The sequence below is a fragment of the Hyperolius riggenbachi genome, chromosome 1 (genome assembly GCF_040937935.1).
Source record: "Hyperolius riggenbachi isolate aHypRig1 chromosome 1, aHypRig1.pri, whole genome shotgun sequence".
Classification (NCBI taxonomy): Eukaryota; Metazoa; Chordata; class Amphibia; order Anura; family Hyperoliidae; genus Hyperolius; species Hyperolius riggenbachi.
Window position 1 is genome coordinate 252961777 of NC_090646.1, and position 64410 is coordinate 253026186.

The 64410-nt window shown below is 44.1% G+C and overlaps 2 protein-coding genes and 1 long non-coding RNA gene across 6 annotated transcripts; 2 read left to right on the forward strand and 1 right to left on the reverse strand.

Annotated features, from left to right (window-relative positions):
* The first annotated feature begins 429 nt into the window (after positions 1-429).
* On the forward strand, positions 430-19075 carry COQ2 (coenzyme Q2, polyprenyltransferase). Of its 3 annotated transcripts, none has more exons than XM_068232731.1 (9): positions 430-708; positions 2417-2539; positions 5965-6315; positions 8575-8741; positions 10521-10642; positions 12080-12165; positions 13535-13668; positions 16876-17064; positions 18137-19075. In XM_068232731.1, the coding sequence occupies exons 3-9, from the start codon at positions 5979-5981 to the stop codon at positions 18293-18295; spliced, it is 1194 nt and encodes a 397-aa protein (XP_068088832.1). In that variant the 5' UTR covers positions 430-708; positions 2417-2539; positions 5965-5978; the 3' UTR covers positions 18296-19075. The 3 variants fall into 3 exon arrangements, with proteins under 3 accessions (XP_068088832.1, XP_068088822.1, XP_068088841.1); XM_068232721.1 differs by having other exon boundaries at positions 2433-2539; XM_068232740.1 differs by lacking the exon at positions 430-708 and adding an exon at positions 787-2085 and having other exon boundaries at positions 2433-2539.
* A 2829-nt stretch (positions 19076-21904) lies between these two features.
* LOC137504398 (uncharacterized) lies at positions 21905-27069 on the forward strand. The gene is made up of 2 exons (XR_011019477.1): positions 21905-22084; positions 26677-27069. It is a non-coding gene; the product is annotated as an uncharacterized lncRNA (long non-coding RNA).
* Positions 24020-54704, reverse strand: COPS4 (COP9 signalosome subunit 4). Of its 2 annotated transcripts, none has more exons than XM_068232753.1 (10): positions 54569-54704; positions 48616-48710; positions 47004-47155; positions 43602-43705; positions 43346-43499; positions 28377-28527; positions 28128-28298; positions 26755-26870; positions 26586-26670; positions 24020-24348 (listed from the first exon to the last, which is right to left on the reverse strand). In XM_068232753.1, the coding sequence occupies exons 1-10, from the start codon at positions 54640-54642 to the stop codon at positions 24215-24217; spliced, it is 1236 nt and encodes a 411-aa protein (XP_068088854.1). In that variant the 5' UTR covers positions 54643-54704; the 3' UTR covers positions 24020-24214. The 2 variants fall into 2 exon arrangements, with proteins under 2 accessions (XP_068088854.1, XP_068088862.1); XM_068232761.1 differs by having other exon boundaries at positions 48631-48710; positions 54569-54701.
* Between the last annotated feature and the right edge of the window lie 9706 nt (positions 54705-64410).

Genomic DNA, 64410 nt, shown 5'->3' on the forward strand with positions numbered 1-64410 from the left:
ACTGATCTCTCTCTGATCAGATTCAATCAGAGAGATCTGTTACTGAGAATTATTTTTATTATTCCCCTTTTTTCTTCGACAATACTGCTGTACTATACTTTTTCCATCATATAACCTATCTTTACCATGTAATTCCTACTTTAGGCCATAAGATGGCAGCATTTCGCCAAAATGCCTTATCAGCTAGGCTAGACCTTTTTATAGGAGTGCGCTTTACAACATTATTTTTAATACTATATTCTAATATTATTATTAATTATATGCTGCTCTATAATGGGCACCTCATATCACCCCAGATCCAAGGAATCGATTCGTTTCCCTCTAAAATAATTGATTTTACTTTCACAATTGTGGGCAAACACGCTCTTCTTTGACCACTTGTAAAATGTCCGCACAGTCCCTCCAGCACACTGGGCATGTGCGTGATGTCATGAGCTTGTCACATAGAGTTTAGCCTTCTCTGGTTTGTTCACAGTTTTCTGCACGCTGTATTTACTTCCGCAGTTCGGCTATTTGTCAAAGTGCTTGCTGTTGCTTGTCAAAGGGCTCATATTAGGAAATTATCTCCACAGCTTATCTGCAGCAAGGGTCTGCTGCACGCCGTGCTATTTTTAGCACTACTCCCTCACAACCAGCTTCCTATTTGAAGCATTAGGCCAGATTACTGCCTCCCTCTCACAGATTAATTCCTGGTGCTCTTGTTCCAAGGTTAGTGCTGCTGTGTATTATGGGGTAATGTATTGGCTGCATGACTTTGCACATGCTCAGTATTTTCATGGGTATGCTGAAAGGACAACTGAAGTGTGAATAATATGGAGGCTGCCATATTTATTTCCTTTTAAACAATACCAGTTGCTTGGCAGCCCTGTTGATCTATTTGGCTGCAGTAGTGTCTAATTTACCCAACTGAAACAAGCATGCAGCTAATCCAGTCAGATCTGACAATGTCAGAAACACCTGATCTGCTGCATGCTTGTCTAGGGTCTGTGATTAAAGTATTGCATGCACAAGATCAACAAAATGACCAGGCAACTAGTATCGCTTAAAATAAAATCAATATGACAGCCTCCATATCCCTCTCAGTTCAGTTGTCCTTGAAATGTAACTCTGCAGTCATTGTCCCTGCAGTTTCTACACAGCTTAATGGATACCTTAGTCTTCAGGAAAATGTAAAAACGGCAGATGTAGTAGGCTCTCCTCATGCCCACTGCTCCCTCCGTTCTCCTCTGTCCCCCTCCGTTATCATGCACCGACCCTCTGAAGCTACTTCCTGGTCAGGAGGGTCAGCGAGGACTATGCAGATGCTGACCGGGAGCACACTGCGCAGGCGCACTCAATTTTACTGAAGACTAAGGTATCCTTTAATGCTTATGCTTTAACCTAGTCCCTTTTGCATTCGCCGCTACCAGAGTTATTTTCACCTAAAATTTTGATCTTTAAAGAGACTCCGTAACAAAAATTGCATCCTGTTTTTTATCATCCTACAAGTTCCAAAAGCTATTCTAATGTGTTCTGGCTTACTGCAGCACTTTCTACTATTACAGTCTCTGTAATAAATCAATGTATCTTTCCCCTGTCAGACTTGTCGGCCTGTGTCTGGAAGGTTGCCAAGTTCTTCAGTGTTGTGGTTCTGCTATGAACTCCCCCTTCCAGGCCCCTCTATGCACACTGCCTGTGTATTGTTTAGATTAGAGCAGCTTCTCTCTTCTCTCTTATCTTTTACAAGCTGGATAAATCGTCCTCTGAGCTGGCTGGGCTTTCACATACTGAAGAATTACATACAGGCAGAGCTGTCTACACTCTGCAGGAAGAAACAGCCTGACACTTCAGTGGAAGATAGCTGCAGGGGGAAAGAAACACAAAAATGATCTCTTGAGATTCAAAAGGAAAGCTGTATACAGCCTGCTTGTGTATGAATGTATTTTCTATGTGTGGACATACTGTACATCAACATACTTCCTGTTTTGGTGGACATTTTGTTTGTTTATAAACAAACTTTTAAAAACTGTTTTTAACCACTTTTAATGCGGCGAGGAGCGGCGAAATTGTGTCAGAGGGTAATAGGAGATGTCCCCTAATGCACTGGTATGTTTACTTTTGTGCGATTTTAACAATACAGGTTCTCTTTAATGCTCTTTATGGCTCGCTAGGTATACAGTGGGTATGTATAGTCTATATTTACTGGTATGTCTAATAAAGGTATAATTATGACTGCAAGTTATTACTGATTCTTAGAATTGTATAGAGCATTAATAGTTTGTTACATTAAGGATCTAATGTTTCTGCATGTTTGTTTTTCCTTTAATGTATTTAGTGATTCATTTATATTAGGCTCAATATAAGTTAACTATAGCTTTATGACTATTATTTTTACTTTTTATCTGTACATATATTACACTGGAATACACTTTAACAGTTTTTTTGTCTCCCAGTTACTCCTCATTCTGCTGGTGAAGTGGGTCATACCTGCGAAACGCGTTGCACATTGGAATATATCACAAAGTGCATTTTTGTTTAAAATCGAGTCGTCTATGGGGAGGTAAGTCCACTACTACCTCCCTTCTTAAAGTACCCCTGAACCGCAAGTGTTTTTTTTATTACATCTGGGTTTTCTTGCTGCGGGTGCTGTGACTAAGTCACAACAAAAACCTTACCATCATTTGCCCCCTGGTGTCCCCGCACTGATGTTCCGTCATCTTCGACTTTTAATGGAACGTCGATGCTGTGGAGAGGAAGCGGCAGTTTATCTTCAGTGCTGCCTCTATGATCCGCCGCCTTCTCCTGCTCGTCCATAAGTAATAATAGTATATTACTGTCCCTAATAATGCGCACCCCGGCTCCAAACGCACATCATGTGTAAACTGACTTACAGCTCTCACTACGCAGTGAGCTGTGAGCTTGTCTGTCCGCAGCCCGCAACCAGAGCAGGATACAATAGATACATTTTCACTGTATCTTTTTAATTGAATGATGGAAGTTTGCACATTGTGATTTAGCACACAATGAGATGGCCTGTCACGGAGATGCGCAGTGTATTGAAGGAGTTTGCGCTGACCTGGAAGGGGGTCGGCGCTATTACTATTCTCGTGGCGAAATTAGAAAATATAATTATAGCGGAATGGGAGACGTGGAGTGCCCAATATGATGGCGAGGGAAATCTAGAGTAGGTAAGTAATTCCATTATGTTTTTTTCTAAACAGGTGATTTATATGGCTTCAGGAGTACATTAAACTTTTTAGTGTATATTAATAATTTTGGTGCCTCTGTTGTATTACTGTTTGCATGCTGTGTCAACCCTTGGTGAAGGGGTGTTGCCCCATTCTTCAAATCTACAGAGAGCAACTTCTTAACCTGAGTGGGGTCAGGTTCATGTTCCCCACCTGCCTATACAGTGGTTGCCTTTTGTGGTAACCCACCTTTGTAAGTATTATTTGTTACATAGAATCTATACCCACATTGCTTTGATATACTACTTTGTCTTTCTACTAGCTTTGAAAATTCTGCTACACAGACTTTTTTCAGATGAAACTGGACCTCTTGTACCTATTACTAGGTACAAGATTATGAGTTTAACATAGTGTACCCCACCACCACTTTCTTCTATAAATACATATATTTATACAGTTACCTATGTGTCGCTGCAGTGCCTTTATACCTGAGGGTTCCAAGCAGAAGGAAGCTCTCTGCTGGTTATTCTCTTACTCTTCCTCCCTCATAGTGATGCGTTGCCATAGCAATTGCTGACGCGTCCCTCAAAAATGGACCCAAACTGTGTGGCTGCCACAGCCCAGAACACACTGACGTTTCAGTAACTGGTCCAGTAGCAGCTGAATGGTTTTGGTCCATTTCTAAGTGACGCATTGGCCGTTGTCATGGTAATGTGTCACTACAAGGTGGGGAGGAGAAGATTATAACCAGCAGAGAGTCTATATATCTCCTAAAAGGCCAGGTGGCTGTGTCCATCTACATCCGTGTGTAGGGGCTGCATATGCCCAGTATGGCAGAAGAAGTGGGTGGCTTTTGCCGATTAAAAAAAAAAAAAATCTAGGGGGAAAAAACAGGGAGGCTCTATACACAAACTGGCACTTCATAATGTAATCAACCTATATATTTAGTGGTGGGAAACTATGTTAAACTGATCCTATTGTACTTTGAAAACTCTTCTCACTATTGCTAAGTCTAGTTTCATCCCACTTTAACCACGTCACCTCCAAGGGTTTTTCCCCTTAAAAAAACAGAGCAATTTTCACCTGTCAGCGCTCCTTCCATTTGCCTATAACTTTATTACTACTTATCACAAGGAAACAATCTATATCTTGTTTGGTTTTTTTTTTGCCACCAATTAGGCTTTCTTTGGGGGTACTTTTTGCTAAGAACTTTTATTTTCTAAATGTTTTTAACAGGAAAAATAAGAAAAAAAAATAATTATTTCTCAGTTTTCAGCCATTATAGTTTGAAAATAATGCATGCTACTGTAATAAAAACCACACATTTTATTTGCCCATTTGTCCCGGTTATTACACCGTTTAAAATCTTCCCTTAGTACAATGTATGGCGCCAATATTTTATTTGGAAATAAAAGTGCATTTTTTCAGTTTTGCGTCCATTCCTAATTACAAGCCCATGATTTATAAAGTAACAGTAATATATATAGTGAAATTGTTTTTGGTGGTGCAGACTGTGGCAGATAGGGTTAAAGTGCCCATGTCTCTGCCCTCCATATTCCTGACTTCAGCCGTGCAGGTCGGAAGGGTCAGAAGATAGAGAGCAGTGTATATTGCAGTGGCAAGAGGCGTGGACATGGGCAAGTCAACCCTCTCTGCTGCAGTCTGTGACCCCCCCCCCCCCCCCCCTTCCCCAAATCATGGCTGGAAGTGTCTTACTCCATCTCACATAAGCTCTAATGCCTGCTACACACAATGCAATTTTCCGTCAGATCCATGGGTCAAATCGATAATTTCCAAAAGGTCCAATCAGGTTTCCAATTTTGTGCAGAAGTGATCGGAAAAATCAATCGGAAACCTGATCGGACCTATTAGAAATTATTGTTTCGAGGCATGGATCTGACAGGATATTGCATAGTATGTACTAGGTGACATAAAAAAACATCCAGTACGCTTCTAGAACTAGCAATATTATATATATGTTACGGCCAGAACCCGAAGTGTGGCCACTTCTAGTTCTGGCCGGCCACTTCGGGTTCTGGCCGGCCAATTTGCGAAGTGGCCGCAGCGCAGCGGCCAATGTTAGAAATGCAAAGCTACACTTATTTTACGGCCGTCTCGCTGCGGCCAAATGTATTAAAAGTTGCTTAATTTAATTAAATATAGCCGGCGGCAATGTGATAGATGAAGCCGCCGGCTTTCGCACTGCCTCCTCCTCCTCTCCTCCTCCCCCCCGCCTCTCTCCTCTCCCCTGCCTCCTATACGACATACGGAGCAGCCGGGCGGGGACACGCGTGTCCCCGAGAGTCGTTCGTCGCGGCAGGGGAATCCTGCCGTTCCTGCAGAGCGGGCGCTGGCAGAAGCAATGTCTGCAGCCTCCCCGCTCTGCTTCCCCTGCCGCGACGAACGACTCTCCCGGCGGCTCCGTATTGTATGGAAGGCGGGGACAAGGAGAGAGGCGGGGGGGGGGGGGGAGAGAATCGGGGGGGGGGGGGGAGGCAGTGCGAAAGCCGGCGGCTTCATCTATCACATCGCCGCCGGCTATATTTAATTAAATTTAAGCAACTTTTAATACATTTGGCCGCAGCGAGACGGCCGTAAAATAAGTGTAGCTTTGCATTTCTAACATTGGCCGCTGCGCTGCGGCCACTTCGCAAATTGGCCGGCCAGAACCCGAAGTGGCCGGCCAGAACTAGAAGTGGCCACACTTCGGGTTCTGGCCGTAACCTATACATTACAGTGATTGATCTGTATATATTACAATGATTGATCTTACATCTGTTTTCTTTATCATTTGTAGGTAAGAGGTCCATAATGGCTCTGGCATCTTTGAGAATGCTTCAGACACTGTTGTCCATCGATAGGACTATGTACAGACCATGTACCTATAATGTCTACAGTGCTTGGGTTGGCTACTATCATAAAAATGACTTCTGCAAAAACACCTTACGGGGTTCTAGATGGACTCACAAGAACAAGTTACACAACTCTTTTCTGAGAACTTGGCATCCTTCTATGTGTCACAGTACACCTCTGAAAACAACTACGCCTGTTTCTAAAAAGCATAGCTTTACTGCAGCTTCAGCGGTTCAGTCAATGCCAGAAAGTGTCCAGCCATACTTGCGGCTTATGAGACTGGATAAACCTATAGGTAAAGTTAAAAAATAATAATATACAAATGTTTAACACTTATCCCCAGGCACAAATTAACATATACCATCCAACAGCTTGATAAGCAGAGTGCCCAGGTATTACCTTTTTCATGTCAAAAAATTATCCAGCTAAAAACCTTGCTTTAACAATGTGGTTATTTGGCATAAGTTAAAAAAACCTTGCTTTAAAAATGTGGTCATTTGGCATAAGTTGATGCTTTGCTCTACAGTACATAGTACTGCTATTCAGAATGCAAGAGAACAGAGATGACTACAGCCCAGAGCTCTGGGAATAAGAGTTCAGGAAGGAGCTCTTGACTAAGTACAATCATTGGTATTGTTTTTGGCACTGGATAGTGAAGGGGCTCATACAGATATGAAATCTAAAGGATTAGGAAAATGTTTGTGCCTGGAGTTGGGATTTTAACTACCGGTACTTTTGTCTTCAACAAATCGTGAGCAGAAGTGTCACCTTTTTCATGAAAACACAATGGGCCCGATTCACTATTCGGTGCTAAACCAGTTAGCACGCCCAAAGGCTTTGGGCGTGCTAACTAGGATGCTAATTAGTTAGCACCAAGAAAAGTGAATCAGCTCGCGCGCAAAACTTTGCATGCGCAAAGTCCGGTGTGCGCAAAACGTCGCAACGCGGTGCGTCGAAAACGGCGCACCTGATGCGACTATATGGGCGCATTGGGTGCGACCTTAACGTCGCATAGTGCGATGCAAAGTTTTGCGCATGAGCGCTAGTTAGCGCGCACAAACTGTTTTTAGGCGTGAAAAGGGGCTTTCCACAAGCGTGCTAACAGTTAGCACCGCTTTGTGAATCAAGCCCAATGAGCCTAATTTTATTAAAGCCTGGTACACACTTTCAGTTATGATTGGCCAATCATTGACCATGTAGAACGGGGGTTTACCTACATAATCTGCTCATTGCATTTAACATCAGTTGACCCTCATACCACATGGAAGGGCTAAAATGGGTCAGTGATTGGCCAATCATAATTGAAAGTGTGTACCAGCCTTAAAGTGATCCTGAGATGAAGGGAGGTAAAGAATTGATACTTACCTTGGGCTTCCTCCAGCTTCATGGACACTGTTGCCTCCCTGGCCACTCCAGTCATCTGTAAACACTCCCGGTATTATCGCACTAGTCGGAGTCCACTGCGCATGCATGGCTTTTCTCCTGGCGGACGCAAAGCGCCATAACTGCAGCCTCTAGTGCATGTTCAGTAGGCAGTAGCCATGTTAGGGAGTCTTGCCCAGGGTCTCCTTACTGAACAAGGTGTTCTCCCTGTGTCTGTGTGGGTTTCCTCCAGGCACTCCAGTTTCCTCCCACATCCCCAAAACATACAGATAAGTTAATTGGATTTCCCCTAAAATTGGCCCTAGACTATGATATATGCACTGCACAATACATACATAGACATATGACTATGGAAGAGGCGTAGATTGTGAGCCCCACTGACGGACCGTTAGAGACGAGACAATATACTCTGTACATTACTGATATTTCAGCGCTATATACTTAATAAATTATACTTTAATACTTAAATAATTAAGGTGCTGGCTTACTGAACAGGAAGGCCTGAAATTTGAACCCTGGTCTCCTGTGTCAGACACAGAGGCCTTAACCAGTACACTATCCTGCCACTTACAGTAGTCCATGTGAGATGCAATCACCTTTATAGGCTTGATGAACCTGTGTCGATATGAAAGTGGAAATCGTGATGGTCTGCACACTCTTGAAGTGATCAAGAAATCTTGTTTTCCATCAGCACAATCCTTATACAGACAGTTGTTTTGAGGGCAGGCAGGTCCTCTTCATAAGTATATAATTGCCAAACAATTGTTCAATAGTTATTTGGCTGTTGTATACCAATGAAGAAAACCTGCACACCCTCAAAAAAAATTATAGAGCGATTGTGCCAGTGGAAAAAAAAAAAAATCTTAATCACTTTAAAGGGAAGGTTCAAGCAAAATAAAAAAGTAAGTTTCACTTACCTGGGGCTTCTACCAGCCCCATGCAGCCATCCTGTGCCCTCGTAGTCACTCACTGCTGCTCCAGTCCCCCGCTGGCAGCTTGCCGACCTCGGAGGTCGGCGGGCCGCATTGCGTACATTTTTACGCATTCCCGCTAGTCCAGGAACATTAACACATACATTTTTACGCGTTACTGGTTCAATGCGTACATTTTTCATTTTTGTGTTTTCTGTGCTTGAATGCTTATTAAACTTGTTATCTTCTTTGCAATGCAGGCACTTGGTTGCTGTATCTCCCTTGCACATGGAGCATTGCACTAGCCGCAGATCCGGGGAGCCTCCCTGACCTTTCTATGCTAGCCTTGTTTGGCACAGGAGCCATATTGATGCGTGGAGCTGGCTGTACTATTAATGATATGTGGGACAAAGATTTTGACAAAAAGGTATGTTATGAAATAACATTGAATGAGGGTAAGAATTGCCATTAAGGTCATGTGAGCATTAGGAGAAAAAAAAGTCAAGCATTAAAAAAAACAACGTTCAGTATTGTGAATGTCCATAGCAGTAAATAAGAAGCATTATTATATTTAAAAAAAAAAATGCTTCAAAATGTCTGCAGAAGTGTTAGGCATTTTAAAAATCCCATGTGCAAACAAGCTTTGTAAAGCCTGGCATTTTAAATGTGTATGTACACAGACGTCTAATGCTGGGCGCACACGGCTCGTTTTTGCCGCTCGATTCTCCCGCTCAATTGTTTCACCGCTCAATGCCGCAGTCAATTCTGTTATCTTCCGCTTGTTTTTGTTATCTTTTTCCATTCACTGCAATCCGGAATTGACCGGCGAAACAATCGAGCGGGAGATCGGACATGTCAGATATTATCTATCGAGCCATCTCAATGGCTCAAAAATGAGCCGTGTATGCCCAGCATTAGGCTGGGTTCACATTAGGACAGATGCACAACAGTGAGTTCCCAGCATATCTTGTATGTATACGCTGGGTTCTTCACACTGGCACCATTTTGCATCTGTTGTAATGGGGTTGCCGCTTCTGCCGGACACAAGTGCTGCAATACCAAAGGGAGCCCCAGCTAAAGCATATTGCTGGAGCTCCTTGCCTGTTGGCATGAAACAAACCAATAGAAATCCCACTGCAGGAGGGGTAGGAGTAGTGGATTCTCATTGGTTCACCACTCAGTGGATCAATGAGAATCCTTCAGGAGGGGTCATGATTTCTATTGGTGTGCAACAGAAGTATGGTTGGCACTACAGCAAGTTGCAATATGCTTGAGCAGGGAGCTGGCAGGGCCCGCTTTGCTTCTCTCTCTATGGTGTGGCTGTGTGCTCTGATCGTGACAATAAGATTGTGTGAAAACATGGAGGAGAGAGGAAGCTCGACACTGCAGTAATCTGTTTATTCCAGTGAGTGAGGCACAACATGTACAATGCACATAAATGTGATAGTAGTAAAATATATCAGTGCTGGAAGCGATGTGGGGAGCAGTGGGTGCTAGGCGCTGTTAGCCTTACTGCCGTTTCGCGCAGATATGCGCTTTAGAGCCTCTGTAGAAGCGCATATCTGCGCGAAACGGCTGTAAGGCTAACAGTGCCCATCACCCACCGCTCCCCACATTGCTTCCAGCACTGGTATGTTTCACTACTATCACATTGCTGTGCATTGTACATGTTGTGCCTCACTATGGAATAAACCGATTTACTGCAGTGCCGATCTTCCTCTCTCCTTGTTTTCACACAGGATTTCTATTGGTTTGTTCCAAAGGGGAGCTCCGGCAGTATGCTTCTGCTGGGGCTCCCATCAGAATTGCAATCCTTGTCCTAAGTGGTGGCAAAGATGACAGAATGAGGCAGAAGATGAGATGAAGGCAGAAAGATGACAGGAGGTTAGGTCACAGGTCACCTTCTTCTGCCTCCATCCAACTGAAGAATGTTTGCAGTAATAAGCCTATTGAGAACAGACAATGTGTGTCTTCATAGGCTTCCATTAAACTCCATCAGCAATCGGCCTCTATGTCCTGAATAATAATTCAGGCCATACAGCCTTTAGTTTAACTAAACCAATGGATCCCTTAGAAACAGATATATGTGCCTTGCATAGGATTCATTCACATGTCCTTGATCTGCTCAGTTAATAAATAGAACAATGTTAATGCCAGCCTTAGACTGGCTACAATGCCCTCTAAAATGCATGCATTTCCTTTAAAGGTGGAAAGAACAGCAAGTCGCCCCATTGCTGCTGGTGACATCTCCCAGTTCCAGTCCTTGGTGTTCCTTGGAGGACAGCTTAGTTTGGGTTTGTGTGTACTTTTGTGCCTGAATTACTACAGGTGAGTTGACTGGGCATATGATGATAAGGAATGCAACACACGTGTTATGAGTGTGAACTGCAACGGAGACTTGAATGGGCAGTGAGTTGTCATGCAGAATTATTCTGCAATGCATCTGAGCACTGTGAACTGTCCTCAGGGTATACTGATTATCAGGCTGTACCTTAGAGGCAGTTCATAGTGCTAACCCAGAGTGTTTACAGGATTCTTGCTATACTTTTATTCCTCTCTTAGTAAACGCATAATCTTATCTTTTTTTTGTGTGTGTGTAATATTGCTTGGTTGATCCTGCTGTTAGTGCCAGGCAAGAGAAGCTATCTGCCTGGCATCCTCATACTCCTTCCACTCTACTAGTGATGCATCACCGTGGCAACAGCTGACATCACTTGTAAATAAATCAGGCTGTGTGGCTTTTACTGGCTCAAACATGCTATCTGCAGAAAGCAGATAGTATTTCAACTCTGAAGCAGTTGCACTGATCAAAAGATTGACAGCCAATACACACTTTGTTGGCAGGAAGGATGGCATACATGCAGAAAGGGCGCAGGGTGAAGACGAAAAAATGGCTCATCCTGCTATTGCCAATTTCCTGGCAGCAGAATTTACTATTCCCCCTCCAGGTCGCCATGGACTCAAGGGTAAGATGCATTTCGGCAGCCAGCTGAATTGCACTTTTTTTCGTAATTTGGGCTCCGTCTTTTGCTGGCACACAAATTACTCTCTGAGTCCTGCTATAGCCGTAATTCACATTACAGCCTACGACGGTGCCCAGATGTCCAGCGTCCTTTTTGCCTATCTGGGGAAGGATGCGTGTTGCTATCTCTGCAACTGAATCCAAAGTAACAGATTTTAAGTATTTGAAAAATCTCTTGTGATGTATAGCACCTATAGGTTAGTTAATGCCCGCTGCCCCTTGAAATAACACATTATCTATAAACAACCTCCCTTAGGAGGCTCGTTTTACTTTAATGGAGTTGTCAGGCAAAATATGCTGCCCTGTGATATACTTACCCGGGGCTTCCTTCAGCCCCTTGCAGCCGACATGTCCCACGCAGTATCTCCGCTCGCTGCTGGCTTGGGGTCCCCACCGGTGCCGACCTCCTCCACTGCGCCTGTGCAAGCGCCACTGTCAATCAAGTCCACATTGTCTGCAGTAGTTCTGCACCTGCGCAGTATGCTGCGGACAACATGGACTTGACTGACAGTGAAGCTCATTCATGCGCAGTAGAGGATGACCTCAAGGTCATCCTCTGCACTGGCAGGAACCATGGGCCGGCGGCTGCAAGTGGAGAGGCTGCGTGGGACATGTCAGCTGCAAGGGGTGGAGGAAGCCCTGGGTAAGTACATCATGGGGCAGCATATTATGCTTGACAACTCCTACTCCATACTGACTTTTCAAGTTTTGTTTAATACATTGTTTGTTTTGATTATTCTTAGCATTGCACTTGGAGCTGCATCTTTATCGCTGGTAGTTACATATCCACTAATGAAGAGGATCACATATTGGCCACAACTTGTATTAGGTAAACCTGCAAATATCCTCAGTAGAGATGAGCAATGAGATGCTTGTAATTCCAGCTCAGGTCCATGCCTTAGTTCATGCAAATTGTATGGAATGGGGCAAATCAAAATCTCTAACCCTCAGTAAAACTAGGTTGAAAAGTTTGAACTTGAACTATCCCTTCTGTCAACAAGCAACGATAAAAACAGAAATATAGGGTTGTTACTAGTATTTATAGCACAACAGTGTCCCTGGTATCCGACACTGGCGGGGGCAGTCTGCTACCGGATACATGTGCTTGCCGGCTGAGAAAGCGCAAATCCCCCCCCCCAAAAAAAAATACTTACCAAGCCTCAAGCAAAGTCTTAGCCTTCCTGCAGCTGTGGCTTACCGGCATTCTTAGTGCACGCAAGTCGGCATGCCCGCATCGGGTCAGGTGACATGCCGCCTTGCCACCGTAAAACTGCTAGGAGCTGCAGGAAGGCTACAAGACGGATTGATTTGGGCTGCACTTCTGGTACAGGCATTCTGCTTGGATGTTTTTGCTGTAAGCCTGTAAGGGGTTCTTGAATAGAAGTGGTGACACTTTGCTGAGGGATCTGCAAAGGAAGCTCCAACAGGAATGATTGATGTCGGGCAAGAGCTGAATCATGGAGGTTCCTTTTCCACAGGTTGCTGAACTGTGCGCTCAGTGAGCAGTTGCCAGGCAACAGCAAGCAGTTGTGTGAGATGGTGTCCATTTCCACGAGCAGTTGATAGGCAGTGAAAAGCCTCTAAAACTCTCACAACTGCTTGCTGCTGCCTGGCAACTGCTTGCTGAGCACACACAGTTCAACTGCCCGTGGAAATGGGCCCTTAGGCTTTTCACTTCTTATCAACTGTTTGTTAAAAAGTGTGAGGCCTGTAATATCAGTGGACGGTTATACACATTTTCAGCTGAGATAATAATGAATAATCTTTTCAGATAAGGATGGGGAGAGTGGAATGTCATAAAATTCAAGGAAACTTAAGGCGCGTACACACGCCGAATTTCTGCAAACGACGGGTCGTCAGACCCGCCCGTGGGGCGGCTATTCTGCCGACAGTTTGCCAGTGTGTGCAGTCTGTTGGCAGGCTAAGATCCGCTGAGCGAATCTGTAACAACCAGCCTTATCAGCCTGCCGACAGACTGTATACACTGGCAAACTGTCGGCAGAACGGCCACCCCGCGGGCGGGTCTGACGACCCGTCGTTTGCAGTAATCCGGCGTGTGTACGCACCTTTAAAGTATTATGTCTTGCTTCACAGACCTTAATTAATTTACTTATGAATGTTAGATTGGTATGGTCGCATTCAACCTTTGTCATCTGCAGTTGAGCCAGTGATCTGAATGCATTGATCTTTTTACACAGGACTGACTTTTAATTGGGGAGCCTTGTTGGGCTGGTCTGCTATAAAAGGATCATGTGATTGGTCAGTTTGTCTTCCTCTATATGTCTCCGGAGTCATGTGGACACTGATTTATGATACCATCTATGCCCATCAGGTAATTCCTGTTTGTCCCTGAATAAAAATGTGACCAGCGACTCAAGTTAATGGATGCTTTGGCCAGTGGTCAAAAGGAAAATAATCAGAACAAACTATTTTTTTTTCTATTTTATCAAATTGCCATGTTTGTGTGGGATTTTGTCTAAAGATAGTGATAATTATCTACAAGAACTCACAGAGAAGCATGCTTTCAGTTTGGTCATGTGATAGATATGTAAGTCTGATTTGCTAGTCATAATCATGTGCTAAAGCAGGATGTGATCACAACAAATCAGAGCTTTGCAAATCTATCAGCTGACACATCACATGCCCCTCCACAAGTTTTCTTAGACATGACCATTACTATCTAAAGACAATGTGATAATTCTCCATTTCTATTATTGAAAAGGATCAAAATTGCCAGCTGTGTTGGTAGCATGAGGGCCGGTTTACACTGGCTACTGCCGGTGTCCATGCACATCGTTTACCACCAAGATTCACCGCATCCTACATTGAGATGAATGGCAGTGTTCATCTCAATGCGTTTACTGCCGATTGCGCAAGTGCCATGGTTGACCAAGTTTTCAGAGACACCACATGTAGCTTCTAGCATTGGCTGCATTTGCAGTTCCGCTGCCACAAACCAACGGGAAACAATGCTCATTAGCAGAAAAGCATTCATTATCGGCACAGCAAGCAGCCAGATGTGTAAGCCAGCTCTGACAAAACAACAAAAAACATAAAATGTTTGCTATGGATACCATTGGGTATGGTTTCATTGTTGAAGTGTAATACATACAGTGGAAATAAACTCAGAACTTCCTTTCTGCTCTAAAAGATTGTCCACAGCATGGCAACATTTATGGGAATAAAATTCTTCATTGCAATTTATGGTAATTCTAAATAAAAACTAGTTTTAACTTGGTTTTACTTTTGCAGGGAGCAAAGGGTTAAACCTTGGTGTTTACTGCATGCAAGAGCTGCCTCAGCAGAGCTCTCCTACATTCTATTCACAATTGCTAAAAGAGCTAGTAAGACACATTGATCTAATCTTTGAAGCACAGAACACAGACAGAGAAGTGGATTCTTTAGCAACTATGTGAAATAAAGACTGTACATTGTGTGCTGTGCAAGAGTTTGGGTTCACTTTAAATAACCATTTACTGTTGTTAGCACTTTTTTGCCCCATTTAGTCAGATCAGGATTATCCACCAAAAGAACAATGGTTGGGCCAACAGGTTTTTTTTTTTCTTCCAGAGTCCATCTGGATTTAGTTTTAGGTTAGGCTTACACTAAATGTGTTGTCAGTGTATCCATTACTTTGCCTAGTCCATGCGTTTTTCAATGAAATGGCAATGCATTAAACTGTTACATTAAAGAGAACCCGAGGTGTGTTTAAAGAATGTTATCTGCATACAGAGGCTGGATCTGCCTCTACAGCCCAGCCTCTGTTGCTATCCCAAACCCCACTAAGGTCCCTCTGCAATCCCTCATAAATCACAGCCGTGCTGTGAGGCTGTGTTTACATCTGTAGTGTCAGTCTCAGCTGCTCCCCCGCCTCCTGCATAGCTCCGGTCCCTGCCCCCGTCCCTTCCCTCCAATCAGCACGGAGGGAAGGGATGCAGGCGGGGACTAGAGTTCTGCAGGAGGCGGGGAGAGCAGCAGACTGACACTATAGAGATAAACACAGCCAGCTCTGACAAGCTGTTTGTCAGCAGCTTGGCTGTGATTTATGAGGGATTGCAGAGTGCAGGGGGACTTTAGGGGGATTTGGAAAAGCAACAGAGGCTGGGTTGTATAGGCAGATCCAGCCTCTGTATGCAGATAATATTCTTCAAACCCACCTCGGGTTCTCTTTAATGGCACAGTATCTGGATGGCAATTGACATGCACAGTGCATTCAATGTAAACTGACCCTTCAAACGTAAAATTCGACTAATTTTCACATGTAAAGGGGCAATATGACGAAAAATTGTAAAATTTAAAATATGTGCAAACATAAACAAATAAGTATGTTTTTTTCCAGAGTAAAATGACTCAAAGTAGAAATCTGACAGAAGTTACAGGTTTTGGACTAGCCCATCTCTTCATAGGGGATTCTCAGTAAGACTTTTATTCTTTATAAAGATATTCCCTAAAAAGGATTTAAACAAAGATGCTGGCCAGTAGGCCTGAACGATTTTAGGAAAAAATTGAATTGAGCGATTTCTGTCCAAAATTACGATTTCGATTCGATTCACGATTTCCATCAAATCAAGCTTTGTTCCCCCCCTTTGTGCCTGTCTGTTCCCCCTCTGTCCCTCATTGTACCCCCTTTGCCTCTTCATGCCTCCTCTGGGTCTCTCTCTTGCCTCCTTTGTGTCTGTGCCTCCGTGCCCCCTCTGTTTCTCTCTGTGTTCCCTCTGTCTCTCTCTTTGTGCCCCCTCTGTGTCTCCTGTGTCTCTCTCTGTGCCCACGCTGTCTCTCTCTGTGCCTCCTCTGTCACCCAAGTTGCATCAGTTCTGGACATAGCTTCAAGCACGAGTCCAGCAATGCCCATCTATCCACTTTGCCTCCTGCAGGCTCTATTGCACGGCATACTTCCTGTATATCATGTGACGTACAGGAACCCGAAGTTTTGCCAAGCACAAGAGTCGGCAGAGAGCGATAGAGGATGGAAGGTATGTCCAACGCTGCGGGCACTGGGACTTTGGGAAAGTTTGAAGGCGCTTCTTCAAACTTCCTCATGTGGAAATGACGTGATCGCGATATTCGCCGCTTTCACGATTCTGAAATTGTGATCTTGGTGATCGCGATTTCGATTTAAATTCGATTTATCTTTCAGGCCTACTGGCCAGCGCCTCTGCTCCCTACACAGTTTTTTGGCAGTTGGACAGAGCAACTGCCATTCACTAAGTGCTTTTGAAAATAAATAAATCCCTGAGAATCCCCTATGAAGAGATGGACTAGACCAAAACCTGTTGCTTCTCTCAGATTTCTACTACCTACTGTAAGTGACAGCAACATAGGAGAAAAGTAATTTATGGCTCATTTTACTCTGGAAAAAACATTTGTATATGTGTGGACATATTATAAATTTTACAATTTCTCGCCATAGGGCCCCTTTAAATGTTTTAATGAAAAATATTCTTTTAAATATAGATGAACCCAGTAATTTTAATAACAAAAATCTTTTGTGTAAAAAAAAAAAAAAAAAATGCCTTTCTTTTAAAATGTTTCTTTCTAGGATAAGAAAGATGATGTGATTGTCGGGGTAAAGTCTACAGCACTGCGCTTTAATGAGCAGACCAAGTCCTGGCTTAGTGGATTTAGTGTGGCAATGCTGGCAGGACTGACGCTGACAGGAGTAAGCTGTGACCAGACATTTCCCTACTATGCTGCGGTAGCACTCATAGGAGGACATCTCGCTCATCAGGTGACTTTTTCATTTGGATGTGTAAGCAGTGCTAGAGCGCTTCTAATGAATATATGTGTGCATCAAGGGGTACTTGAGATGTTGGAAAATGCAGTAATTAATAAAAGGGGTACGTGCTATAATAATGCTTTAGGAACACCATGTTGTTCCTAAAGCAAATATGATTTTTAGTGTTCCATCACTATGAGGTTCCTTACAGACTGTGCCAAAGCCGTTGTGGTGCGATTATTCTTTAATCACAGAGCAACGTTGCTGAAAGGTCACATCCCACCTAGGTATAGTGAATTTAGGTACAGGGTCAGAGGTACATGCAACTGAAAAGGCTATACAGAGATCCAGTGCTACCTAACAGCCCCACAGCTGCATTTCTAAATAATAATACAGTAATAAAACTGTTAGCTTGATTCCTTCCGAGGTAGCTGCAAGTTCACTTTCGCAGCAGTCAGACCTATGGATTCAACTCCCTGGTTCTTAGTGAGTAGTCTCCCTCCAGCTGGGAGATGCAATGACACTATTTCATCTCCCAGCTGGAGGGAGACTACTCACTAAGAACCAGGGAGTTGAATCCATAGGTCTGACTGCTGCTAAAGTGAACTTGCAGCCACCTCGGAAGGAATCAAGCTAACAAATACATCAGTTGAACTCCAGGATGTGCTGTATAAAATTATGATCATATCCACCTTCCAGCTGCCTTCCATTTATAGGTTTCTGCATTTGTAGAAAGGACTGCAATGTAAACATGAAGCACATCTTGCAAGGTCTTGTAGTACAAAAATATCAAAATTCTTTGACACAAATACAAAATTCTTAAAAAGTGAGGTCTCTGTAGGAAGCTCCTTATTTGCATAAACAATTGTCCAAGACAGGATAACTGAGAGCAACTGATTAAGTGTAAAAGGGCCTGTATGTGTGCGTATGAATACTTGCTTGCAATATTATAAACATTTGTGTGTTGGACATTATTAGGTTATCAGTATATTAGGTTTTCCTTTAACATGCACAGCATAATTTATATGGAAAAAGTTTAAGTGTGCTGATTGGGAATGACTATTTTCCCTTTCTTATTTAACAGATTTATACTCTAGACATAAACAATGCTGAAGACTGTTGGAAAAAGTTCAGTGCAAATCGCACAATAGGTTTCTTACTTTTCCTTGGCATTGTGCTTGGAAACCTACGGAAAAATAAAGATACCAGTGCTACCAAAGATGTATACTATCAGCCATCATGAGAGAATTATGTCCGGTTTGGGTCCAAGGATCTCCCAGTATTTCTTTTTACTAAACTTTGCCAGCCGGAATAGAGGCCTGCCAATCGTTCATGAGTTTGTAACAGTCATTGTGTATGTTCCTGTTTCATCCCTCTCTGGTCTGTAAAAACACCGACTGAAAAGCTGTACTGATAAAGCCAAATTCTAAACTATCTTAAGAATTTATGGGAGGAGCTTAAGTACTGTGGATTAAAGATGCTGCCAAAAAGTACTGGTATACCTGTATGCTGATATATAGCAGGTGTGAACAAGGACTGAATCAAGGCGACAATCACTATAAGGCCTCTTTCAGATGTACAGCTGAACTACATGCTTGCCAAGCAGTTCAGCCTCACGGCTGCCAGCCATGGGCAATTAAAATAAAGCCGAATGGAAGGATTTATAATACCACGTCACCTTTTGACATGTGGTAGAAACCTGTGAAAAGTCACATCTGAACCCAGCCACGCACAGATGTGACTCCATGGTAGGCCCCTGCCGGTCCATGGGAGCAACTGACAGGAAATGAATTTACCACTTTCAGCCTTCCGTATTAAAGTGGCCTAAACAGTGTTAAACAAAACACCACACATGCCTGAGGTATCCAGTTGGATATTTCCAGAGTTGGTCATTCAGGAGTCAGGATACTGAAAATGCCGATACAAAGTGAACTATAACTACACCTGCTGGAGATGTAACTAACATCCAATATGTATTTCAACCACATGGGTAAAGATGATATAAAATCATGCATCATTCGCATTTTGTAGTTCGTTGTATAATTAGAATACCACTTTTACAGGTGTAGAAATGCTTAGTTACCATATGGTTCTGATCCTTCTTCTCTAGTAAAAAAAAAAACACACTAAGGGCCCTTTTCCACTAGCAATTGCTAGCATTCACGCTGAACGCTAGCGATTGCTGAATCGCAAATACTGGCGATTACGATGTTTGCGGCCGCGATTTTGCTATGCACTGCATAGCAAAATCGCGGCAATTATCGCTCCGCCGCGCGTTCCTGGCAAAAACGAATCGCAGTAGTGGAAATGACCTACCACGATTCCTATGTTAACCACTTGCCGACCGCGCACTCATACTGCGCGTCGGCAAAGTGGCAGCTGCAGGACCAGCGACGCAGTATTGCATCGCCAGCTGCAGGCTGATTAATCAGGAAGCAGCCGCTCGTGCGAGCGCCTGTCAATTCACGGTGGGGGGCTCCGTGAATAGCCTGCGGGCCGCCGATGGTGGCTCGCAGGCTAAATGTAAACACAAGCGGAAATAATCCGCTTTGTTTACATTGTACGGCGCTGCTGCGCAGCAGCGCCGTAAGGCAGATTGGCGATCTGCGGCCGGGGATTGCCGGCATGTGACAGGGGACGTCCTGTCACTGGCTGCACAGGACGGATAACGGAACACCAGGGGGGCCAGGTAGGAGAGGGAGGGGGGGGGGGATTTCGCCACGGAGGGGGGCTTTGAGATGCGCGCGCCCCCCGCAACACCGGCAGGCAGGAGCGATCAGACCCCCCCAGCACATCATCCCCATAGTGGGGGAAAAAGGGGGGCGATCTGATCGCTCTGGATGCACCCTGATCTGTGCTGGGGGCTGTAGAGCCCACCCAGCACAGATCACAAATAACAACGCTGGTCCTTAAGGGGGGGGTCCTCAAGTGGTTAAAAAGCAAACCGTAGCGATTGTAAAATCGCTAGCAGTTTGAGTTTTTGCGATTCAGCCAGCGCAAACGCGCTGGTGGAAAAGGGCCCTAAGAGCCTTTTTCCACAGGCGGCTAAACTATGTGCTCAAAGAGCAGTTACCAAGCAGCAGTTTTGCAGCCATTTTACTGCGTATCAGTTGCTTGTGGAAAACAGCCCTTAGGAACATAAGTAAAAATGAAACAACTCGTCACACCATTACAATGCATATTAAAGACATAGATGCTTGGATATACAGTCAGGTCCATAAATATTGGGCCATTGACAATTCTAACAGTTTTGGCTCTTTACACGACCACAATGGATTTTAAATTAAATAAACATGATGTGCTTTAACTGCAAATGGCCGGTTTAATTTGAGGGTATTTACATCCAAATCAGGTGAACAGTGTAGAAATTACAACAGTTTGCATATGTGCCTCCCACAGATTTTGCACATTACTTACTTCCCATGGATCCAGTTCAGGGTTACCGCTAAGGAGGTTAATACTTCGTTTCAAATCCTTTGGAATCAATTACAGTCCGAAGTCTGGAAGGCATACACACATCAGACGCTGGTTTCATTCCTGGTGATGCTCTGCCAGGCCTCAACTGCAACTGTCTTAAGTTCCTGCTTGTTCTAGGGGTATTTAGTTTTGTCTTCAGCAAGTGAAATGCATGCTCAGTCAGATTAAGGTCAGGTGATTGACTTGGCCATTACAAACCTTTCCACTTCTTTCCCTTCCAAAAACTCTTTGGTTGCTTTTGCAATATGCTTTGGGTAATTGTCCATCTGCATTGTAAAGCACCATCCAATGAGTTCTGAAGCATTTGGCTGAATAGGAGCAGAAAATATTGCCCGAAACACTTCTGAATTCATCCTGCTGCTTTTGTCAAAGTCAATAATCAAGGGAAGGACTTCACCACAGTGATTACAGAGGATTCACCACAAGCTGCAAACCATTGGTGAGCCTCAAAAACAGGAAGGCCAGATTAGAGTTTGCCAACCGACATCTAAAAAGCTTTCACAGTTCTGGAACAACATCCTATGAGACCAAGATCAACTTGTACCAGACTGATGGGAAGAACACAGTATGGAGAAGGAATGAACTGCTCATGATCCTAAGCATACCACCTCATCACTGAAGCATGGTGGTGGTAGCAGTGTTTTCTCAAGGCTCTTTTAGGCAGGTGCTCCACCTGGCTAGTTTTGGTGAGCACCCAGCTGTCATCGACTCACCTCCTCCGATGCTGTAAGCATAGTTGTGCAGAGAAGCCCCAGCCCTGCATTCTCTCTTCTTGCCTCACCCGGCTACTTTTTTATGTCACCTGGCTGAAAAAATTCTGGGGAGAACTCTGCAGTAGTGTTATGGCATGTATGGCTGCCAATGGAACTAGTTCTCATGTATTTATTGATGACATGACTGCTGACAAAAGTAGCAGGATGAATTCTGAAGTGTTTCAGGCAATATCTGCTCCTATTCAGCCAAATGCTTCAGAACTCATTGGACGCCGCTTCACAGTGCAGATGCACAATGACCCAAAGCATACTGCAAAAGCAACCAAAGAGTTTTTGAAGGGAAAGAAGTGGAATGGTATGCAATGGCCAAGTCAATCACCTGACCTGAATCCGATTGAGCATGCATTTCACTTGCTGAAGACAAAACTGAAGAAAAATACTCTAAGAACAACCAGGAACTGAAGACAGTTGCAGTAGAAACCTGACAGAGCATCACCAGAGATGCAACCCAGCATGTGGTGATGTCTATGCATTCCAGACTTCAGGCTGTGATTGACTGCAAAGTATTAAAAAGTGAAAGTTTGATTTATGATTATTATTCTGTCATCACTTTTGATCCCTTAACAAGTGGGAGGCACATATTAAAATGGTTGTAATTCCTACACCATTCACCTGATTTGGATGCAAATACCCTCAAATTTAGTCCTCTTTTCCATGGTCAGTTGATAGGCAGTGAAATGTCTCTCAAACTCTCACAACTGCTCATTGCTGCCTGGTAACTGCTTGCTGAGCACACAGTTCAACTGCCTGTGGAAAAGAGGCCTAAAGATGACAGTCTTCAGGTAAAGCACGTTAGTTTCATTTCAAATCAATTGTGGTTGTGTATAGAGCCAAAAATGCTAGAATTGTGTTATGTCCAAATATTTATGGACCTGACTGTAGCTTAATTCATATGGGTGGTGAATGGTGGAACACAACATGAACCCCATCAGCTAAAAGCAGTGACAAGGGTAAGTGAATACAACCACCCTCATCCCAGCCACAATTTTAAAGGCTTAGAATTTGGAATCATAAGTGAAGAGCTCATGCCTACTGGAGACCTGCTATTTGCACTTGCATCAACTGACCAACAACCTAGGACAATGTTTCTCAAACTTGTCCTCATGACTCCCCAACAGTGCATGGTTTGCAGGCAACCTCGCCTATGCACAGGTAGGGTAATTAAAGTCTCAGCTACATGGAATCCACCTAGACACTAATTACCCCACCAGTGCATAGGTGAGGTTGCCTGCAAAACATGCTCCGTTGGGGAGTTACGAGGATAGGTTTGAGAAACACTGACCTAGGAACTGATCAGATTGGAATATCCTGTAGATACAGAAAAATAAGAATTCTCAGCACCATATTCAAATTGCAGCCAAGAATTGCCATTGGTGTGACGCAGTGAGTTCTTGGCAGGAGATTCAATGTTTCAGGTGCAGATATTTCTGAATGTTGGCAGTAGCAATGGGGCAAGTGTGGATTGCAGTTCAGTAAAACAAGACTGTTTCAGATAAAGTATATTACGGTATGTAGACATGAGTTATTAGAGCTTAGTAAAAGTTACTTAAATGGTAGGTGTATGTCCCCCCCCCCCCCCCCATCTATCCCAGAACAGAATGCCGAAGCAGAGCGATAATTAGCGTATTCGGTAGTGATACATTGTGGGAGACCACACCCATTCACTTGAAAGTTGAATCTGAGCGTTGGCTTTTTAGAAGGACTTCTCGGTGTATTTTACACCCCCTATACTTCACTAGTAGTTTTTGGTCACACCAAGCTGCTTGGGTATTGTGTCAAACAGACATTACACATCTTCCTAATAAAAAGTAACCACATAAGGTCATGTAGACAAGCATTTACACGTCAACAGTTCAGGGACAGACAGCGTTTAATTAGAAAATAACAGGCTTCAGTAAGGCCTGGTGCACACCAAAAACCGCTAGCAGATCCGCAAAATGCTAGCAGATTTTGAAACGCTTTGTTATTTTTCTGTAGCGTTTCAGCTAGCACTTTGCGGTTTTGGGAAGCATTTTTGGTGTAGTAGATTTCATATATTGTTACAGTAAAGCTGTTACTGAACAGCTACTGTAACAAAACCGCTCTGAAGTGCCGTTTTTCAGAGCAGTTTGCGTTTTTCCTATACTTAACATTGAGGCAGAAACGCATCCGCAATCCAAAATCTGCAGCAGCCCGGGAGTATGAGTTCCTGCAAAACGCCTCCCGCTCTGGTGTGCACCAGCCCATTGAAATACATTACCCAAGCGGATCCGCACCCGCAAGCGGATCGCAAACCGCAGCCGAAACGCTCTGGTGTGCACTAGGCCTTAGTACTATGACATAACTGCAGGAAAACAAGAGGCAAAGCAGCATATGGAAACCATAGAGCTACTGTACACTGGCCGAGTTTATGATAAAAAAACATTAATAAAAGCAAAGAGATCCAAGGCCAGCATTGTAGAAGCTGTGAATCTTATACCAGAGTAAATAGACCCAGCCACTAACAATGCAGGGAATAGCATTAGCAGACTACTGTAACACAGCCTTAACAGCACTACTTTAGAGGCACATGACTGAAGACACTATGAAACTATCTTTCAGTCCTTACTATTTTTACACTAGCCATTAAAAACTTGTTGAGCTGCAGAAATACCCAGCATTCAGTCTGCTTTGGAAGCCAATTGGAACAAAGGAATATAAACAGACTGTGCAAATAAATAAAACCACAACCTATAACATTTCAAGGGGGAAAAAAAGCATGGCTAGAGTAATGGATTTATTTCAGTTACCGTATGATACAAGCACTTCACCACCTTACACAGAAATGTTCAAATGTGCAGCAGTTGGGAGTAAAACTGCCAAAGTCCCAAAAATATGAAAGTTTCCTTAATCGTAGGGCTAGGATGGGTAATAAAGCAGAAGCCAGTGGTTTATCACTGCGCCATCTGAGCCTCCATGGCCTGCGCTGTCCATTCTGGTGCCGTCTGACTGATCTTTTCAAGGAGGTTATTGACTTGGAAACATAAGGACTGAATCTGTTTATCCCATGTCGGTAAAGCTTCACGAGCTGCAATAAAAACACAGACATTGTAAGATTGTTTGCTATAAAGCTGAAGGACTTTTACAGTGAAACATTTTATTTGTATTAGTACTGTAAAGTATTACCATCACTGTAACAATTACAGATACTTTGTAAAATGTGCCTTCAGGCTCAGCTCCCACTTGCGAGGGTCCGTGTAGTGCGGAGAGTTCAGTGTCAGCCCAGCTCAGTTTTCTTAGTGGTAGCAGATGCATTTCCATCATAGTTCTAGACTCTAGACCCTTGTCGCCAATCTCTGGCTGTCAGTCAGATACCGTATATTCCGACATATACGACGACCCCCCAACTTTCTCAGTTAAAATATAGAGTTTGGGATATACTCGCCGTACAAGACTACCCCTCTTCCAACGCACACAAATACAAAAAAAACTATCATATACTGTTGCTATGTATGAACGGATACTGGTGCTGTACTGTATGTGGTATCCAGTTTATAACAGAATATATTAGTACATAGCAAGGAAATGAGCAGCGCTACTTAAAAACAGACTAGTGCCTACCTGCAAAAGAGTGCAAACCCCACTTGTGGGGTCGAATACACACCGAGCATACACATGACCTGTCTACCACTAGAGGAGGATGTTGGTTTCCATTAACAGCTTGCATGCAACCTATTAAGTACTTATCCCTCCCACTGCAAAGAAGTCAATCCTCCATGGGAGGGGCCTAACACTAACTAAATCCTAACCTATGTATATGCATAGCCTGGGTGCGGCTAATCAAATAAAATTGCGCAAAAGGTGGATCAGCACAACACCAGGCCGCCTCCGAATGGCCTCCATCAGAGATGCGCTGAGCCCCCCCAGGAACTACAAACGCACCTTGAACCCAAAAAGAAGCTCTGCATATACATCTGCTTCTGTTTGGGTTCAAGGTGCGTTTGTAGTTCCTGGGGGGGGGCTCAGCGCATCTCTGATGGAGGCCATTCGGAGGCGGCCTGGTGTTGCGCTGATCCACCTTTTGCGCAATTATGACAGAATATAGGTGATTGACTGGTTGGATTGGTCAACTTTCCCTCTCCCTAAGCGGATTGGCCAGCTCTCCTTGTCTACCTGTTTATCAGAGCGGTATGGAATAAATTGCGTTGTGCCCATTAAAACACGCCTCTTTCACCCTTCTGGCCCGCCCTTGTATCCTATTTACTTCCTTCTCTGACTCTCAGATCTCACACATGCACCTGTCAGTAACAGGATAGGGAGTATCACCCGGAATAAATGACACCCGGAGTATAAGACAACCCCTGACTTTTCAGATGATTTTCAAGGGTTAAAAAGTAGTCCTATACGCCAGAATATACTGTACTTCCTCATTCAGGCTTTGAGGTCTGGAACCCACAAGCAGCACTAAGCGCCAGAGAATCATAAAGCTCTTGCTAATGCAATGGGGGATTTTTTTTTTTAAATCACACACACACACACTTTTCAAATAACAGGTACTCAGAAAAGGCTTACAAAAGCATTGCTAGTGGGTTCCAGGCCTAAAGGAGGAAGTATGTGAGAGCTGGAAGGCGACAGAGTGTAACAGCCAGAAGGGTAAGTTAACACCCCACCTGCCACGGCCCGCAGGTGTAAAGCCTCATCCCCCCATTTAGTACACATAATGCCCCCAAAATCCCATCTTCCTGCACAAGACATTAAATTGCTCAGAGGAAATAAGCTCAGTGCCTTTCCCAAAAGCGGGCTTCACACTACAGTCTAGCATTTTCTGTCTGCCATTTGTCAGCCTTTTAAGGCAAGCATACACATTTGTCACTTGTGAACAATATTGTACAGCTGACCTGGAACTTCATTGCACCACAATTTCTTTTTAAACCCGGCAAAAGGATTAAGGGGCCCATACACTCAGCCGATTTTCTGGCCGACTGATCGATCGATCGCAAATAGTTTGGCCAATCGACCGATCGATGGCTGATTTCGATGGATTTCCATCGAACTGGCAGGGTGGAAAATTTAGGTCGATCTGATGAGATTGCTTATCAGTTTGCATTGGCCTTAATGGAAATCTGATGGCAAAAAAAATGCCATCAGATCGAATTTCAATAGATTTCAAACTGAAATCTTTTGGAATTCTGTCCTGGTAAAAAATGTTCTAAAAACGCATCAGATAGACCATCAGATGCATTTCTTATCTATCTGCTGCCAATCTGACGAGTGTATGGGCACCTTTATGATGAAGAAAAGTGTGATCATCGCTAAGAAACTTACTTTCGAAGTGCACAATGCCATCAATCTGGTCAATGAAGCCATTCATGCGACCCTCTGTAATCATCTGAGATGCTATCTTCTCTGCCTACAGATACAACATTGCAGGATACATTAAACCAATAGAAGAAGAAGAAAAAAAAAGAAAAAGAATGCATGAATCAAATTTTACCTTGGCAGCAGGGATTTCTAGCAATGCTCCAAGTTCCTCAAATGTGATATTGTTGTACAGTTTGCTTGCTGACAGCAGATTGTGTTCAATCACAGCTCTGTCCAAAATGCTAGAGCCTTAAAGAAAAAGAAAAATATAAGCAACTAGGAAAAAACGAAGCCTACTATGCAGCTTTACCACTTTCTCTGCAGTGCTCACTTTACACAGCCAGGCCATAGAGAGCCAAGTCTGAGTGTTATCAATCCCCACCTTATGTTTCAGCTTTCCCCTTTGGAAACCTAAACGTTATCATGAATTACGGGCAAAAAGTAATAAGCTGTGTTGGAATTTCTTTGGTCATTTACATTTTCACCAGGAGGCATATATGGGGTTAGCTTTTCCACTCTGCCAACTAAGTTTTGTAGTACTTCACACTGATTTGTGTGTCTGGAGTGGCTGAATATGGTAGGCAGGCAATGAAGATGTAAAAGGAAAAAATTGAGGAATTGCACAAATTATTTTATAAAACCAACCACCTGTGCCACAAAATTGCCTTGGTTTCTGCCCTCACTGTGACCACTGGGAGATGGTGTTATGGGTGTGTGGAAGGGGTTCTACGTGAGCCAAGTAGGTGTGGCCTGAGATATATTAAAGGGAACATCGCCCCCCTAAAAAAAAAAAATTTCAATTTTTTTGCAGAGTTTAATTACACACAAGATAACTGAGGATGTATCACCTTCAGGAGGAATAAGAACATTAGTTTAGACAAAGAATAAACAGAGGTTAGTGTGAAAAAAATAAAAAAAAATAAAAAGAAGAGGATGCTCACACAGCAATTTGTACATCAAAATACAATAAACAGTCTCTCGGTAACAAGATATGCACTTTTAAAAAAAGTACACAAAAAAAAAAAGGGCACTATGGAGGTACTTACCTCGAGAGGGGGAAGCCTCAGAATCCTTATGAGACTTCCTAGTCCTCTGTAGCTTCGGGGCTCCAGCGCTGTAGCAGCTTTCCGATGGGCGGAAATAGCCAAGCCCAATCGGGTCCACTCTACTGCATAGGTGCAAGTCGTCAGCACAGTAAAGCGGGACAGATTGGGCTCGGCTATTTCCACTGGAGCCCGAGCGGAGGGCCGCTACTGCACTGGATCGTGATAGGTATATATTTACCTCTCCGACGTTCAGGGACTTCCAGCACTGGATCGCCAGGACAGAGGAGAACAGGTGAAGCCTCATTAGGATCCAGAGGCTTCCCCCTTCCAAGGTAAGTATCCCCCAGAGGGTTTTTTTTTTTTAACTTTACAGATTTCCTTTTAGCTGACAGCATTGAAAGCTATACTGCCCCTATTAGCGTACCTGAAGATTTTAGAAAATTGGCTACCATATACTTACCATCACCAGTAGTTGCTTTTTGATGAGGCATGAGCATAGCAGCAAACTCCTGAAGCTGGTTTCCTCTGATGATTCTGTCCAGATACATCTTCTCCAGAATGCCATAGGCTGCAAGCTGCTGACACCGCTCATCCTTAAACAATGTAGCCAGCATTCGGGAACGCTGTTGCCCTAGATACAGTATAGCAACCCATTAGAAACAAAAAGGAAGCAAGAGAAACAAAGGAATTATTAGATGGCCAGACCTACCTGCTGAAGCCAGGATAGTACAATGAAGTGCATGTTTGAGTGCTTCCATCCTCTCAGATTCATGCACTATTGACTTGTAGGACAGCTCATTGTACCTCTGTGCAGCTTCAATAAATTTCCTTCTGTAATCCAGAACACGAGCATAGCAAACCTAGGGGGAAGGGGGAAACTAACTCATTACACGGCTCTAGACTTCACATTTTTTTGTGTTTGTTTTTTCTTCCATCCCATGATTAGAATGAAGATATTCTTCGTCAAACATGGATGTGTCATGTATGCAATACGCCTAATTCATGATAGTTCTTTAACCACTTCCCGACCGCCCACTACACAGGGGCGGCGGGGAAGTGGAGCCCTGCAGGACGGCCTCACCCACAGAGGCGGCGGTCCATTTAAGGGCATGGGCGGAGCGATCGCGTCATCCGTGACGCGATCCTCCGCCGGCGCCTGTCACCGTTCGCTCGCCGCAACATCCCGCCGGCTATACGGAAGCGCCGGCGGGATGTTAACCCCGCGATCGCCGCATACAAAGTGTATAATACACTTTGTAATGTTTACAAAGTGTATTATACATGCTGCCTCCTGCCCTGGTGGTCCCAGTGTCCGAGGGACCACCAGGGCAGGCTGCAGCCACCCTAGTCTGCACCCAAGCACACTGATTTCTCCCCCCCCTGCCCCAGATCGCCCACAGCACCCATCAGACCCCCCCCCTGCCCACCCCCCAGACCCCTGTTTGCACCCAATCACCCCCCTAATCACCCATCAATCACTCCCTGTCACTATCTGTCAACGCTATTTTTTTTTTATCCCCCCCCCCTGCTCCCTGCCCCCTCCTGATCACCCCCCACCCCTCAGATTCTCCCCAGACCCCCCCCCCCAGACCACCCCCCCCTGTTTACTGTATGCATCTATCCCCCTGATCACCTGTCAATCACCTGTCAATCACCTGTCAATCACCCGTCAATCACCCATCAATCACCCGTCAATCACCCCCTGTCACTGCCACCCATCAATCAGCCCCTAACCTGCCCCTTGCGGGCAATCTGATCACCCCCCCACACCAATAGATCGCCCACAGATCCGACATCAGATCACCTCCCAAATCCATTGTTTACATCTATTCTCTCCTCTAAACACCCACTAATTACCCATCAATCACCCATCAATCACCCCCTATCACCACTTGTCACTTTTACCTATCAGATCAGACCCTAATCTGCCCCTTGCGGGCACCCAATCACCCGCCCACACGCTCAGATTGCCCTCTGACCCCCCCTTATCAATTCACCAGTGCATTAATTACATCTGTTCTTCCCTGTAATAACCCACTGATCACCTGTCAATCACCTGCCAATCACCTATCACCCATCAATCACCCCCTGTCACCCCCTGTCACTGCCACCCATCAATCAGCCCCTAACCTGCCCCTTGCGGGCAATCTGATCACCCACCCACACCATTAGATCGCCCGCAAACCCGCCGTCAGATTACCTCCCAAATGTATCGTTTACATCTGTTATCTTCTCTAAACACCCACTAATTACCCATCAATCACCCCCTATCACCACCTGTCACTGTTACCTATCAGATCAGACCCTAATCTGCCCCTTGCGGGCACCCAATCACCCGCCCACACGCTCAGATTGCCCTCAGACCCCCCCCCCCCCTTATCAATTCGCCAGTGCATTAATTACATCTGTCCTTCCCTGTAATAACCCACTGATCACCTGTCAATCACCTGCCAATCACCTATCACCCATCAATCACCCCCTGTCACTGCCACCCAACAATCAGCCCCTAACCTGCCCCTTGCGGGCAATCTGATCACCCACCCACACCAATAGATCGCCCGCAGATCCGACATCAGATCACCACCCAAGCGCAGTGTTTCCATCTATTCTCTCCTCTAAACACCCACTAATTACCCATCAATCACTCCCTATCACCACCTGTCACTGTTACCTATCAGATCAGACCCTAATCTGCCCCTTGCGGGCACCCAATCGCCCGCCTACACGCTCAGATTGCCCTCAGACCCCCCCTTATCAATTCGCCAGTGCAATATTTACATCTGTTCTCCCCTGTAATAACCCACTGATTACCTGTCAATCACCTATCAATCACCCATCAATCACCCCCTGTCACTGCCACCCATCAATCACCCCCTGTCACTGCCACCCATCAATCACCCCCTGTCACTGCCACCCATCAATCAGCCCCTAACCTGCCCCTTGCGGGCAAACTGATCACCCACCCACACCAATAGATCGCCCGCAGATCCGACATCAGATCACCACCCAAGCGCAGTGTTTCCATCTATTCTCTACCCTAAACACCCACTAATTACCCATCAATCACCCCCTGTCACTGCTACCTATCAGATTAGACCCCTATCTGCCCCTAGGGCACTCAATCACCCGCCCACACCCTCAGAATGCCCTCAGACCCCAGCCCTGATCACCTCGCCAGTGCATTGCTTGCATCCATTCCCCCCTCTAATCACACCTTGAGACACCCATCAATCACCTCCTGTCACCCCCTAGCACACCTACCCATCAGATCAGGCCCCAATTTGCCCCGTGTGGGCTCCTGATCACTCGGCCAAACCCTCAGACCCCCTTCCGATCACCTCCCCAGTGCATGGATTGCATCTATTTTCCCCTCTAACCACCCCCTGAGACACCCATCAATCACCTCCTGTCACCCCCCTAGCACTCCTATCCATCAGATCAGGCCTAATACAACCTGTCATCTAAAAGGCCACCCTGCTTATGACCGGTTCCACAAAATTCGCCCCCTCACAGACCACCTGTCATCAAAATTTGCAGATGCTTATACCCCTGAACAGTCATTTTGAGACATTTGGTTTCCAGACTACTCACGGTTTTGGGCCTGTAAAATGCCAGGGCGGTATAGGAACCCCACAAGTGACCCCATTTTAGAAAAAAAAGACACCCCAAGGTATTATGTTAGGTGTATGACGAGTTCATAGAAGATTTAATTTTTTGTCAAAAGTTAGCGGAAATTAATTTTTATTGGTTTTTTTTCACAAAGTGTCATTTTTCACTAACTTGTGACAAAAAATAAAATCTTCTATGAACTCGCCATACACCTAACGGAATACCTTGGGGTGTCTTCTTTCTAAAATGGGGTCACTTGTGGGGTTCCTATACTGCCCTGGCATTTTAGGGGCCCTAAACCGCGAGGAGTAGTCTAGAAAACAAATGCTTCAAAATGACCTGTGAATAGGACGTTGGGCCCCTTAGCGCACCTAGGCTGCAAAAAAGTGTCACACATGTGGTACCGCCGTACTCAGGAAAAGTAGTATAATGTGTTTTGGGGTGTATTTTTACACATACCCATGCTGGGTGGGAGAAATTTCTATGTAAATGGACAATTGTGTGTAAAAAAATCAAACAATTGTCATTTACAGAGATATTTCTCCCACTTAGCATGGGTATGTGTAAAAATACACCCCAAAACGCATTATACTACTTCTCCTGAGTACAGCGGTACCACATGTGTGGCACTTTTTTACACCCTAAGTACGCTAAGGGGCCCAAAGTCCAATGAGTACCTTTAGGATTTCACAGGTCATTTTGCGACATTTGGTTTCAAGACTACTCCTCACGGTTTAGGGCCCCTAAAATGCCAGGGCAGTATAGGAACCCCACAAATGACCCCATTCTAGAAAGAAGACACCCAAAGGTATTCCGTACGGAGTATGGTGAGTTCATAGAAGATTTTATTTTTTGTCACAAGTTAGCGGAAAATGACACTTTGTGAAAAAAAACTATTAAAATCAATTTCCGCTAACTTGTGACAAAAAAATAAAAACTTCTATGAACTCACCATACTCCTAACGGAATACCTTGGGGTGTCTTCTTTCTAAAATGGGGTCATTAGTGGGGTTCCTATACTGCCCTGGCATTTTAGGGGCCCTAAACCGTGAGGAGTAGTCTTGAAACAAAAATGACCTGTGAAATCCTAAAGGTACTCATTGGACTTTGGGCCCCTTAGTGCAGTTAGGGTGCAAAAAAGTGCCACACATGTGGTATCGCCGTACTCGGGAGAAGTAGTACAATGTGTTTTGGGGTGTATTTTTACACATACCCATGCTGGGTGGGAGAAATACCTCTGTAAATGACAATCTTTTGATTTTTTTTACACACAATTGTCCATTTACAGAGGTATTTCTCCCACCCAGCATGGGTATGTGTAAAAATACACCCCAAAACACATTGTACTACTTCTCCCGAGTATGGCGATACCACATGTGTGGCACTTTTTTGCACCCTAACTGCGCTAAAGGGCCCAAAGTCCAATGAGTACCTTTAGGATTTCACAGGTCATTTTGCGACATTTGGTTTCAAGACTACTCCTCACGGTTTAGGGCCCCTAAAATGCCAGGGCAGTATAGGAACCCCACAAATGACCCCATTTTAGAAAGAAGACACCCCAAGGTATTCCGTTAGGAGTATGGTGAGTTCATAGAAGATTTTATTTTTTGTCAAAAGTTAGCGGAAATTGATTTTAATTGTGTTTTTTCACAAAGTGTCATTTTCCGCTAACTTGTGACAAAAAATAAAATCTTCTATGAACTCGCCATACTACTAACGGAATACCTTGGGGTGTCTTCTTTCTAAAATGGGGTCATTTGTGGGGTTCCTATACTGCCCTGGCATTTTAGGGGCCCTAAACCGTGAGGAGTAGTCTTGAAACGAAATTTCTCAAAATGACCTGTGAAATCCTAAAGGTACTCATTGGACTTTGGGCCCTTTAGCGCAGTTAGGGTGCAAAAAAGTGCCACACATGTGGTATCGCCGTACTCAGGAGAAGTAGTATAATGTGTTTTGTGGTGTATTTTTACACATACCCATGCTGAGTGGGAGAAATATCTCTGTAAATGGACAATTGTGTGTAAAAAAAATTAACAAATTGTCATTTACAGAGATATTTCTCCCACCCAGCATGGGTATGTGTAAAAATACACCCCAAAACACATTATACTACTTCTCCTGAGTACGGCAATACCACATGTGTGGCACTTTTTTGCAGCCTAACTGCGCTAAGGGGTCCAAAGTCCAATGAGCACCTTTAGGCTTTACAGGGGTGCTTACAATTTAGCACCCCCCAAAATGTCAGGACAGTAAACACACCCCACAAATGATCCCATTTTGGAAAGTAGACCCTTCAAGGTATTCAGAGAGGGGCATGGTGAGTCCGTGGCAGATTTCATTTTTTTTTGTCGCAAGTTAGAAGAAATGGAAACTTTTTTTTTTTTTTTTTTTCCTCACAAAGTGTCATTTTCCGCTTACTTGTGACAAAAAATAATATCTTCTATGAACTCACCATGCCTCTCAGTGAATACTTTGGGATGTCTTCTTTCCAAAATGGGGTCATTTGGGGGGTATTTATACTATCCTGGAATTCTAGCCCCTCATGAAACATGACAGGGGGTCAGAAAAGTCAGAGATGCTTGAAAATGGGAAAATTCACTTTTGGCACCATAGTTTGTAAACGCTATAACTTTTACCCAAACCAATAAATATACACTGAATGGTTTTTTTTTTATCAAAAACATGTTTGTCCACATTTTTCGCGCTGCATGTATACAGAAATTTTACTTTATTTGAAAACTGTCAGCACAGAAAGTTAAAAAAATCATTTTTTTGCCAAAATTCATGTCTTTTTTGATGAATATAATAAAAAGTAAAAATCGCAGGAGCAATCAAATAGCATCAAAAGAAAGCTTTATTAGTGACAAGAAAAGGAGCCAAAATTCATTTAGGTGGTAGGTTGTATGAGCGAGCAATAAACCGTGAAAGCTGCAGTGGTCTGAATGGAAAAAAAGTGGCCGGTCCTTAAGGGGGGTAAAGCCCTAGGTCCTCAAGTGGTTAAGGCTGGAGAACAAAGGGGATTTCCACTTTTATACAGTCTTTAATTGAATGTTCTTAAAAATCCTTCCCATTATAATTTGCAGCCAGCTACGAATTCTGAAGATAGTTAGCTTAAACTGCCCTTTACTTAATTTGGAGTACAGATTGCCAAGAAACTCCCACTCTCCTGAAAGAATTAACTAGCTGCATCTGAACAGAACAAAGTAAACTTTGCTATCCATTTACCAGATTCTTTTAGAAATACAATTTATTTTTTATATGCACATAAAAATAAAATAAGCTGAAAACATATTTGCCATTAATCTTGTCAATACAAGAAAACTGAAAGGATAGCTGTGTTTTCACCCTATAACTATCTCTCCTCCATCTCAGCTATTAACCCCACCCAGCACATTACAACCTTGAGCCATGAATTTCTCATGTGTCTTACTACATCTATCCCCTTGCTCATTTCCCCTGTCCTTCCCACCATCATATTACTAACCAAACTATAAGCTGTATATGTTCACCTGTCCTGTCCCCTCCATCTCTCTCAGGCACAATTCAGACTAGAACTAAAAATAGACTGGTTTTTGGAGCAGACATGTCAACTGATTCTATTCTACATGATCTGTATATATATATATATATATATATATATATATATATATATATATATATATATATATATATATATATATATATATATATATATATATATATATATATATATATATATATATATATATATATATATATATATATATATATATATATATATATATATATATATATATATATATATATATATATATATATATATATATATATATATCCATCTGAATGACTTTTCTGGACATCGCATACACTACATGTGCTGATGAACATTAAAGACACTAATTACTTACGGTAACGTCTTTTCCAGTAGTCCGAAGGACAGCACCCCTGAGACCTGTCTCCCTCCCCACAATTGATGGACAGGAACTAGATTAGCATAAAAGATTTGCATCAATTAGGCAGACATATAAGCAGGGTGAAACCAGACCTCGTCAGTAATAAAAAAGACAACACCATTATGTAATGCTTCCAAAAAATATGTTTTAATAGAATAAAGGGTGGGTCGCAAGGGTGCTGTCCTTCGGACTACTGGAAAAGACGTTACCGTAAGTAATTAGTGTCTTTCCAGGAACGTCCTTGGACAGCACCCCTGAGACGATAGACAAGACCATATAATTTAGGGGGGGAAAACTGCTTGTAACACTTTTCTACCAAATGTCAAGTCTGAGCTTGCTAAGACATCTAGTCTATAGTGTTTTACGAATGTATTTTGACTAGACCAGGTAGCCGCTCTACAGATCTGCTCAATCGTGGCTCCTGCCTTCTCTGCCCAAGATGCTGATACTGCTCTTGTAGAATGTGCCTTCACAGATGAGGATAGGATCTTCCCCTGGCGAGAATAGGCTAAAGCTATAGTTTGTCTTATCCATCTGGCGATCGAGCTCTTTGAAGCCTGTTTTCCTCTGAATTTTCCTCCAAATAAAACAAACAGAGCATCTGACTTTCTCCATAAACTGGATCTTTCAATGTATGTTAATACAGTTCTTCTCACATCGAGGCAATGAAGTCTCTGTTCCTTGCTGTTTGAGGGATTATTACAAAATGAGGGCAGAAATATTTCTTGAGATCTATGAAATCTTGAGACTACCTTAGGCAGAAAAGAGGTGTCGAGACGCAGAGTTATTCTGTCTCCTGAAATTACACAATACAGTTCCTTCACTGAAAGGGCCTGAAGTTCACAAATTCTCCTGGCGGAAGTGATTGCTATTAGGAAGGCTGTTTTAAGGGTTAATATCTTGTCCGAGACCTCCTCCAGAGGTTCGAAGGGGGCTTCACACAAGGCCTGAAGTACTGTGTTGAGGTCCCAAGATGGCATCTTACATTGAACAAACGGTCTAAGACGTTTTAGAGCTCTGAAAAAACGGACAAAGTATTCTTCCTCTGCTAGTCTCCTTTCCAGAAACACACTAAGGGCGGATGTGTGAACCTTCAAAGTGCTTGTGCTGAGCCTCATTTCATAACCATCTTGCAGGAACTCGAGAACCGAAAGGGAAGAACTCACTTCTCTTGAATTCTGAAAACACCATTCATTGTACACATTCCAGACCTTTCCATAGATTTGCCTTGTGACTTTTTTCCTACTTTGCAATAAAGTCTCTAAAAGCTTGTTTGAAAAACCTCTGTTCTTTAATAACCTCCATTCAGGCTCCATGCGGAAAGATGAAGCATCTGCAGATTGGGATGAAATGCTGGACCCTGAAGAAGGTCTGGCCGCATCTGAAGACGAATTGGATCTGCTGTAGCTAAGCTCCTTAGAAGAGTAAACCAGGGTCTCTTTGGCCAGTATGGTACTATTACTATTGCTTTTGCTTGATCCTGGCATATCCTGCTGAGAACCCGAGGTATTAGACATAGAGGAGGGAAAACATACATTAGTCCTGGACTCCATTTTATTGAGAATGCGTCTACCACCAAGGGCTTGTCCTGTGGACACAGGGAGCAGAACATCGGGCACTTCTTGTTGTTCCTTCGTGCAAAGAGATCCAGGACTGGATGACCCCATTGCTCTGTGATCTCCTGAAATACCTCCTCGTTTAGAGACCATTCGTCCTGGTGAAGAGGGGATCGACTCAGGAAGTCTGCCAGCTGATTTAATGTTCCCTTCAGATGTAGAGCTTTCAGGGACTTCAAGTTCATCTCGGACCATCTCAAAATCTGATCTGCTTGTAAGTAAAGGGATCGGCTCCTTGTTCCCCCTTGCCTGTTTAGATATGCCACAACTGTGTTGTTGTCTGTTCGAATCGTGACATGAGTCTGTCTTATCTGGTCCTGGAAGTGTTGCAAAGCCTCCCATACTGCCTGAAGTTCTCTGTTTGATGATCGTAAGTGTACTGACCAAGTTCCCTGAGCTGGGGATGTGCCTAGATGGGCTCCCCATCCCCAGGCGCTCGCGTCTGTCGTTATAACAGTCTGAGGGAAAGTTCCACAGATTTCCTTTCGAGAGATGAGGAGGCCTCAACCACCAATCCAGCGATCTCTTGACTCTCTGAGGAATGATGACAGACTTGTCTAAAGATTCTTTCTTCCGATTCCAACTCCTTAAAATCCAATGTTGAAGAGTCCTGGCGTGCAGCTGTCCCCACTGAACCGCGGGAAGTGAAGAGGTTAGTAATCCCAGCAGTGTCATAGCTTTCCTTAGTGTGACTGATTTCATTTCCTGGAAAGAAAGAACACATCTTAGAATGGCAGATATTTTTCTCTCGGGCAGAATCACCAGGTTAGCAAGAGAAGATATAGTGAAACCCAAATATTCCATAGATTGACAGGGAGTAAGAGAGAACTTTTCCCAATTAATCAACCATCCCAAGGATTGAAGAAAGTCTAAGCAGACATTCACTTGAGCATGCACAGACTCAAAGGATGGACCCCAGATCAAAAGATCATCTAGATAGGCGATAATGTGAATAGATTGTAGTCTAAGAACCGCCAAGATCTCACATAGTACTTTAGTAAATAGCCATGGTGCAGAGGATAGACCAAAGGGGAGGGCAAGAAACTGATAGTGTCTTACCTCTCCTTGTAGCATCAGGGCAAACCGCAGATACCTCAGATTCCAGATGAATTGGTATGTGCAGGTATGCATCCTTGAGGTCTAGAGAAGACATGTAACATTGATGTTGAAGCAGATTTATTACGCTGCGAACATTGTCCATTCTGAACTTCCGATATCTTATTGACATGTTTAATCTCTTTAAGTTCAGGATGAATCTGTATTGACCCTGGGGTTTTTTTACAAGGAACACTGGTGAGTAAAAACCCTGATACTGCTGGCACTTTGGGACTAATCTGATTACTTTCTTTTCTAACAGTGAGGACACCTCTGTCTTTAAAGCTAGATCTTTGATTGGATCCTTTGGAGATGGTGTTAGGAAGAACTGACTTGGAGGGTGGTCTGAGAACTCGATCTTGTACCCTTCCAGAATTATGTTTAGTAGCCACTTGTTTTGAGAAATGGATTCCCATTTTTCGTAGAAGAGCGCAATTCTGCCCCCCACTGGAAGCCTGGCGTCATTGTCTAGGGGGCTGTGAGGTTGGATTAGAGGAGAAATTGGAGGAAAAATTGGGCTTAGAACGCTGTGTTTTATTTGGGACCCAACGTCTCTTATTGGGGGGCCTGCTGTCAGTCTCTTTCTTTTGGTCTCGAAAGGACCCCTTTCTTTGAAAATTCCTCCTTTTAAATGGAAAGTTCTTTTTCCTATCAGCTGATCTCTCTAGGATATCATCTAATTTGGATCCGAACAGGAACTCACCCTCACAAGGGATCCCACATAATTTTGATTTAGAAGACGTGTCACCCTGCCAGGTCTTTACCCAAATGCCTCTCCTTGATGTATTCACCAGGGCTGAAGTTCGAGCTGTTAGTCGTACTGTGTCGTCTGCTGCATCTGAAAGATAATTAGCTCCATGCAACAAATTATCAAAATCTTTAAGTATCTCTTCCCTGGGTACTCCTGAAGCAATGCGGGATTGTGTATTCAATAACCAGACCTTCAGAGACCTAGCTGCTGCTGTGGATGCTACTGCTGGTTTTAAAGTTAGAGTAGACGACTCCCATGCTCTCCTTAAAATGTTGTCCATTTTCTTGTCTATGGGATCCCTGAGGTTACCAAAATCTTCAAACTGAAGGTCTGACCTCCTAGACAGTTTGGATAATGAGGGATCAAGTTTTGGGGCTGTACCCCAGAACTTCTGATCTTCTGGATTAAATGGATACTTTTTAGATAGGGATTTTGGCCAGAAGGCTCTTCTCTCAGGATTATCCCACTCTCGTTTAACAATATTCTTTAGGGCACCGTGAACAGGTATATAAACAGTCTCAGGGTCAGATAGACCTACATACATCTGATCTAATGGAGTAAGAGTCTTTTCGTCAGGTTTTATCCCCATAGTATCATGCATTGCTTTCAGAAAAATTTTCATAGAGTCTGGGGGAAAAGCAAACCTATGCAATTTATCCTCTGTATGTTCATCTTCAGAACCGATCTCCTCTAACGAGGAGATGGCTACCTCACCCTCAGATAAATCTGACTCAGCCGAGTCCTCTCCTCTCCTTTTATGAGTAGGGACTGATTCTGCAGGTTCTTGTTCAAGCGTAGAAGGAACTACCCGAACAGGGGCTGCCTCAGAGGCAGTAGAGGCTGAGGGCTGGGATGCAGGATTAACATCTGATGGAATATTAGATGGAATGTTAGCTTCCTTGATCACTTGGATCGCAGTTGCCATTTCAGACTTCATCCAACCCATAAGGTCTTTGAAGATTACAGGGGATTCCTTCTTAAAAATTTTATCAGTACAATTACGGCAGAGGCCTTGAGGATGATGATGATATTCTCTCTGAACATATAGCACACTTCTTATAATCAGATTTCTGTGTAGACTTTCCCTTGTCACTCTTTTCTCCCTTATCAGGTAAATCGGGCTTGTCTTTAACTGATTTAGGCACAGTGGGCTACAAGAGAACAGATGGGAAAGTATAATCAGAATATGCCCCTTTAAGCGTATTATAGCAAACAACTGTTAGGATTCATATCAATGTCCTACCAGAGAGGCATCGGAACCAGGCTCCACAGATCTAGTAGACCCAAGTCCTGCGGCAGCGTCCATGATCGAAGTAATAATGCAGAGACCATGTGCTTAGTTTAAATAGGCCGCCCAAGAAATACCGCCCCTCTACCTGTGGTGTCTCTAAAAGATTTCCCACAGAAACAGTGTCAGATGACACATAGTCCCCCTCGCTCATACCTCTTCCGCCGCCCGGAACCATCCGTCTCCGCATCCCTCGATCCGTAGCAGCCACGCCGACTCAGAGGGTGGGGACCGCAAATGCAGCAGCCGCATCAGCAGGCGCATGACTCCGGGCGGCGAATCAGGAAGTACTTCCGGGGTCGAGGTGGCGTCAGTCTGCCCGCGTGATCACATGATCCGCAATCCGGAAGTGGGCTATGAACGCGTACGGCATGTAGTCCTTCTGATACGGAGAAGCCAGTAGGTGCAGCACGGAACCTGGGCCAGTACACTAACCGGCCTACAACCAGGAAACCCCGCTACACAGCTCCTGTCCCACGGACATGGTTGGCTCCAGCTTCTCATCCAGCTCCTGGTGGTGGACAGAAAACAACTGACGAGGTCTGGTTTCACCCTGCTTATATGTCTGCCTAATTGATGCAAATCTTTTATGCTAATCTAGTTCCTGTCCATCAATTGTGGGGAGGGAGACAGGTCTCAGGGGTGCTGTCCAAGGACGTTCCTGGAAAAGTTTATATTCAAAGCATGTCAGCTGATAGAAAATACAGCAACATGGAATCAACTGACATGTTTCAGACCACACTGATTCTTAACCACTTCGCATCCAGACCTTGTTTTCCCCTTCTGGACCAGAGCAGTTTTGACATTGTAGCTATGTCCCTACTTAAATAGCCATAACTTTATCCCTACTCACGACACCTAAATAATCTGGATCTCGTTTTTTTTTCAGAATAAAACTAGACTTGCATTGGGGGGTATTTTGTCCCGAGAATTTTTTTTTCTGCGTATTTTAGCGGGAAAATAAATAAATAAAATAAAAAAAGGGAAAAACCATTAAAATTGCATGATTTCTCAGGTTTTCTTCAATTCTAGTATAAAAAAAATAAAAAAAAAAAAATTCTACAGTAGGTAAAAGACATGCCATCAGTATTATGTCCCCCAAGGATAGATAGCCAGATGTCTGCCCAGTATCAACCCCCCCCCCCCCGTATAGCCAGATGTGCCCCCCAATATCAGCCTCCATTATAGCCAGATAAGTCTATATCTATCTCCCCCAATAAAGCACCCCTCATAGCCAGATGTGTCCCCAGGATCAGTGTCCCCCATTATAGCCAGATTTGCCCCCAGCATTAGCACCCATGCCCCATTATAGCCATATGTGCCCCCAGTATTTAGTTATGTCCCTCAGGACCATCAGAAGTGCCCTCCATTATGAAATCATCCCCCACCGTCGTTACCCTGATGGGCCCTAATAATCATCATTTCAACCTCTTCAGATTTAGAACCCCCACCCTCTGTAATAGCCAGATGTGCCCCTTAACACTTAGCGTGCGCCCCCCCCCCCCCTACCCGGCCAGATTGTTTAAAAAATGCCCCTGCAAGGAGAATATCTCACCTCACCTGGTTCCTGCGATCATCCTGCAGCTCCAGCCTCCATTCACCGCGGTGCATGTAGCCCTGTGATACCGAACACCCGGGTCCTGGCTTGATGACGTCATCAAGCCGGGACCCGGATATTCAGCATCACAGAGCTGAGTGAAGAGCGGTGAATGGCGGCTGGAGCTGCAGCGTGACCGTAGGAACCAGTTCAGGTGAGATATTCTCCTTGCAGGGGCATATTTTTTTTTTAACGATCCCACCACGGAGGGGGAGAGATGAAGGATCACTGCTGTTTGCTACAGCGGTGATCGTTCATCCGCGGGAGGGTCACTAATTGGCTACAAGGGAACATGTTCCCTTTCACCAATTAGTAATGCTCTCTGAAGCGCTCCCGATCATGCACAGCAGGGCTGCAAATGTAGTCAGTATATCTAAGTCATGGTGGTTTGGAGGGTGACACAGATGACATAGATATACTGTAGCAGTGGACAAAGTGGTTAATCATAGCTCAATACAAATATCCACAGAATTGTACCTACAGTATATAGGTGAGATCACTCCCATGACCGAGGGAAGCAGAGAAGCCTGAATGGGTTGTGGTTAGGGATGATCAATGAGATGCAAATAATTTCTCCTTACATTCTAATCTCATGTAAATGTCATGCCGCTTGAACTTGGACCAATAAAAATTGATTGGAAGTTTTTCTGATTGATCCAATCAGTTACATATAGTTTACAAGAAATCTGAATGCTAGGAAAAAAATGTATTTATATCTCATTGATCATCCCTAGTTCTGGTTTGTTACACAATTAATCATAAAAGTGAAACATTAGCATATGAATTACAAAAATGTAAAAAAAAAACACTTTGAAGAACAGGAAAGCACTCTACCAGAAGATGGGTGGCATACACAATGTTTTGCTAACTAACTAGGGAAGCATTCATTTGATTCTTGTAACCCTGGTGGTCTCAATGCTAGGAGGGATGTCAGCTTCGAAGCGTAATTGGATTTTGCTTGTTCTTTGCTCTTTTATAGGTTATTACATTTTTATACTTGTAGGTTGTCGGCTTCACCTGGTCATGGGTGTGGTCTGCCCAATGCATTTTGTAAGGATAGTCAATGAGATGCAAATAGTTGTGTCCATACAAGCCTATGCAAATTTTGTATGCATATATATGCCGCTTGAAAATGGATCAAATACTACCATTTTCAAGTGGTGTGTATTTGCATAAGCCTGCATCAACACAGAACTATTTGTATCTCATTGGCCATTACTAGTAATCCATAGCCATTTGTATTGAGCTATAATGAAGGACCAGTGAGGTCTGAAACATGTAAGCTGATACTAGGTTGCTGGGTTTTCTATTCTGAATGAAAAAAAGTCTTTTTTTTTTTTAATTTAATCAAGAGCATTGAAATCCATCTTGGATTAACTATATTCCACATGTGTCTATATGGTGGTGGTGGGTACTCTTACGAAACCTGGACTATTGGTTCGCTTTAAAAGCAAACCTGTGATGTTTGCAATCCCACAATTCAAATAATTACCTCAGGAGGGGGAAGCCTCTGGGTCCTTCAGGAGGAGGATTCCCCCTCCCCCGCCAGGCTGTTCCAGCACCAAGACCCCCGAAGACGTGGCCACACTGCGCCTGTGCAATAGGATGGACCCACTTGGGCTTTGGCGGAAACACACTGGATTGGCCTGGTGAAGGACGACAAAGTTTCTGGAAGACCCAGAGGTGAGTACTCATTTGGGCCACTTTTTTCCCTACAGGTACCCTTTACTCTAGGATAAGAACAATTCAAGTGTCAATCCAATAGTAAAATGTCTAGAAAGACTAATCACCTTATAGTGGATCTGTAGTTGCTCATTGGTAGACTCATTCTGGAGCAGAGAGGCTCTGTTTATGTAAGCCTCTGCCTGCACAGGGTCATCATCTTCCAGGTACAGCCGGGCAATCTTCAGATAGGTCTCCAGTTTATAGTCTACATTATACTGTCTGTGGGGCAGCAAGATAATATACAGGAGTCAGTATAGTCTTATTTATCTTGTAACAACAGATTGGTTCAATGCATAAATGTCAATCATTTTCAGGTCTTACTTCTGTCCTGTTTCCAAAGGTATCCCGACCAGAACCTGAGCTGCATTCCTCCAATCTTCTGCCTTCTCATAAATGGATGCCAGATGTTGTCTAATGGATGCAACCTGTGAAGGGAGACATTTTTTTTTTCCCCATTTACGTCCATTTAGACCCAAGGTTCCCAAACATCTCACTAGAACAGAAATATATCTCATATACAGTGCTGCCCATAATTATTCATACCCCGGCAAATTTTGACTTAAAGTTTTTTATTCAACCAGCAAGTAATTTTTGTAAATGGAAAATGAAGAGATGCACAAGAGGCATTGTTATAGAAAAAAAAAAAAAAAAAAACCATCTATCTTTTATTTACATTTGAGCAAAAAAAGTGTCCAGTCCAAAATTATTCATACTCTTCACGAACTGTCACAGTCTGTGGGAAAATCCAAAGTTCTATACCATTCCAAATAGTCCAAGCTGTTCTAAAGTATCCTAAATTACCCTAATTCATTGGGAACAGCTGTTTTAATCAACTCAACAGCAACTCTCTGCAATTGGTTTGTGGACAGATATGGCTAAGACAAAGGAGCTCACTGAGGACCTGCAGCTGCGCATTGTGGATGCTCACAAGTCAGGAAAGGGCTACAAGGCCATTTCTAAAATGTTTTCAAGTTCCAATGCAATGTATTATTAAAAAATACAAGACGTTCCGCACTGTGGTCCGAGGATGTGGTCGAAAGCCAAAAGTGACACCTGTGCTGGCCAGGTGGATAGTGAGAGAGTTCAAAAATAATCCACGGGTCACCACCAAGGCCATCCTGGTGAATCTGGGCTCTGCTGGTGGCAATGTCTCAAGGCAGACAATCCAACGGACATTGCACACTGCTGGGTTCCATGGATACAGACCAAGGAGGACGCCACTTCTCCAGATAAGGCACACAAAAGCTTGCTTGGCCTTTGCAAATGCTCATCTGGACAAAGAAAAAGACTTCTGGTCTTCTATGTTAGGGTCATAAACAAAATCAACATTTTTTGGTCACAGTGAGGTTTCCTTTATTTGGCGTAAAAAAAAATAAAAAAAATTAAGGGCCAGTTTCCACTAGCGACCGCGCGCGGCTGCGAGATGCACGGCGGCACTTCTGGGTCTGCAGATGAATTCCAGCTATGGGATTTGCTGCATCCCGCATGAAAACTGATGGCAATGTTGGCCTATTCGCTAGGGCAAGCGATTTGGCCGGCGGCACCTTTATTTCCTATGACAGTTTCCCAGAGCGATTTGCCTGCGGGGAAACTGCGGATTCGGCCCGGTTTCCGCGCTAATGGAACTGGGCCCAAAATGGCACCATGGAAAAAAAAAAAAAAAAAAAAAAAGGGAGCAATATGTGAGGGTTCTCAACGACAACTTCAGCCAGTTTGCAGAGAAACTTGGCCTTGGGCACCAGTGGACATTTCAGCATGACAATGACTCAAAACAAACAGCAAAAGTGGTGTAGAAATGGCTAGTAGACAACAACACTAATGTTTTGGGGTGGCCCAGCCAGAGTCCTGACTTAAATCAAATCTATGGAGGGAGCTAAAGATCAGGGTGATGGCGAGAAAGATTGGGAACTCACTGCTTAAGATAAATGGGCAAAAATACCTGTGGACACATGCAAAAAACTGGTCTGCAATTACAGGAAGTGTTTGATTGCTGTAATAGCCAATATAGGCTTTTCTATTGATTATTGAGAAGGGTATGAATTTTGGACTGGACACTTTGTTCAAATGTAAATAAAAGCTGAGAAATGTTTTTCCACAATAATGCCTCTTGTACATCGTCTTCTTTTGGGAGACATCTATGGTCATCTGGTCGAATAAAAGTAACTAAGTCAAAATTTGCCAGGGTATGAATAATTATGGGCAGTAGAATTATAGACACTGTATGTATAGGACTCTGCTACCGAAAACTGGACAGGATGGACCATTAATGATTTAGTGTGCAGCAATATTGCAGGTGAGATCTACAGCAGGACTCCTTACTACATGAAAAGAAGGATGTAATCAGCCCCTCAAGCAGAGGTTCTGGTGCTATTAACCTCTTTAGCGGTATGCCCCGACACTGTGTCGGGCATACCGCCGGCTGTCCCTAGGAGTTCCCCAGTATAACTTTATGCGATTGCATACCTGTAATAGCTTCAGCTAGCACTAGGCTAGCTAGCTAGCTAGCTAGCAGTGGTGGCCGGAATCCCCGATTACTTCTGATCCCCCCGATCGCCCGCTAATTCCATTACCCCATGGATCCAGCGATCTCGCAGCCTCCCTGCACATCTCCGGTCCTCTCTATGGGGAGGATCGGGTCTGCGCATGACGTCATGTTCGATCCTCCCCATAGAGAAGAGCGGAGCTGTCCGGGGAGGCTGCGCCGAACGCTATGTATTTAGCGGGCGATCTGGGGATCAGAAGTAATCAGGGGGATGCCGGCCACCACTACTAGCTAGCCTAGTGCTAGCTGAGGCTATTACAGCGAAGCGATTGCTTACAATTATACTGGGGGACTCTCGGCTGCAAACCCTCCTGAGCGGCGTAATGGCCCATACTCACGAGGGACTTTTGTCGCCTCAACACGCGGCGCGCGCGTGTTGCGGCGACAGGTCGCCCGTGAGTATGGGCCGTCGCACACGCGCGCACCCCGAACTGTCGCCCGCCGCTCATGTCGCCGTGCGATTGAAACTTTCAATCGCATGGCGACAGTCGCCGCTGCCCCCCCGCCGCAACTGTCGCTAGTCCGCGTGAGTACGCGGACTAGCGACAGCAACCTCCATGTAGGTACATGGAGCTTCCGGCGGGGGGAGGAGGAACGTCAGCGACAGCTTCCGCCTTGCCGCTGGTCCCTCTTCCGCGTGTGTACGCGGAGGGACCTGGCGAGAAGCTGTCGCCGGCCTGTCGCCCACACGCTCACGTGTGCTGGCGACAGGCCACATTTCTCGCCCGTGAGTATGGGCCATAACGCTCAGGAGGCTAGTGGCTACTCATCAGCAGGACACCTTCCAATACAACAACAGGCACACTCAGAATTCCATGTATTGTCACCTTGGCACAATTCACTTCCACATCCATGTATAATAAATGCGATGGCATAGCTTATTGTGGCAATTCAGAAATACGATCTCCCATTAGGTGACTAACGCAATTTTGCATAATAAAAAAAAAGAAAAAAAGAAAAAAAAAAAAAAAGAAAAAAAAAAAGATAGATGGCAGATGTTTTACCCCACATCTGCTTTATTTACCTTAGTCAATGGTTTGTGTGTAGCAGGTGGGGGACGGTGGGGGGGGGGGGGGGGGGGAATGGAGAAATTGGTTATTTGGCTTCTGGCAAAATACCTCCAGTGCACTAATAAAGCACATCGAACAAATTAGAGAGCACATCACACAGTCTTTTTCTACCTGTTCTTCAAATGAGATTACACGTGGCTGGATCTTTTCCAGGGTGAAATGATAGATCTCCTTGGCAATATCATCGGGAAGACTTGGAAGATGTGTGCAAAAGTCAGTGAGGAGCTGCCGAGAAATCACCAGGCTGACATTCTCATTTACCACTGGAAATATGAGAAAATACATACGTTACACAAAAATACAATACTAGGAGGAGATGCGCTTCCAAACATCCCTTGTTCTGCGATATCATACATATGGCTAAACCAATATTAAAGGAAGAACTCTGAGCAATTCAGATGGGTTCATTTTTGCCCCAATGTAAACTTTTTTTTTTTTTTTTTTTTTATTTAAGAAGGTCACACCTCATTCAGGTTTTGAAATAGCGTACGAGAGAGAACGGCGCTGGAGACTTGGGCGCAGAATACAGCCGGTATATGGCTGATCCTGCTGCCGCACAAGTCCCGGACGTATTAAATACTATTCCCCCTCCAGGTCGCCATGGATAGTGGGGGAATGAAATATTTCGGCTTCCAGCGATTGCTGGAAGCCGAATAATTATGTTTTAAAAGTAACTTCAGCTCAGTCTTCTGACGGCGCTGAAGTTACTCCCTGTGCGCTGCTATAGCCGTAATTCCTAATACAGCCTATGGTGGCGCCACCAATCTCCTGCGCTGATTTCAGCATGTTTGTTGGAATAGCCCATCTCCTCATGGAGGATTCTCGGGATTTTGCTTTTTTTATTACTATTTTCAAAAGCACTCAGACAACAGCAGTCCCACTGTCAGAATAGTGTGCAAATAAATTAGCTGGCCAACTGACATCTTTGTATCTGTTGCAGGGAGTCAGAGCTATCAGATTACTAACACAAAATGTTACAGTTACACAGGAAATCAGTTTACAGTGAATTTAACTTTAGTACAAATATAAATCTTATACATATGCAGACAAAGGCAACTTACATTTTTACAGTTTCTGTTATATTATAGCATTCTTTTAACGCAATCCTGAAGTGAGCTTTCCCACAGTAAAATTTGTATAACGTATGTGCCTTGAAGGCTCATAACTCTCAGCCACAGTGAACAACCGGTTTGGAATTGTATCTGCTTTACATTTCTCTGTACTTCCACCATATTGAAATCCTTGTCCTTATTGATGGGTCGTATTACTGGCTCACAAGCAGAAGTGTGACCCAACCTTTGGCCACCAAAGTCTCAATGGGACATTTTTATTATAACTGTCCAACTTGTATAGTTATTCTATGCCGCATCATGCCACCCCTGCATGGGTTTCACTATGTTTTCAGGTGTTCAATGATTTCAATAAACAAACCTTTTGAAACAGTATTTCCCCCACTCATTCAAATTACCGATAAGAAGGAAGAGGCGGACCTTGTGAATCTAATCACTCCCTGCTCTTTCCAGCTGCACTCCAGGCTCTGCGTGCCTCTCAGTACACTGCATAGCTCATGGTCACCGCAATTTTGATAAGGTAAAAGCAGCATGGCTGAGTGGCAAAATGCTAGTGTCAGTATTAATTATCAAAGTACAATCCAGCAGCATTTATTATAAAAGAGGGTTTGCGGCTTCAGGATTGCTTTATCTGTCAGGTTGGAAATGCTTACCACCATGAAACTTACTTGCTTCAACAAATGCCTTCAGCGCTTCAAGCTGTTCAGGTGCAGGAAGCAGAAGGGCTTTCTCTAATATCTGGCGGTACCTAGGAAATGAAGGAAAAAAACAAAGTCAAGGAAAGATTTGTTCCAAATCAATAACTATTAAAGTGATACTGTAGCCTAAACTTATTTTTAATCTTCTTTGCAGGGTAACAAGGGAAAGAACCTACTACTTTTTCACATTCAGTGCTCATACCGGAAAAGCTGTCACCTCACTTCCTACCTCACAAACATCAGGAAGTAAGAAGGCATTTACCCAAAGTTTTGGGATATCCCACATTTGAGAGCTGACATTGAAATGACATTTAGGAATTTGCTTCATTCTTTCCCATTGTCAAATCATACACAGACTGGAAGACAAAGGATATATTATCCAATGGGGACAGTGATATATATATGGCCTCAGGCTGGATGCTCAGTGGTCCAATGCATAATGCACACTTTATGAGTGTGAATTGCAATGGAGACTGGACATAGACATGAATACAAAGCCTGCATGCAGTGAGTTAGAATAACATGATCAGTCACAATGTAGTACTGTGAACAGGCCCATAGAATTGTATGGACAGTGAGATGGCATGCAGAATTATTCTGCATCTCTACTGAGCACTGTGACCACTAGTCCTTAGGGCCTGTTTCCACTACATGCAGATTGGATGCAGAAAAACTGACTTAAATGAATGCCTGTGGGCCTGTTTCCATGAAACGCAATTTTTCTGATGCCGATTTTCCAATAGGCATTCATTGGAGTCAGTTTTTCTGCATCCAGTCTGTATGTAGTGGAAACAGGCCCTTAGTGTTTCTAAACCAACGTCCACTTTATGTTGAAAAAAAAACGTTTAAATCAGGGCTGTGGAGTCGGAATCGGGGCAATTTTGGGCACCCGGAGTCGTTGATTTCATAAGCTGAGGAGTCGGATCATTTTTTACAAAATCCACAGCACTGTTAAGTATTAGACTAAGGAGTCGGAGAGTCTGGGCCATTTTGGGTACCCGGAATCGTGGTTTCACAAACTGAGGAGTCGGAAGATTTTTGGACCGACTCTACAGCCCTGGTTTAAATATGTTAAGTCAAAAGAAAATGAAAACATATTCTACACCTATGCAAGCTGAATATTGTTGAAGAATGTCAAATTACGCAACTTGCAAAAATCACTTGATGTTAACCTGTGGCAGTCACCATACTTAGTTTAGATACTTAAAGATGCTTGCAATATTTTGTTTGTTTTGTTTAGTTTTTTCACACTTTACTCACTAGCTTGTCACAACAATGGGGACATCACTGACTAGAGGTAGCCATACAGACTACTACCCAAAGTGGTAAAAAGATAGATTCCTCTGGTCAGAGAGGAAATTAATCCAATCACACACTAGATTTCCAATTGATTTCAGCATGAAATACATTGAACAGCTCGATGCCGTGCAACCCTATGGAGCAATAATCTACCGCTGCTTATGTCCCATCACCAAGATTTTCCATCTGATTGAAGTTTTTGATTGATTTTTGTTTAAAAAAAAAAAAAAAAAAAAAAAAAAAAAAAAAAATTATATATATATATATATATATATATATATATATATATATATATATATATATATATATATATATATATATATATATATATATATATATATATATATATATATATATATATATATATATATATATATATATATATATATATATATATATATATATATATATATATATATATATATATATATATATATATATATCTGATTGCAATTCAACTGTCATGCTGTGGCATAATTTTTTTAAAAATTTTTTTAGCAGATTCAAGCAGAGTGATGGACTCTGCCGAGACTCAATCAACGTTGAGTAGTGTAAGCAAGGGATGTAAGTGTTTGCAAAACGCACACCTTCACTTGTGTGGCTGCCAAAGTGCTCATTCAGACACCACTACATCCTTGTATTAATGTACATTTTGGCTCATGTGTAGCAAAAACCAATGGAAAACCATGTTATCAATTTGAACAGGTGGCAGATTAGACTCCAGTTTGCTGGCCATGTGTTATTTTCCTTTTCTGCATATGGTAAAAAATAAAGCATATCAGCACTTTACAGCACCATCAGATAAACCTGATCACTGTGCTCTGTGAGCTCTGCTTCATGCAATAAGCCTTGTACAAACTGACCGTCTGATGTCAGTAGGTGACTCTCCTCTACATCCAGTTCTGGCCAGAGAAACAGAAAATGGTGGTGGGGAGGCAGCAGTTTGATTGATTTATTTTTTTTAAAAGATCTAATTTTGAAATCTACTAAAAATCGATGCGCAGCATGCGGCATTAAAGAAAACCCGAGGTGGGTTTTAAAAATCCTAATCGCACACAGAGGCTGGGTCTGCATATAATGCCCAGCCTCTTACTATATTGTTATCTCCCAGACCCCCCCCCCCCCACCCCCCCTGCGCTCTGCTGGCTCCCATAAATCAAACCGCCATGCTAACAACTCGCAGCGTGTCGATAGCAGGCTGTTTACATGGCCACTGTCACACTCTGACGCTCCCCCGCCTCCTTCATATCGCCGCTCCCCACCCCGCTGATTGGACATGTTGCGTGTCACTACTCGCTAGCACGGCAGTTTGATTTATGGGGGCCAGCAAAGCACAAGGGGGGGTCTGGGGGAGAACAATATAGTAACAGAGGCTGGCATTTATATACAGACCCAGCCTCTGTATGCATTTAGGATTTTTACAACCCACCTCGGGTTCTCTTTAACCACCCTGGCGGTATTGACGAGCTCAGCTCATCCAGGAAAAACTTGCTGAAAGCGGTATTGACGAGCTCAGCTCCTCAATACCGCCAGGGAGATTTCTTGTTTCTCTGCCCCGCCGGCTGCACTTTTCCCTCATCAGAGGGATTCCCCAGGATGGCTGGATGCCTGTCGGCACGCTGTGGGTAGCGATCTGTGCTACCCACAGCATACTGAACTAGCATCCAGCCACCCTGGGAATCCCTGTGCAGCCGGCGGGGCAGAGAATGTGCGGGGCTGTGCAGGGATTCCCCTTCTGTGCCGGCAGGTGGCTGGTGCGGGGATCCCCTCTGTGCAGGGGTGTCCCCTTCTGTGCTGGCTGGTAGTGGCCGGCGGGGATCCCCCCTCTGTGTGGGGGGGGAGGTGGGTGTCCCCTTCTACGCAGGCTGTGGGTGGCCTGGTGTCCCTTCCGTGTGTGCGGGGGGAGGGGGGGTATCCCCTTCTTTGGGGGCTGGTCGTGGCCGGACGGGGACACCCCCTTCTGCGCAGGGGGGGGGGGGGGGGGGGGGGGAGGTGGGTTTCCCCTTCTATGCAGGCATCCCTCCCTCCCGAGTCCCCCCTCCCAGTCAGAAGCCCTGCTCTACTCACCTGAGGGCTTTCTCCTGCGCCGGCCGCGGTTGACACCTTCCTCCTCCATCGCCGAAGTCCCAGTCTGTGTAATTACAGTACGCGGCTTGGTGACGTCACCAAGCCTCGTAACTGTAATTACAGAGAACACAAGGCTTTGCGATGGAGGAGGAAGTGCGCCGCTTCCACCGCAGGAGAAAGCCTTCAGGTGAGCAGATCAGGGCTTCTGACTGGGGGGACACGGGGGCGGGGGGGTCGAGGGGGGGCACAGGGGATCAGGAGGGAGGGATGGGGGAAGAGGAAGGAGAGGCCACCCACAGCCTGCATAGAAGGGGACACCCACCTCCTCCCCCCCCGCCCCCCCGCACAGAAGGGGGTGTCCCCGTCCGGCCACGACCAGCCCCCATAGAAGGGGATTCCCACCCCCACACCCCCCTCCCCCGCACACACAGAAGGGACACCCGACCACCAGGCCACCCACAGCCTGCGTAGAAGGGGACACCCACCTCCTCCCCACACAGAGGGGATCCCCGCAGCCACTACCAGCCAGCACAGAAGGGGACACCCCCCACAGAAGGGACACCCGGCCACAGTCAGGAGGGATCAGGGGCAATGGGAGAGGGGCAGAGGCACCCGCACACCTGGCTCCCTATACATCTGACTACCTAGACTTGGCTGCACATCTGGCTACCTATACACATAGCAAAACATCTGGCTCCCTATTCCTGGCTAATACTTCTGGCTAACTATACCTGTCCGCACATCTGGCTAACTATACCTGTCCGCACATCTGGCTAACTATACCTGTCCGCACATCTGGCTAACTATACCTGTCCGCACATCTGGGTCTTATACTCACCATTTGCGTGCTGATCCCTCGTCGCGTACCTCTGATAGCTTCCCCAGTGCCTTCTTCCATGTCCCTTGACGGATTTTGCTTCTCCCTTGGCAATCACATGTCCCCCGTCGATCGGCGTTGATGGCACCAGGATCACACAGCATCATCAACATCTCGCAGCAAACACTTTTTTTTAATCGAATTCAATACAATAACCTGTATTGAATTCAATATAAAAAAAAATTGATTGCAAAAAAAAAAAAAATGGGGAAATAGAACGCCAGGGTGGTTAATAGACTCCTTTCTGGTAGTATCAGAGAGGGATCTATCTTTTGGGCACATTGGAAGAAAGTCTGCCAGTGTAGGGCAGGTTTTAGTTATTACAAAGGGAACCTGAGGTGTGGGGGATATGGAGACTGACATTTATTTCCTTTTAAACAATACAAGTTGTCTGGCTTCCCTGCTAATCTCTTTGGCTGCAGTAGTCTCTGAATCACACACCTAACCAAACCATGTGGCTAATCCAGTCAGGTTCACCTAATCTGCATGCTTGTTCAAGGTCTATTGCTGGGTACAAACATTGCGATTTCCTGCTCGATTATTTCCAACATGTTCAATCGGGTCTCGATTGATACAGCCATCGATTTACTCATATTAAGTATGCAAAATCGATGGCTGTATCGATCAAAACCTAATCGAATATGTCAGAAATAATTGATCGACCAGGATCAATCCTGCCGATCGAGCAGGAAACCGCTAGGTGTGTACCCAGCTTAGGCTAAACATACTAGAGGCAGAGGAACGACAGGACAGCCAGACAATGTGCTCACACCCAGGTCACCGTTACTTTAATGTGCTCCCATCAGGCAGAAGGCTACAGACCATTTCCATCAAGACAGCTAGGCATATGAACTCCTTTTTCCCTGCTGCCGTTAGACTCTTGAATTCCATCCACTGGCTCCCCCCCTCAGGCCAGTAGTCCGAGTCTGATCATAGGGTTCCAACGATATGAGTGATAGGTCACCCACTGTCTGTGTGGGTGTTTTTTATTTTTCTTTCTGCCACCATTGTTCCCCTTTCTAAAGCTACACCTAGTTACTGTACAACTTACTGCACTCTTTTGGGCGTCATCTGTTTTGGGGGTAGATGTCATGGTTGTACTTAATGTCTGTGTTGTTGTCTTTTTGTATTACTGCTGTTTTTTGCTTCTTATCTTTTTTGTCGCTGAGTTCTCTGTTTTTTGTGCCAAACCCAATTCCGGGCATGTCCCAGTCATGCTTGGCGAAATAAACTTCTGATTCTGATTCTGATTCTTGTAAATACAAAATATCAGCCACTATATTCCTCTCACCCCATGTTCCAGTGATCTCATTATGTTTTTTCAGTGATCAGGTTTCAGTTCTGCAGCCTGCCTTCCAAACACAGACTCATTAATAAGAAGCTGAATCATTCTTCATTCACCGACACTATAAAACCGCCCAGGGCTACTTGCACTGTGCCGCAGCCCATAGCCAGAGTGCATCACACCTCAGAGAGCTGCAAGAACCGATGCACGACCTATGGAGGAGAACCAGGACCCCTGTGCCCACAGCATGTCTATCTGTCACCCGCGTCTCCTGCATGGAGGTGGCTGCAGCTCTGCGGACAGGGATGAGCTACCCCAGGAAGCGCACACAGCTAAGCAGGCCGCCTCTGCATTACACACAATAGCACCTCTCCACTCACTTCCCCGCCAGATCCTTGTGAGAGCCGCTGGAGCTCATCAGTTGTGTGAGGTCCTGTCTTACGGACGCCGCCATGTTGCTTCCCAGTCGCCCCTTCCAAATAGCGTCAGAGAAATGCTCTCCCCGCCCCCCGAATGCTGCTGTGTTTCTGTGTCAGAGCATTGCCCCCTGCTGGACACATGGTTTATAGCGGTGACTAGAGAACACAGCACGGCTGATGGGAGAGCTAACCAAGCTGAACAGAGAAATATCGCGGGATTAAACTAAAATTAATGTACAAATAAACGTCTGTAGTTTTCATCTTTCCTCAGAGGCTGAGGTGATCTACCAGAAGTGCAAAGAATTTTGTAGCAAAACTGCAAAGCAGTTTACTTTGATGACGCTGCGTAATATGTTGGCGCTTTCTAAATACAATAAATAATAATAATATTGTTGAGGTTTGGCAGCACAATAGACCACAATATAGTAAAGGTACATACACACGTTGGATTCTCGCAAATGTTAGGATGTTTGAACGTCTGGGCGTTTGGACGTCAAATCGTGTGTGTGTGTGTGTGGTGGGGGGGGGGGGGGGGTACGGTCTGTCGTTCAGCTGATAAGACGATCTGCCTGGCGGACTTGAACGATCGAGCAAATCCAGTCTTATCAGCTGAATGACAGACCATACAAACGCCCGATTTGACGTTCAAACGTCCAAATGACCAGTCATTTGCGGAAATCCGACGTGTGTACGAACCTAAAGATACCAGCCAGTCTCCCTAATCACTTGCACACTATTTTGTCATTTAGACTTTGCAACTGCTGTTCAGGAAATGCTGTTGAAAACAAAGAAATCCCTGAGAATCCTCATGAGGAAATTGACTGGCCTGTCGGTTCTGTCAGATTTTAACTGACTACTTTTTTCACGATAGTGGTCCTTTAAATGCAGGTGTGAATATCTCACTAATATTATAAATGTGAAAGTTTGGATGTTTGTTACTCAATCACGCAACAATGGCTGAACGGATTTTGAATGAAATTTGGCACACACATAGTACATTACCTGGAATAACATATAGGATAGTTTTTATCCCCATAACCAGTGGCGTTCCTACAATAGGGCGGTATGGGGCGCCCCGCACCGGGTGTCGGGCGCCCCAGGGGATGTCATCAAGGCCTCCCACAGAGGCCTGTGCCAGACAGGAGGGGGGACGCAACACAGAATAGAGGGGTGGCAGGGAAAGCGGCGGGGAGGGGGGCCGGACCCCCCACCTCCCTCACCTGGGTCCCCTCCTTCTGGTGCTTGCCCCTCCTAATTAGTAGCAGCGACCAGGCAGGAGCGGGCGGAGAGGACTTACTCACCTCCTTCCTGCGTTCCAGGCGATGGCGCACAGCGTCATCGTCACGTGACGCTGGTCTCTGCCTTCTCCACCGCCCACTGTGCTTCCTGATTGGCGGAAGCGCAGTGAATGACAGAGAAGTCGGAGAGCAGCGTCACGTGAGGATGACGCTGTGCGCCATCGCCAGGAGCAGGTGAGTCCTCTCTGCCCGCTCCTGCCCGCTGCTGCTAATTAGAAGGGGGAAGCGCCAGAAGGAGGGGACCTAGGTGAGGGAGGTGGGGGGTCCGGCCCCCCTCCCTGCCACCCCTCCTTCCAAGCTTCCCCCATACCGGGGGCAACTTTACTAGCTATTCTGGGGGCAACTTTACTAGCTATTCTGGGGGCAACTTTACTAGCTATTCTGGGGGCAACTATATTACCTACTCTGGGGGCAACTATATTACCTACACTGGGAGCAACTATATTACCTACTCTGGGGGCAACTATATTACCTACACTGGGGGTAACTATACTAGCTATTCTGGGGGCAACTATATTACCTACACTGGGGGCAACTATACTAGCTATTCTGGGGGTAACTATACTAGCTATTCTGGGGGGCAACTATATTACCTACACTGGGGGCAACTACATTACCTACACTGGGGGCAACTATATTACCTAAACTGATGGCAACTATACTAGCTATTCTGGGGGCAACTATTATACCTACACTGGGGGCAAATATTATACCTACACTGGGGGCAACTATATTACCTACACTGGGGGCAACTATATTACCTACACTGGGGGCAACTATATTACCTACACTGGGGGCAACTATATTACCTACACTGGGGGCAACTATATTACCTACACTGGGGGCAACTATATTACCTACTCTGGGGGCAACTATACTACCTACTCTGGGGGCAACTATATTACCTACACTGGGGGCAACTGTATTACCTACACTGGGGGCAACTATATTACCTAAACTGGGGGCAACTATACTAGCTATTCTGTATCAACTGTCCTGGCCAGGTCTGCTACATGATTGAAGTGTTTTCTGGCCAGGTTGGCCACATGATTGAACGTATTTTCTGGGCAAAGCTGCCGACACGATTGCACGTATTTTCTGGGCAAAGCTGCCGACACGATTGCACGTATTTTCTGGGCAAAGCTGCCGACATGATTGCACGTATTTTCTGAGCAAAGCTGCCGACATGATTGCACGTATTTTCTGGGCAAAGCTGTCGACATGATTGCACGTATTTTCTGGGCAACGCTGCCAACATGATTGCACGTGTTTTTTGGTCAAATCTGCTGACACGATTGAACGTGTTTTCTGGTCAAATCTGCTCACATTACGTGTATTTTCTTGAGAAAACCTGCACAATTACGTGAATTTTCTGGGGAAAGGGTCACCAAAACTTGGGCCCACTGTCCCGAGGTGAGAATAATATTGAGGCTGCCATATTTATCTCCTTTTAAGCAATACCAGTTGCCTGGCTGCCATGCTGGTCCTTTGCCTCTCAGAACTGACAAGATTAGCTGCATGCTTGTTTCTGGTGTAATTCAGTTCTACTGCAGCTAAATAGATCAGCTGGGCTGCCTATTGTTTAAAAGGAAATACATATGGCAGCCTCCATATCACTCTCATCCCGGGTTCACTTTAAATTAGTTAGCTCCACCCTCATCCGGTCATGGCCACGCCCGCTTAGCGCCGCAGGTTATAACCACCACACCCATTTTTTGTTAGCTACCTATATTGAGGCCAACTTTAGGGGAGGGAGCCTACACCTGGCATTACCCGCCGTGTCGCGTTTAGCATGCCACAGTCGCTTTATTTTTATGGCGGGGGGGAGGTGTCTTTTAATACCCAGCACCGGGTGTCAAATGCCCTAGGTACGCCACTGCCCATAACCAAAAAGTGGGCGGAGACTAATACAAATTTCACTGTAAACTGTATACTGCAGCCATTCTTACACTGTTAATGGCAGGGTTCTCAAAATTTGCACAGTTGGTCACTGGGTGACTGGGATTAATATTCAGAAAAGTGAGTGGAGCCTACAAAAGCCAATCAAAATTCACCTGTTGATTGTTAAGGGGAATATTTAATTGCTGCCATTCTTGCACTGTTAATGGCTCACGCCTTAAACCTGGTACAGCTGGTCATTGGGTGACTGGAGTTCAAATTCCGAAAAGGGGGTGGAGCCACAGCCAATCAGATTTGTTTTATTTCAATGCAAATTATTAATGCCAAAGACTGCAAAGCTCACAAACTAAGTCATTGAGTAATTGAGTAATTATGTGTTAGGATTAGAAAAAGTGGGCGGTGCCAACACCAGCCAAATACATGCCCAGGCAACGCTGGGCCTTCAGCTAGTTGGCAATAATTTTTTGATGATTAGAAGCCTGGCAGATGCTGCTTTGTGGCTTCCTTTAATGCAGATAAATCCTTTGCCTCTGTGTAGTGAGAGTATTTGGCGGATGTCTTAAGGGGCCCATACACTGGTCAATTTCAGCCATCAATCAATCGATCGATTCTATACAATCGATTGATCAAGCAGAAATTGATTCTTTCGAATCTATTGATCGATCAATTTGTGGCCGATTTCGATCGATTTCAATGAATTTGATCTATCTGACAGGATATAGATCTAGGTCAATCTGCTGCTGGTAGCAGATCCATGACCCATAGAGTTGCATTGGATCTAATGGTCCAATAATGCATTTAGATAGATTTCCAATAGAATTAATTCTGAAATCTATTAGAAATCTGTTTCTAGTGTGTTACACACATCAGATAGATTCCTGTCAGATTCGGCTTGACAGGCATCTGACAGAAATCTATCTGATGGTCGAATCTGCTGCAAATCTATAAGTTTATGGCCACCTTTATACACATTTAGCTTCAGCCCAGTTTTTTCTGGTGGATAATACCAATTACCATTAGAAGGAGATCTAACAGAAATATCACCAATTTTTCTGATTTGTGGTATTAAGCATGACTGCCCATTATCCCCTGAGCTATTTTAATTAAGAATACAGGCTTTGGCTCTCCACCTACAGAAAATAAAAGTATATACTGTTACAAGGGTGGGCTTTATAGTTTGTAACGTTTCTTTATGTATACCTCCCTCCCTTTATATAAAAGATTAATTTGAGATCTTTGAGGCCCGTGTTGCCTGTCATGTGTCTAAGTTTCTAGCCACTCCTGGCTGAACAATCAGCCAGGAGTGGAATTATAGCAAAAACATTCATTCAGAAGATTTAGGAGAGCCTAGATTCAGTTTAGACTTTAATATGTTTGACATGAGCTGATGATAATAGTAAAATCTGTATTTTTTTTATTTCCGAATCCCGATACTGTACTATGTTACACCTAACTCACGTTAAATGATAATCCTAACTTATGCTATTCTTTACATCTCACACTAACATTCCTATTCTCAACACCTAACACTAATCTCACTGTCACTACACCTTTCTGTCCCTACACCTAACAATAGCCTCACTGTTGCTACACCTGACCTAACACTAACCTCACTGTCACTACATCTTACACTAACCTCACTGTCCCTACACCTAACACTAGCCTCACTGTTGCTACACCTAACACTAACCTCACTGCCGCTACACCTAACACTAACCTCACTGCCGCTACACCTAACACAAGCCTCTCTGCCGCTACAACTAACACTAACCTGTCACTACGCCTACCACCAACCTCACTGCCGCTACACCTAACACTAACCTCACTGCCGCTACACCTAACTCAAGCCTCTCTGCCGCTACAACTAACACTAACCTGTCACTACGCCTACCACCAACCTCACTGTCGCTACACCTAACACTAACAATACTAACCTTACTGTCACTACACCTTACACTAACCTCACTTTTGCTTCACCTAACACTAACCTCAGTGTCGCTACACCTGACACTAACCTTACTGTCGCAACAACTAACACTAAGCTTACTGTCGCAACAACTAACACTAAACTCATTGTTGCTACACATTGTAGAACTCCTTACTAAGGCTCTCCTGAGATTAAGCAGACAATGGATTATCTGAATTTGTCTTTATGGTTTTTAAAAATGTAAATAAGATCCAAGCCTTGTTACAAATAAATAGGAATAAAAGGGGTGGGGGTTCACCCCTACTTGACTGACATATTGTTTGTGACCATTTGAGAGCAAGCAAACATAGTGTTTCATGTTGGATGTTGTTTATGTATTTCCCATCAAAGAGCAGATTATTCAAAAGAGTTGTCTAGCTGTTTTAATAACAAGACACAGTGCTGACGTATGGCTGTGGTGTTTGTTAGGTATGATTCTGTCAGGTGAGGTCGGACACGTTAAGCACTTGATGAGGTGTGTGGGCTGCAAGGCTAGCCTGTGTGTGAAATCAGAAGGAAACATTTTAGACTGTGTAATTTACCTTCTCAGACAGAGGGATTTAAAAATATTGTGTGTGGTAAGACTGCTTCTATTCTTACAAATAAGGAAAACAACAAATACCTGTAACAGCTGAATCATTCCCGACATGGAGCTAAGATCAAAGATATGAAAATAGTGTAATTTTTCATAAACCATGTATGTAAAATTGGTTTATTATAAAAAGTTGATTCTTTAAAACAATATAACAACATTTCTACATCTGAAATTGTACAGAGAGAGAGATGTATTTTCCTAGACCAGATATATCTAAAAAAAACAAATGTATTTTTATTTTATTGCTTCTAAATTTAACTGGCTACTGGAGTGGAGTACATAAAATACATTGCAAAGAAAATATATGCTGCATTTTGCTATCAGTACAACAGTGGACTCATTGAAATACGTATGGGCTATGCCAGTCCTTTAAAGCATCATCACCTTCTTGAAACACAGTATTCCACTTCAAAAGCTGGGTAAGAAGGTCCTATATTCCACCTGTGGAGTAAAAGTACTTTTTCAACCACTTTTGGGTACTTTTTCAATTGTAAAATGCTCAAAAGTTAGTTTAAAGAGAAGATGAAAATTATCTCCTAGGAGATAACTCAGATGAAAAAGTAAATTGCATATGGGCCATAGTCTTGGTTCTTGTCCTCTATTTATAAAATGCAAACAAATGGTATTGTGCTGTACATACTACAAATATGAGATAAACTATAAGAAGAACATGACATAGCAAGGTAAGAGATCCTTCCCCATCATGTTTACAATCTAGGTAGGGAGGGAACAAGGGATCATAGGAAAGATACTAAGAGAACGGAAATGAGAGTTAAGGCGCGTACACATGTCCAACTTTTCTGACCAACTTGTCATCCAACTTGTCGTTTGACTGTATATAAAAAGCAATAGCAATAATCAATTCTCATGACACAAAAGTCCGTTTGAATGACAAGTTGGTCGTGTGTACACCTAGTTGAGTGACTGGTAACAGCTGTTTTGCCCGATCTGCTTGGCGGATCAGTTAGACCAACTGTCGTTAAAATGTCTGTCAGGTCCATACATGTGTACAAACGACCAGCAGTCGTTTGACCAACTAATACATCGCGCATGCGTGTAGAGGTGCAGGATAAGAGGATTTCTATCAATGTGATGACTCACGTCTTGAACGTCCAGTCAGTCAGACGATATCAAAATGAGTTCGTCGCCCGTTATGTTGGACTTGTGTATGTGACGTTTAAACGACGAATGTTGTTCGCCTGAAAAGTCGTTCAAACGACCGATCCAAACGATGATCAGGCATAAACTTGGACGTGTGTACGCACCTTTAGTTGTTAGTGAATAGTGGTAGAATGGAGGGCAGGTAAACAACTTTTTTGTTTTTTAAGAGGTAGATTTTGAAGGACTGTTTAAACATGTCATGTGGGGGGAGTCTTCTGGGGCAAATAAAATAATTAAACTGAGTAAGGAAGGCATTAAGAAGTCATTGGAGAATTCCAGGGAGCAATTTGGGGTATATATGTTTATAAAGTTGGACATACAGGTACATCATGAGTCATGGAGGAGTCTGATGGCAAATAATAGTTTTCAATTACATTGGAAAACAGTTCATTTGAAAAGTGGAACAACATTTAAGAATGTAAAAGCAAGCAAGAGTCTAGTGAGGGAAAGACCCAAGAGGAGGATATTGTAGTTTCCTAAACTAGGCAGTGTTTATTTTGAAGAAGCTGTGCAGATGGAAGCAGCAGAACAGCACTATTGCTGGTGAATGTTGCTAGACATAATGCTTATGGACCTTTTTGTAATAATAATTTATAATAATGCATAATGGAGCTAACATGTGACATAATGACATAAATATACCGTAGGTGTTTATGGTACCTATCCTACTTAAAGTTTGCCTGTGTTCACCTTCTATCTTCTTAATAGAGAGGTGTTTTTTCTAAGGAAATGAGGCAACTAAATGCAGCTGTGGGTTCCCTGAAAAGTAAATAAAGGCCAACACATATGTGCTATGTCACACTGATACAGCTGCTATTGACATTTTGCATTAGCATTTCAGCCCTGAACTTGAAAATACGACTGTTTAGGCATCCCATGATTTCCCTGACTTATTGCCACCCCCTTACCTAACCCAATTCATGCTGGGTACACACAATGAGATTTTCTGGCAGATTTCCGATCATCTGTTTCCGTTAACTTCTATCGGAAATCGATTAGAAAATGATTGTAAATCAAATTGGACACGTTGGAAATAATCAATCTGATAGTACATCTGCCAGAAAATCTCATAGTGTGTACCTAGCATTAAACCTCAGACCATAGATTATGTCCAAGTCTTATGTCTAGCTCCACCTACCGTACATTTTTCATGTGCCAAGTGCTTAATCTTCAACTTTAACCAATAACCCTAACCTAACCGATATCTGATTCTAACAATTTCACAAATCTTAAAACTAACCTTAATCTAGACTTCCTGACTCCATAAAATGTTGATATATACCTTTGGTATGGGGAATGCTTGTGTTGCTAATTTTGGCCACCCATGTGAAAATGGAAAACAAATCATCCAGCTTTGATTGTTCACGGTGATGGTGGATACAGATGTGCACCCAGCTTCAGTCTGAGTGGAAATAATTACACTCTATTCCCAGTGCATGGGGACTGCCAGAAAGCAATTTACTATATTAGCTGGTAACCACAGTAACCACAGTCCAAACTTTGCATGTAGAGTACAAATATGCAGAAGACAGACTGCTCACCGAAAGGGTAAAACCACTTCGGTATCTTTATTGCAAAATCCAGATAACGTACAAAAAGCTCACACGTATCGGGCAGCGATCAGCTATTAGGGCTGGTTCACACAGACAGCAGGCGGCGTTGGGGCGGCCTGGAAGCCACGTCGTCCTGTGACGTCTCCTTTGGGGGCATCGCCGCCTCTGCCCGCCCCTCTCACTCTTCCTTCACAGAGAGGGGCGGGGAGAGGCGGCGATCTGTGCGCGATTGACGTCATGAGGGGCAGAGCTGAAGCTGAAAGCTCTGCCCCTTCCAGGAAATGCCAGCGGATTGCCCCCCGGGCGATTTGGGGGCTCTGCAGCCCTCGTTTAGCGGCGGGGATGCGGCGGATTACTTGGGAGCACTGAAGCTAACTATAAGGAAGCTTTTGCCGGCGAGGGCCACAAAATATTGTATCGAGGGCCGCAAATGGCCCGCGGGCCGCGAGTTTGAGACCCCTGATCTACACAAATACAAATAGGAAGCCTACGCTGGAAATTCGAATATGTTGATGCTGGGGTTCCTGGCCAGTTCTGGTGTGCATTGCAGTGAGTATGGAAGACAGTCAGCATTGCTGCAATCAGGCTGGAGAATTATGGTGGCAGAAGTGAAGAACAGAGGCTAGGAAAAGAAGCTTAAAAACTAGATGCCAATTACAATGCAGGAATAACTATGTATGTTTTATCTCATTCAAATCTTTTCCCCATGTCTTTCTTAACTTTTAACTCAGTGGGTCATAAAATTACCCTTTTTACCTACTTACATGGGTTTGAGTGGATGCTGAAGTTACCAGATAACACCAAATCCTTTCCCATTCAGTTACCACCACTTCATATTTGGAGAGATACAGAGATGGGAAGGACGTCTTTGAACCCCCAACAAGAATGCTTTGTGAGGAAATGGGGATTTTCCTAACTCCCCTATCAAGGAAACCTCCAGTGATTACATTCCCTTCCTCAGTGGTGTAGCAGTAGGAAATGCAGAGGTTGCAACCACATAAGGACCTCTGGACCTAAGGGGCCCATACGGGGCACTTCTTCAGTAGCCACATTAGCTCTTTATTGGTGCTGTAGTGGTAAAGATCAACTCTATAAGTGCTTTGAATAGCAGTAATTATTACCAAACCACTCCTATTACTCAAACCTCTTACAAAGTGGTTGTCCTTTGAGAATCAATATTGGTCATGTTTACCTTGTGATTATTGCACATGTAGTGCTGGTGGAGCCCAGTGTAAAATTCGCACTGCCTCCCTGGCTCTGTAGCTGCGCCACTGTCCTTACTCATAGGAAACCAAGGATTTCAGTTCACAAATTTTGGCTCAGTAAATCAG

Coding starts and splice junctions, on each gene's coding strand:
- COQ2 (XM_068232731.1), top strand. CDS start 5,979: ATGGCTCTGGCATCTTTGAGAATGCTTCAGACACTGTTGTCCATCGAT. Junction 12,166..13,534: donor TTGGCCACAACTTGTATTAG/GTAAACCTGCAA, acceptor CTTTTTACACAG/GACTGACTTTTAATTGGGGA. Junction 17,065..18,136: donor GAGGACATCTCGCTCATCAG/GTGACTTTTTCA, acceptor CTTATTTAACAG/ATTTATACTCTAGACATAAA.
- COPS4 (XM_068232753.1), bottom strand. CDS start 54,642: ATGGCGGCGTCCGTAAGACAGGACCTCACACAACTGATGAGCTCCAGC. Junction 26,671..26,754: donor TAGAAATCCCTGCTGCCAAG/GTAAAATTTGAT, acceptor TTGTATCTGTAG/GCAGAGAAGATAGCATCTCA. Junction 24,349..26,585: donor TGGCATTGTGCACTTCGAAA/GTAAGTTTCTTA, acceptor TTTTTATTGCAG/CTCGTGAAGCTTTACCGACA.